The following is a 72,089-nucleotide window of genomic DNA, read 5'->3' on the forward strand; positions in this document are numbered from 1 at the left end:
TGTCATCAAGATTCTATGCCTCTTGTGATGAGTTGCCATTAAATCATCATTCTCAAAAGAATGAAGAGGGGCTTTCATACTTGAGCAATTTTGAAGATAAAAGAAACATTTAACTAAAATGAAATGGCTGCTAGATTATTTGCTACTTTGTCCAGAGATATTTCTTTTTGCTAGATCTTTAAATTTTGAGTTCCCCTTTGACACACAAACATTGATATGTGCACATCATGCACATGACATCACATTATTCAGTCATGGACATGAGTGTGCTTCAAAAACTGTCTTAGGGCAATGATGTATATGCCTGAGGTAATTATATGAAAACAAACACTGGTCTGGCAGAGTGGATCTCTTGCAGTCTAACCTCATCTTGAACTTCTATGGTCTTTTTCTCCTCCCACAATTTTTTATAACTCATTTTCCTCAGCTATAAGCTGAGGTTAAGAGTGCTGATAAATATCTAAGAGTGTTAATGACTGTACAGAGGATGTTGTTTGTATCATCATTCATATCATCATTACAGCTTCACTGTACAAAAAACAGTTTTATGTTGAAGGACAAGCAATGGAAATTAGCACATATGTTGTGAGACATTATTTCAGTCCTGTGAAGGATGACTGAATCAGCATGTAACCAACATGGTTATCCAGCAGTACCCTAAACAAAGAAAGCTAAAATCCTGTAGAGGATCAGGTTTATAGCTTCCCAATTGTTGCTTTCAGACATTTTCAGAAACATTTTTCTTGTTCTTTCATGCTTTACAACTTCCATCAGAAAAAAGAAAAACAAAAACAAAAAAAACCAAAACATAGTTCTGAAAGGTATAAAATTATCAAATGGGACAGAACACAGTTACAATGACATGAAAATATTGCTTTTTTCTGCTGCAGGAATTTTCTGTACTCAGGGGATCACCAGGGTAGTAGTTTGCAGTAAGTGGACAGCATTCATGCTCTTGGAGAAACTACATAGCTAGCTGAGCAATACTGAGACAGTCCTTAGTTTTCTAAAAACAGACAGTTTTTTAGGCTGAGCCATTTTAGTGATTGCCAAAAAATTAAATGTGAAAAGATTTCTTATATTTATAAAAGCTTGGGATGTGTTTTTTCTTGATAGTATATATCTTCACATTAAACAGCAGTAATCAATGGCCATTATTTTTTTTTTCTCCTGTTTTGCTCCTATGTTATTCTTTCAGTGATGAACCACTTATACACAAGAAAAATGCAGATTGAGTGGCAATCGTGGCAATCACGTGCCTTGATTAATTATCAGAAAATAATAAAGTTTCATAAGCAGCTCATAAGATGAAAACAATTCATTCTTATTTACATTTACAAAGACTAGAAATATGTATTTATAATATCAGTCTAGAGAGATTAAGGAATGCAGTAGAACATTTACTAGTTCATTACTGTGATGTTGCTTTTAGGTATTTGCATAACAAGCGTGTGTCCAGAATACTCAGAATATCCAAGAAAGAGAATACATTGATAACGTTATTATTACCATGTCATTCTTGCTGTTTTAATAAGACATATAAGTCCAGGTCAGGTTCCGTTGTGTTTCTTGTTCTATTCATACTAATTAAAGTTTACAGTCCAGCAAGATGTATATTTGCTTGTCGGATACAGAATTAGGTACATCCAGCGATTTGATGTTCTCATACCGTTCATCAGTTCAGAGCTTGATGCTGATCATTTGCTACTTCAAGATGAGAATGCTTTGAGCATCGCCACTGACTTTTTGTTTAGAAGGATGGCAAGTTAATCTCTAAAGAAAAGAATACAAAGAAGTTTTACAGTCTTCAAGGAATTCCAACTGAAAAATAACAACAACAAAAAAGTTAGTCATAGAAGAAGACAAAACCCATTGTATTTGCAATGTTTTATTACAAAGTCCATTAGCTTGACATGCTTAATTTAATATTCTTTAAATAGGAATAAATAGAGGCATATGTGACAATATGGTGAAAGCAATGTGGCTCTGCACTACTTTAATATATTACTACTATAATGAGAGCAGAGAGGGAAAATAGTCCAGGCTTTCTATATTATTCACTGTTATGTTAATATACTGTTTCTAAACAAGACAGAAAAACAAATTGGTTTCTTTGGCTTTCAAGTAAAATATTCAGTAAGAAAAGCCAAAACTCTGTGTGCTATGTCACAACGGCTCTTATACCAATAGGCTTACCAAATCAAACTCTGTGTCAAGGTGGAGAGATTACCTTGACTTGATGTTGAGAGATAAACATCATCAGGGTAAAAGAAGCAAGAGAGAAAGAGAGCAACTCTAGAGATAATAAAATATATCCATGTAGAGGAAATTAATCTTTCTATGTATAGGAAATGAGTTTGTACTTTCTTTCCCTGAACATTTCTTTCTCCTAGCCAGAGGATGCATTTGTTATGTATCCCTGCAGTAAGTCTTAAAGAAAGGGTTATAACAAGGTATGAAAAGCAGCATTGTGTATGGTTAGAGTCATGGAGGCACACACACATCAGGCCACACTGGCAGGGGAAAATGCTCACTGGTAAAGTGCCTGTTCCCTGTTCCTTACTTCCAGACATCACCTCTGAAAAGAGTAGAGCTGCGAACACCAATCAAACATCAATGTAATTATCTGTTCTTCTGTTCTCCTACAGGAGACTGGTAGCCCTTTCTTTTCTATTTGGTCTCTATTGCTTTTATTTATTTATTTATTTTTTCATGGAAATTGAATAGTAACTATAGAATTTGCAGATTCACTTTTCACTTGTGTAGTAGGTGAATAGAAACAGAAGACAGAAAAGGAAAGCAACAAGGAGGGCAGATGATGGTAGAGGGAAGTTGGTCTAGTACCCAATCTGGAGGTTGGTAGCTCTGCCTGTGGCAGAAGGGCTGGAATTTGACTATCCCTGTGGTCCCTTCCAGCCCATTCTATGATTCTGTGGTTCTGTAATATTATCTAAGTATCAGTAGAGCTCATAACACTGCTTCTCAGCTATCCCTTATAAGATTTCTCATCCCTGGTAGTCATTGACAGCAATTGACAGAGAGCTAGGGTAGACAAAGTATCACCTCCCAGTGAGAAATCTCAGCTGGGCTTCTAACTAGGTCTTCAAAACAGCACCACCTAGCCACTGTGAGCAGGAGAGTTCTGCCAACTGATGCGGCTCTACAGCAGAGTACTGAAGGAATAAAATAATAATAATAATAATAATAAAAAGTTAAAGTAGGACATCCAAGATGAATGGCTCAAATCCTACCTGCTTCTCAGTAGCAAAATTCCCATTGAAAACAGCCATAATTTCACCTCAGTAAAGGTCATGTAGCATGGGGCAGAGAATAATAAAGATGCAGAGACACACAGATAAAGCCATACAGGTGGAATGCTAGTATCCACATCTACTTTTCAAAGAAGAATGACAGGTTGTACAGGAGGAAAAAACATTTCTCTGATGTAGATTTACATTTCTGTCCTGCTAATAAATGGGCCAATGAAACAGCTGACTGCTCCCCTACTGCAGATGTGGGAGTTATTTACTTTCTAATCCTTTCCTTTTTAGCCCTGGCTGGACAAGAATGAAAATCCCTGGCATTAGGTATTAGAAGAGATGGAGAAAGCACAAGAACCAATTTGCAGGGTTTCAGTTGACTAGTTTTCTTCATTTGACTCCTATTAGCTCTGATAATGTATCCTCACCATTAATCAGCTAGGGAGAGAAGAGGCAATGCCTGTTTTTTTCACAATGTAAGAAGATGCATGTACACCACAGCTACCTCATTGGGAAAAAAGGGTCAGTACCTTGCAGCGTCTCCCTGGGGACTTACAAGGTGCAAAGACACTGACCCATATAACAGGGATATCTGTCAGTAGTCACAGGTTTTGAATGAATCTCTGAAATAAATATTTGAGTTAGTTACCTTCAACATAAATCTTACAAAAGAAATCAATCCCTCCTGTAATCACATTAGAAACAGCAGGACTGACAGAACTGTGGAGGATGCTGATATTGTTAGATTTGACCTTCTTCCAACTGGTGAAATTCCCTGCACAGAACCACAATTGTAGTGATCTGTAGCTTCTGTGGCCTTTATGGCACCTACTGCTGGAGACCTCATGTTTTCCCTGCACCCAGATGCTCCTGAGGAGAGGAAACAGGCTATGGGCTAAACGACCCCTGAACCTCCACCTCTTGTATTTGCACTATGAAAGCCAAATTGATTTCTAAGATGTCCCTATGCAGATATCAGAGCCTCATCAGTATGGAACTTGTATAACTTTTCTGTATGTTATGCTAGTCACTAGCCAAGCTTGACAGCTCCTCATTGCTGGGTCATTAGACAAAAACATGAAAAAATGCAAAAGGTGTTGGTTGATTTCCATGAGTTGATTCGAGTGCTTCATCCCTAATGTATTTTAAAAGTGTAGCCAGCAGTACAGTTGGTTTCCATAGCAATGATGTCGACAGCAATGTCATTGAAATTTGATATTTTGTCCCACAAAAATAATGATGTCCATACTGAGTCAAAAAAAAGTCCATTCAGCTCAGTGTCTTTTCTCCAAGAGTGGCTAGCAATGTGTTCCCCCTGGGCAGAGTATAAGATCAGGACAAGTGTCCTGCAATGTATACCAGAGATACTGTAGCAGTATCCAGAAATTTGCAGCTCAGAATCTTTCTGAGTTAGGGACAGTATCTTTGTTTTTAATAGTCCTTAATGGCTTTTTGTTCCACTACTTTATTCTATTGCTCTTTAAGCCTATTTAATTTCCTGGACCAGCTGTTTTTCTGTCTGCTCCTTCCCTCACTTCAAAAATCTTTACCTATATATATATACGTACATATATATATATACACACATATATACATATACATATATACATATATAAATACAAAGACAGGTAAACCAAAACTCAAGGTGAAGTCTGCTCCAAGACTCCTAAGGCCAAATTAAAGCTTTATCTTTTGCTAGTGGTTAAAAGTGGGTATCACAGATGTGGCAGAAATTTCTCTCTCTTGTTACAAATAGAGCTATGAGCAGTCAGGCTTCGGCAGCCCAAGGACTTGAAAACTATGCTAACTCATTGGAATTGCTTGGAATTTGGATTATTCCTGGCAGCTCAAGCAACCATTTGAGGAGAAACATGTGAGGATTCATGTTGAACTGGACCCTGGGTGATCCAGAACCCTCCTCCCTTCAGACTGATATCCAGCTGTTCACTCTTGTAGACGGGGCAGCTGACTATGCAGAGAGACACTGCTTCACTAGATTCTCACTAAAAGGCTTGTTTCCCCAGCAAAGCTGATTTGGGAATGTGTGCATAGTGAATAATTCAATGTGTTCTTCCTGTGCTTTATTCGTGGCTGTTTCAAAGCAAGCACAAAATATCTGTGAATGTCTTGGCTAATAGTGACTGTTCAGCAAAGTGTTCATAAAACAAATTCCAGCACAAGAGCTGCACACTGCAAGAAAGTTGTGTCCGTTATTTGCAGTGGATTTTATCACCTAACTCCCTAGAGTTCTACATTTTTCTGAGTGAATGCCTTCAACTTTTCTAATGAGTGAATGCATATTAACTAAAAAATGCCAAGTATTGAAAATATATATCAAATATATTTATTTGTCTTCACTTATCCTCTCTCAACCACCAGTCTGCAAGAACCATTTCCTAAAAAGCTGTTGTGAACAGTCCTGGGTTGATGTATATATACATGAAGAATTTCAGTTCTGTAGGATAAAATTCCAGTGAAACTTTTGTATAACTACACTATGTTAAAACAGAAGTTATTTTACTACTTCATTGTTATGGTTTGAGAGGGGATTGTATGAATAGATGGCTGTCCTTATCAAACCTAACATTCCCCACTTATTGAAAGGTTACTGAGAAAATGGAACAGATTCTGTATCATTAGCCATGGTATTGCTGCTGCAGTGTTCCCCTCTCACCTTGTGGCAGAGAAGATGATGTGATCTAAGGTGATCATTATTATTCATGAGAAAAGAAAAATTATTCTAAGCTTACTGCACTAACCTGGACTCTTGATAGGTCAAGCTGCTATTTTCAGTACACTGGGTGAATACATATATTGTGACTCTTGTGTGCCCAAATGTAGATTTAGGATTAGAAAAAGACCAATTATAATGAGATGAAAGTTAAGCCCTCTCCACAATCACTCCTGCCATATTTACTGTACAGATTTCCACAATGTGGGTTTGTTGGTTGTTTTCTTTTTTTACAGTTTATAACACTATTTTTACCATTTTGTACTTTCAAAGATTCTCAAATTTACTATGGGTTTCAGAGAGCTTAACTTGCAGCTACAGTCTTGTGGGATCATCAGATTAATCTCACCTGGGAATGTCTGTAAACATCCTTAAAATGTAAAGCATACTGAAAGCAAATCAGAGGTTGGTTTTAGTTCATTCAAAGATAAAAGTCTGAATCTTTTTTTTTTTAGAGCAATAAAACACAGAAAAATACATGCCACATTATGAAGTTCAGAGCATGAAAGTCCTAAGATTAGGAGAATAGAAACTATTCAACAGCTTGGTTTTAAACTCCTTGTAAGTAATCAGTAATAAAATCATTCTGCTTTTATGACACACAGAAAAACGCAGAAAGGTCTAGAGCAAAAGGCTTTGATTTTTTTATTCTTTTTTTTTTCCTATTGGGTATGATATATGGTATTAATTATTTATTTTCTCTTATATATTTTTCAGTACTCAAATTTCTGTATAACCATTTAGTACAGACAGTTGCAAAACTGAGCTGTGCAATAAGTACAGAATGTCTTACCTTCGGATAGCTGGTTTTATCTTCATACTGAACTTTGAAATAAAGTTTTAGGAGTAAACTATAATATTGATTCATGCCAAGAATTAGTTGCACAATCCTGATATCATTCCTAGAATCCTTGGAGCGTAAGAAGAAGAGAAACTAGAATTTTAAGCTGAGGGTAACTTTAGAATGCAAATGCATATAGAATATTTTAGGATACAGTGAAAGTAACATCTGGAGAAGGGCTTGTTGCTAAGTTACAACAGAAGCATCTGCAAGGCCTGCATTGATTACACCAGCAAGCTGGGACACCGGAGCCAGCTCTGAAACACAAGGGCAATAATGGATGCAAGACAGAAGTTTGTTTTACCCAGACAAAATTACAAATAATTCTTTAAGGTGAAGAAATTACAAGGGATTCCATTTTGGAAAGACTTGCAAGGATCCCACACAAATTATTTTCAATTCCCATTTCTATTTGGGCAGGCCTTTTACAGTATAATAGTCAAGATCTAGTGGTTGGATGCCTTCAGACACAAATAGGTCTCCCATTTTACATAGTCTGTTTAAATTAAAAACTTTTCAGGGTTGGAATTATGTCTTGTCACGCTTTTTTACACTACTTGGTAAAAGCTTTCTAATTTTGATTGAAATTTCCAGGCTTTTCCATAATAAAAATAGCCATAATTACTTCCAATAGGACAAAATCCACGTGTCAGATTTAAATTGAAATGATAAGATGGACATACTGATACCTACAGTGCAATTGAAACCTCTGAATTGATACACTGTTAAAATATTAAGTTTTCAATCAACGTTTTTTAGAGTTATCCAAATAAATGTGCCTACAACTAAGACTTAATACTCGCTTAATTCAGGTTTTGTGTAATTTTTAAATTGCACTAGTTATAACCCATGTAGAATTACCATTGTCTGGAATGTTTCTATACCCCTTCTGCAGGCCACCACACCAAAAATGCTAGTTCTCTGCTCATAGTTATCAGGAACAAAAGAGACCAGTGAAAGATGTAGAGTTGTAAAGTGGAATCACAGTCAAAGAAGTAAATGTAAAAAGGAGTTCTGCTTAAATTTAGTTTCTTTCGGCCATTCAGACCTCCGAGCTATTAACAACAATCCTATTTATAGCTAAAATGTCACTCAAAATATTAAAAAACATATATTTCCAACATTAGTCAGATTTTTGATGGAGATAACACAGTGAACATTGTGACAGCACAGCTTTGTCCTTCGAGCTTTCTGGTTCCACACCAATGCAGTCCTTGATACTTAATGGCTGTAAGAAAACATGACAAAGTAATAAAGTAGAGAGCAGGAAAGGCATCAGAAATCCTCTGCTTGTGTCACTGGGTTGATGTATGAGAGAAAGTTCATTTTCAGGAAAAAAGAAAAAATTTACACAACCAATTAAACTAAATTTAGAGAAAGGTAGATATGCCCCTTTGTACAAGGAAGGATTCTCCTTCTAGAAAAAAATAATTCCAAAATTAACAGGTTTGATGTGACTCTCACTGAAGGTTTCTAGGCTACATCAAGACTTTTTTCAGAATAAACCTCAAAGGATAGGAAAGTTTCTTGCTTGTATCTACAGTACCTGTTGGTGTCATGTTTTACTCTTTCCACAATCCCTGATCACTTTTCTGAATTCCATACTTTGTCTTCCCATCCTTTGTCCCGATCTCGTGAGGAAAAATAAGGTTTATTGAAGGTGTTCTTCCCATAAAGGATGCTCAATTAGTTATAAAATATTACCAAGATTCACTTACTTCTCTTTGCCACTTTTTTGTTTGCATTACCGTCCTTCCACTAGCATCTTGTTCTGCATTGTAAAAAACAGTGGCTCTACCACAACTTTTAACACACGGTATTTTCTTGAGAAACATAAATTACTTCATATTATGGTCAACAAAAAGCTAAGCTCTATTATTGGGCATTATGAATGAGAGATGCTGAAAACATAAGAAAAATGCTTTGGGATTAGAGCTTTGGAAAGCTTGCTGCTTAGAGTCCAGCCAATTTACTTTGTGCAAGTCTTTGTTCAGCTGGGAACAACATGGGCTCACTACAAGGGCAGACAAGACAGACCAGCCTGGAGAGCTGTGGAGATGTAAGGTTCAGAACAGGTATATAATAGGATACGTGTATTTTCTGAGTGACTTAGATACAAGAATTTCATTGTATTGTAGTTCTTCCTGAGTAGAGTAGACAATAAACTGCATTATAACTTTTAATGGAGACTGTGTTTGATTGTATTAAACACAATTATATTCCAGTTCTGCCTGCCTGAGCAATGCAGACAATAGAATTCATTATTACATTTAAGAGAAAATGTATTTAATTTTCTAGTAAGTTATTTCATTGAAGTTGAAATTGGCTACTAAAATATTTCTATTCCTCCCCTCTCCTTTCCCCCCCCCCCCAAAAAAAATTACCTTTGGCTGTAATATTTTTGTGAAATAGAGTTGTCTCTGTTCAATTACGTTAATTTCCTTTTAAACCAAACTGCAGGGAAAGTGATTAACTTTTAATTTTGTGTGGAATTGTTTCACATCTTATCTAAGCATTATCTGTGCCTTATGCCCTGGTTATGAGCTTTTTGTATAATATGAAAAACAGAAACATCCATATGCATGTGTAGATGTATTTACACAAAAACTTTATCATCTAGTTCAGTGACTGGCACAAAGAGGCCCGTATGATCAAAATGTGAATGATCCATGTGAATTAAGATGCTAATTTCTGAATAGAACAAAGGACATCCTAACATGTGTTCTCACAGCTACTGCTGGGCTACATGTTCACTTTGCCTGTGCAAGATAGGCAGCACAATATTAAAGTAATTCAGACTAAGAATAGCTAGAAATTAACATGGCCATGACTGTTTTTCCATTTCTGATCTCAGCAAGAACTCTGCTGAGTCCTTTCTATGTATTTACTTTTAAATCTCATCCTACCCATTTCACTATTCCTCTGATTGCTTCATTTTCTTCTTAGAAAGAGAAGAAGAAATAGATGGGATGCATTTTCATTTTGGAAAGTACTGACAAAAGCTAAATTCCAAAAATGTAAATTCCAATAAAATTTTCAGTAGAAAAAAAATGGATTTTCTTTCAGTGTCCCTCACAAGGGTATTTTATGACTGAGTTCAGAACAGCATGTTCATTTTGCTTGGATCAAGAAACTGGTGAAGGAAAGGCAATGGTTTATTTTATTTTACTTACAATTTGGTAAGATCAAGGACATTCTGATGTGCACCAAGGCCTCATTCTGATGGACACTAAGTACAGAATAAAAGAATGATCTGCACCTCATGGGATTTATTATCGCTGTCAAATTTTGACAAAAGTAACATGAATCTAGTTTGGAAGAGCAGCTTTTGCTAAATTATGTGCTACAACCTTATTTTCTTTGGAGTTAACGATAACTATCCATTGTGAATAATTACAGCTATTTTTCTTTTTTCTTGCTGTCATAAGAAAGCCTCTGGAGTTGGCAGGTTTTTTCATGGGAAGGAAGGGTTAGTACTGAGATTTGTTGGGGGCCAGAAAAGCAGGGCATTCCTATTTGTAATTCGTATCTGGATTCTGCTTACATTGCAGTTCCCAGGACTTAACATATTTTTAGATTTATTGTTGGGTAACTGATCTAAAATTGATCTTAATAAAAAATTATTCTAATTATATATTTTAAAAAAAACATCCTAAGAAGCTCAGCTTGCTTCTTCCTGCCAGGTAAATTCCAAAAATTAATTCATGCAGTAGAAAATTTGTTGGGATTGTGTCACATTCATAACCTAAATTTTATATCTATCTTAAACCTTTGAAAACATGGTCATGTGTATCTATTCTAGACTTCAAGGTTTTGTGAAGTTCCTTTTTGTTACAAACTAACATCAGGCTGAGATTTTTGGCCCCTAAAATCAATGGAAATTTTACTAATGACTCTGGAATGAAGGGGAAAAGAGAAGAATATCCACAGCGTTTCTCCTCCTGTAAGCAACTGTGTAAATCCTATCATAAAGGAAAAGAAAAATTTCTCCAATAGATAGGAAATGATACAGAGAATAAAACTATCACATGGAATTTAAGAAGCCACTGCAGGCTTAGTAACAGGTCTGTCAAAGAACAGAGCCTGGTTAGGAACACTGACACTCTTCAAAAAAATCAGGAATATCAAAGTCTGTCTCACTTTATGGTAAAGGAATGCTGTCTATTTAGCACCATCCAGGAAAGGAAAATCAGAGGAAAGGACTCAAATGCTGAAGCAGCTGTCAGTCCCACACTTCTCACATATGTCCACCATGCTGGTTTTCCAGCATGTATCTCCCTGTCCTTCATTCTGCCTTCCTATGAATGTCTCAAACTGAGTTGAGTACAAGATCCTTTGGGTGGAATTCAGAGTAGAAGACACCTGCTAGCAATTCCAGGCTATGAAAGAGAGAAGGGGCTTGCATGCCTGTTACAGCAGCGGAAAGAGTTTACTGGTATGTTAGAGAAATCCCAGATCTCACTGACACACACTACCACGTGCATTGGAGTACAGGATGTGAAGATAGACATAGCTTATGCCTCTCAGCTGCACAGCTTCCTGTTTCTAAATAAAATCTACTTCAGCAGCAAGACAACAATTCTGAAGCAAACCCAAGCTCCATAAAAGTGAGAAACACGTTCAGGGATTATATGGCTCCAGGACAGCTTCAGAGCTACATAACTCTCATCACATCTGAAGGAACAGAAGAGAGTAGAACACATGATACAACAGGGCCAGAAAGGATTCTGAGAGGCACATGGTTCCCGAGCGGTACATTATATTTCAGTTTCTGTCTTGCTTTGACAGCACCATTAGTAATAACAGAGTATTCTAGGATTTCTACAAACTGCAGTCAGTGTGCATGAAAGGTTTCAAAATAATTTCTTATAGCATAAATAGTTTGCCCTGTTGTCCTTGGCTGTAATCTTCCCCACTCTATATGCTTTCTGCTAGTGCAGTATTTTAGTGCTGCCTTTAAATTTAAATAGTTTCCAAAGCGCTTCAGGATCATTCAGATTGAGAAGCACTATATTAATATAAAATATTCTTCAATAAGTAAGTTAAACAGTAAACAGTGTATTGATTCAATACCTCACAAGGTTTTATAAGAATTAATTCAGCTAGTCTTGGATGTGAGCCCTTGTTGTATGGGCTGAAAACTGGCTGAAGGCTTATAAACAAATTATAAAGAGTAATGGCACTGCATCGTGCTAGGAGTCTTCTCAAACACATCTTCTGGGTGCTCTGAAACATTAAATATTTATGCTTACAGCACTGGAAATGGAGAGTTACTCAGGGAGAGAAGGAGGGAAGATTTAGGTTGGATGTTAGGGGGAAGTTCTTCACAAGGAGAGTAGTTAGGCCCTGGAACGGGCTGCCCAGGGAGGTTGTGGATGCCCCGTCCTTGGACGTGTTCAAGGCCAGGTTGGATGGGGTCCTGGGCAACCTGATCTGAATGTGTACGTTTGGTGGCCCTGCTAGGCAGGGGGTTGGAACTACATGATCCTTGAGGTCCCTTCCAACCCGGGTGATTCTGTGATTCTGTGATTCTGTGATTCTGTGATTCTGAGTTCTCCCATTTTGTAGAGGGGAAAGAAAAGCCTGGAGAAACTCTGCAATGCAATAGCTAGGGTTTTGGTGAGAACTGAAAGCCAATCTAATTACCTTAGTTTCAACATTATCCTTACAGACTTTCATCACGTATCTTTGGTGACACTGATACTAAATACGCTTCTACCGGTTCTATATCTGGTTTGAATTAATGTATTTCTTGAGGCTTAATAATAATTAAAGCAAAAATGAAGGGTAGTTTCTCCCCATAACATTTCCATCACTTTTCTGTTCTTTTCAGTCATACAATATTTAATATCAAGACATACATATCAAGACATTTAATATCAAGGTCACCTTATAAAGCTTATTTTCTGTATTGATATTTGAAAGTATTGGAACAGCAGCAGCCAATGGTGTCCTCTCTCTGACCATAAGATGTTCGTGAAAGGAATCTGTGCCACATAGAACAAATATTAACTCAGTGATCAAATCCACATTTTAGAATAACAAAGTGCAGTGTGTACTTAATGACCATTGTTTTTCTGGTCACTTTTTAAATCCTGTCAAGATTTTGATCTCTGTATTCTATGACATTGTATTCAACAGTTTAATCGCACCTTGAGTAAACAATTGATTTCGTATTTTAAGCTTCTTAAGCGATTTCACTCAGCAATCTGTTTCTTCTGTTATAAAAAGCAGTGCATAATCATGCTTTATACACTTCCTCCTAGTCATTTCTCATTCTATGTTTTTTACATATTCTCCTAGTCTCTTTTTATGAGAGTGTGCTCTTCTAGGATGAACAGAGTTTTGGACAAAAGCATAATGAAAAAATTTGGAAACGTGCTATATCAAGAGGATGACACATTACCAAAACTCTCAGCTGGATTTGCACAGCATAGAATGCTTTTTTATTTTTTTAAGAAAAGCCTTATTGACTGTTGTTGGGATTGTCGTATTTGTCCATGTCTGTTTTTATATCCTTTATCACTACTTCAGTCAATTTACTGTACGTGAAAAATGTCTGAATCTTCCTAGTTCCCACGCACCCCACGGAGTCCTTTTGAAAACAGATGTTAGTTTTGCTACTTGCTCTTTTTTGGTGATATGAGGACTTATTTATTAGTAGCTCATTTAGAGCAGTTAGTATTTCAATAGCAAGTTTGAGAATTCTTGAGTTAGTACCATTGCTTTCCTATGTTTTTTGTTATTACACATTTTATTGATCTCTTCTAAAACTTCTTCTAATGACATTTCACTTTGAGACAGTTCCTTAGAAGTGTCCCCTATAAGTAAAAGTTTTGGTGCAGGGACTTTTTCAGCTCCCATGCAGTTAACACTAATGTAAGTCGTTCTTTAGCCTTTTTGCTATGGCCACAGCATCCTCCAGTGCTTCCTGCATTGGAGCTCAGCTCTCTGCTGTATAGAAATTGGAAGGACGTTTGTTTTTTATGTGTTTCGGAGAGATTTTAATATCAATTTTTATGCCTTTGGCAATGTACTTCTCAGAATCAGCTCTGACATGACCTTATTATGTTTCTATATTTCAGTTACAAGAATTTTTATGCTTTTTCTGTTTTCCACCTTTGGATGTGACTCCTGTGTTTTGAAGGATGTCTTTTAACCACACTCTTTTTTTGTCATTTGGATTACTTTTGATAGGGATAAACATTCACACTGAGGATTCAATATGGTGTCCTTAAGTACTCTTGAAGGCTTTTTACACTTCTAATTGTTTGCCTTCATCCTTTAAAATAGTTTTCCTGCTACCACGCACATGATGTTTGAAGTTAAATTTTACTGCAATAATTTTCTATGGAAGTTCACTTCTGTAAGTTTGCTTAATTTGAATATGTAATCATTACAGCTTTTCCTTTTGAAAACTGTTGTTTCAAGGAAAAGTCACCAGTGTTTTCTAAAAGTGTAGCTGTTGTGTAGTGCTTTACCTTGACACTTAGCTAATGGGGAAAAAGGAGGCCTCTCTACACCTGTGTTTTCAGCCCTTACAGGCTTTTTTTTTACAGTCACAATAATGTGCAGTCACTACTACTACTCTGATGAGTAAATATTTTGCGTAATATTCTCCCCATTTAAGCAAGAAATTTTAATGTGAAGAATTTCTGTGATGCAAATGTTGAGATTTTATTTTTAAAGTTTAAAAGTTACTTTATTAACTGCGTACACTATTCAGTCAGACTTTAGTCCTTATGTCTTTTGTCCTTTTGTCTTCCCCAATAAAAAACACCAGGGTTTGTTTCGTTTGTTTGTTTGTTTGTTTGTTCCTTTATTCTGTGCCACTAATTATTATCCTTCAACCAAGTATCTGAAATGAATTTTCTCACTCCTGGCTGCAGTTTTTTCCACTTACCCTCACTGTTACTTCTCCCAGCGCTGTTGTTACTCACATGAACATTCAACAACAGATCTACAGCAGTACTCTCTAGGAAACCATCCAGATGGCTCACAAAATTTGCCACTTCTACACCTGACAGAAAAATCATCATGCATAATGTACTTAACTGTTCTGTGTATTTTTTTTTTTTTAACAAGATAGGTAGTTTATAAGATAAATAAATCAGAAAAAAAAAAGCCTTTTTTTCCCTTTAATCGTTTTTCTATTAAAGCCTCTTGTTATGGAGAGTATTTAAATATTCTTTCATATGGGAGACAGAACACAGAAAGTGGAAATTTAAGAACTCTCGCACAAACATTTGCAGAGCTAATTAATTCTCTTTATACAAGTATTTATTTAAAGCTGATGTCTGCCAGTGTAACCGTTGACAATCATTAGACTTAATATGTGTTCACTTTATACCAAACTTTTGTGCTTGTGGTTTGCATTTTACCTTATTTGTGTATGTCCACCCTCTTGTTTTTTACCTGATGTGATGGCTGAGTAGACAAGGCAGTTCCTATCACGTGACTCTACATCCACACACACAGAATCCCCTTGACTTAATGCGTGACAAATGAACACAATATCTGTCATGTACATCAGTACTGAACTTGCATGATACGATACTAGGTCTACATGAAGGATGAGAGACTGTAAGTAATAAAGAATTTACAATATCATCTTCTTTGCAGCCTTCAGCATCTTCAAAATGGAAGATACAACATTTACCTAGAACTTAATATATACATCTGATTATATTTATAGGTTGTACTGTTTTTATATACAGTAACCTGGTCTTTTTTATGTGGCTAAGTTAAAAATTTAACAAGAACTGATGTTGAAAAGAGTCTTAGCTGTTGTATTACTATCAACAGACCTTCTGAGCAGGATAATCACAACTGGAGACAATTATAAGCAGTGACTTTACAGAGCTTATAAAAACACACAGACCATTCAGTTAGGCCAGTAGCATTTATCAAAGCACTTTTAGGAGTAAGAACAAATACATCTACCCTCATTCGTTTGAAGAGCAGAAAAAGGAATTCCTCTCCAATATCATTTAAACTTACACTTCTGATTTCTTCCATTTAGTTCTATGCAGCCTTGGCTTGTGTCTTGCCTGTTTCATTGTTCTCTGTTTTCACAGTCCTTGCATCCAGATAACATCTGAGCAGTGTCCTTGCTTTCTTTGAGCTTTTTTCTTTCAAAAACATTATGAATTGCTTTCTCTTTTGAGTCACTTATTCTAAGAGGAATTCTCAGAACTGACAGAGTCTTGCTCCATCTGATGGCATACAGCACCCACAGAGAGGATTAGGGAAGACGGCTATTGATTGGATATATTTATTACCTCACAGAAACATATTTATTCTGTAGAATATGTGTTTGAAAAGTGGTTGGAAACTCAGTTTTAGAGAAAGATGGTTCATACCATGTCAGGAAATAAATTATTCCATGGGGACCCAGCATGGTCTAGAAATAATTTTGTAGGAAATGTCAGAAAAGACAGCTTCTTCAGGTTATATTTAAACCCTACTTTTCAATTCTGTTAGTTTGTATTTCATGTAGATGGAGGTACTAATGGTGTTTCTGGATGTTTGTTGTGCAACGTAAAGGTACTGCTGAACTTAAAAACGAAAACAGGCTAGGGAACAATAATGGAAAGGATAATATTGCAGACATATAGGGTCTGGGCCATTCCCTCATTCATCTTCAGTTTGATGGAAGAAGGTCTGCAGTAAGTGAAGGATGGGCATGCTGTAATGAAGCTGTCGGCAGTAACGAAAGTCGTTTGTGCATGGCCTACCACACTAAATTACTGGTGACTGCCTGAGCAGGAGCTCTCATCAGTCATCACAAACACACCTGCTGGGCACGGCGATGTGGACCATGGGGTAAGATGTCATTATTCTCTCAGAGATACCTCTGATAGTTCTTCATCATCTTGCATCCCTCCTCTACATGAGTTATCATTGATCAAGTCCTTTTATGTTTTCAGGTACAGAACCATGGTACATACAGTACATCATTATTCTTCCTTACAGTCATCCACATCTGTATTATTTCTTGCCCTTCCAAATGAGTTATTGTCAAACATCTAAACTCTTTTTCCCACTTGTGTCCTGAATATCAATATTTGAAAATAAAAAGAAATACTCCATTTAAATCCATGCTTTTTAGAGTTAAATTATGCACTATATCTTTTCTGAAACAGATGGACTTGTAATTAGTCTTCTTTAATTGGATTTCATATACAGTTTTCTTGTAGAGCAAATCCTAAACAAGTCTAAATGTTACATGTCTGAAAACAAGGGCAATTGTATGGGAACTACTGAGTCACAGCCTGAACCTCTGATTGATCACCTGAGGCGAGCAATGAGTCAGCCAGAGGAGCACAGGTGAAGGCAATTCAACAATTCACCTGTGCTGCCGGAAGGGCTGGAGCCAGGTTCCACCCCTCCTAGACCTATTGAAGAGCTGGCTACCAGGGGGGAAGGATCTCGTCTGGAGATCCCTCCTTCTGGTGTTTTTTGGTGAGCCCAGCATAAGGGTAAGCCTTCCATTTATTCTCTCTTGCTATCATAGTCCACTTTGCCTAACTCTCTTGTTTATTTTGTGATTGTGACATCTTGATATCCATTGATTGTACAGCAATCCTCAATATCAAAAGGTAAAATTGGTCATCTGTGTAACAGAAATTAAATTTGAGCCCTATATTCCATGATAGTAAATGTCAGGGAAAGTCAGTCACAGAGAGAAATGTTTGTTCAAAATTAATTCTCTGGAATTAATTTTTCTGTACAATAGAGAAGGATGGTACGTTGTTTATATAATAGCACTCTACTTACATTCTTCTTCATGAGCTCCTCACACTTTGACATTTACTTCACATCACTTTCACTGTATCAACCTCAGAATTAAACTAACACTGAAACCATTACACCTGAATTGGTCTCTCCTAGATTAACCTAGATCCAGGAACCGTCTCTTCTGTGAATGGGCTGCAAAATATCATGAGAGGATTCACATTTCCAGTGGTATGAATTGTTTTCTAAAGCTGATGTTCAGTGTTATTTGCACTCCAGCTATCATTATAGCTATATGCATAGGACTGACCACTTGATATCACCTTTGTACCTTCTATCCTGCAACCTGTGTTCCCATCCTTCATGTTCTGTACAGACATTATCTACAAACCATGCTCTAAGATGAAATAATGAATGGATGCTGGGTCTGAATGACCTTTTTTATTACTTATGTGTATTTTCCACAGACTCTATCGTGGCTCTAAAAACAATATATGGAATACATCTGGGAGAAACATGGGAAGCTGTGAGGTTAACATCTCAGAACTACGTATGAAAGTATGTCTGGAATTATGTATTTGATTAGCTAAGGGAATTAACCAGTATTTTGTCACTTTATGCCCTTAACTATTCAGCCATCCAGATTTATACTCAGGTGTAAAGTCATTAGATGTAACTTCCACATTTACAATTGTAAGCTAGATTGGACACTGAAAATGAGTAAGAAGAGACAGGAAAGATGACAGAAAGAAAGAAACTTGGAAAGACTGAGTGTTTTACATCATACTTATCTACATACTTTACATCGTACTTATTTTACAACACAGACTGAGTGTTTTACATCATACTTAGATTAAATTTGTTCTGCAATTATATGCGTCTATGAGATATTAACAAAATAGAATTATTGTATGCATTACTTGAAGAATATCTAAGTTTCAAGGATAAATACAGACAGTTAAAGGACAGAATTAAGGGGGTACTTACAAATTTAGTTTGACCTCTAGTGTGTAGGAATTGTGATAGAGTCCTTATTCCTTGCTCACATGCTTTTATTTACATGAATTTGTTGTCTCAGCTGGGTTTGGAATTGAGAGGGTGCATTTAATGAACAGCTCTTCAATTTTTTATTTTCTTCTTGTTCTTTAGTATGTGGTATTTGTATTTTTTTTTTTTTTTTTTTGTGCATTGCATACCAGCTGTGCTCCAAATACTCAACTGTTTGTTCCCCCATGGGATTTTCTGTGCTCTTGACTAATATCTAACTACTTCACAGGCATTAGTGAATTTATCTTCTCAAAACCCATGTGAAGATTGCCATTATCCTCTCTTTTGTAGACAGAAAACTGATCCACAAGGAAGCCAAACATAGCCACTAGTATGAACCACGCTGAGATGTGTAGCACCTAAGTTTCAGTATTTAACAATAGATGTCATTTTGTATGCTGCCAGCACATCTCTGATTGACTTCAGCTATAGCTGTGAGCATTTTACACTCCTGCCAATCAGGAAAAAGAGTCTCTTGCTGGGCACCTTGGGAACAAGTGACAAGCTGTTAATGACCCCATATGAAAAAAGATTGGATTTGGAGTTACTTGCTAAGCATCACATTAGAATTCATCAGAAAGAAAAAAAAAAAAAAAAAAAGAAAAAAAAAAAAAGGAAAGAAAAAGGGGAAAAAAAAAAAAAAAAAAATGAGGATTAAAAACTCATTCCTGAATTCAGCATGTGACTATTTTAACTGTGAGACTTTCCTTTCTCTCACAATTCCTCCCTTAGAAAGAAAGCAACTTTGGAAAAAGCACATGAAATGAAAACACAATCCTATGCAACAGTTTCTTGCGCTGTATAACATCTTTCTCACTCCTTATTGTTAAAAAAGCAGATATCCTGTGTCTCAGGTCATAGTTCAAATAGCAGACATCTGGAAATTGGGTTAAGACACACTGAGAATATTTTGTCCTGTTACAATCTAGTTACAAAAGTTTTCTTTGAAGTGAAAACACAGGCATCATCATGGACACTAAAAGCTGACTTGAAGTCACTCATTTTGTGAGAAGTTAAAGATAGGCTTACTCTTCTGTCATTAATGCAACCACGACTTCAGAAGAATCTTCTTGTCTTGTGCAACAGATGGAAATCAATGAAGAGTGTTTAGCAAGTAATATCAACACTTTTATCATACAATTAAAGAATAATTTAGGTTGTAAGGGCTCTTTACAGGATATCCTCCTTCTGAAAATATGCAGCCTATTTTCCTGAAACTGTATGCATCAACTCTTGCCATTTTAAGAATGCCCCTAATAATAACGATTTTACATTTTGTTTCTAGTAACTTCTGATTCCATTCAGGACATGTTTTCTGACCTACTCATTACTGAAAGAATGGTCAGTATTATCAGCCTGTTCTCTCACTGTAGTTTTTAGATAACAGCTACATTAAGAGAAGGCACTCAGGCAAAAACAACTTGAAGTAAGGAAGACCTACACAAAAGAGAGGAAAGGGAATGCTAACGCTGTTTGAGAGATTTCAAATGTGATTTAAAAATTATTGCTGGAAGTCTGAGGTTTTTTTTAAAAAAACAAACAAACTCAGATGTCCAACACTTGATCCACTATCTTGCACTTAAGGCTGTATCTACCTGTCTACTACCATTTGTTCTCTTAACCCCTCTTTTGATCTAGATGACTGACTTGGACTATTACAAAAAAAGAACAGGGTCTGTCTGACTGCCAGTTCTTGCATGCAGTCTTCAAAGTGAGGACTAAGGTGTCCCTATGAAGAAATTTGTATATAGCTCAAAGAAATGTGCTTGCATTTTCATTGAATCCTAAAAGCAATGAGAATAAAGATGCTGCATGTGTAATTCATGATTAAGAATTTGCAGCAAACCAAGATAACATCCACGAAGCTCAGAGAGGGAGTTCTGTATGTGGGAATGCCTGACCTTTCAGGTCAACCTCTTTCTTCCAGTCCTTCCTTTCATGGCAGATGAACGTGAACTTCCGTGCAGAGTCACGACTGCTGGCTAGAGAGAATGGTAATTGGTGATGAGGGATGAAAGACACTTCTCCTGTTCTCACGTAGTCACAGTCAGTCGATCTTTCTTTTCTCTCTCATCAAATGGCAACAAAGTTGCTTTTCTAGCCACCAATTACTCAACACAACTTTATTGCAACAAAGATAAAAATGAATCAAACATACACAGTTCCATGTCTGAGACCTAACAATTAGTAACCTGTAACAGCCCATTCCCAGTCAGGTTGTAGTGGGCATTATTTATGATATAATTGCACATAAATTGAACTTCCTATTGCTGCTCAAGAACAAGGTAATGAATGGAGAAGAGTTAATCTTCAAAATAAATAAGTAAATAAATAAAAAGCAAGTTTCTTTTTAGCATAGTTCTGTATTAGCAGAAAAAGAGCAAGCCACAGTCTGTAAGCCTCCCTTCTCACATCGTACCCACTGAAGCAAAATGTCCACTCCTTTGCTTTGGGTGCCAGAACTTTCTTTATTCATGTAATTGTGCCCTGTAGTGTTGCTGTTTTGTCTGTATCACAGCTTTAAATTTCTACAAGTGATTTCAGCTGCAGAAGCAACTCTACCTTGATGAGACACTTGACAGTTAGGTCTGTGTTCACATATTCTCTTCAGTATCAGTTTCAAAGTGATAAGATGCTACTAATTTCAGCTAGTTTAATACCACATCTCTGAAGGGTGTTACCCACCCTTGTAGCAGGGCCTTCAGGATCATTCAGTGAGTGATCTTCATCTACTGCAGTGCAAGGAAAACATTTAACTGAAAGCACCAGTGAAGGCTAATTGAAACTGAACCAGCTGACTTTGTGCTGTATCAAAAGAGTAACAATAAGTAGTTGGGAGTCTGTAACAGCTTAAATTATGTACTGATCTATGCAGATCTGTTGATTGCAAAGGGAATAGATGTATGCTGACTTCTTGTTTTCCATTTTTGGTCTCATTGTCCCCACAACAAAATGAGAGATTGTTCATAGTGATGGTACCCATATTTCCTATGCATGAGAAATATAAAATTTTGGGTGACCTTGAGTCTGTGCATATATGGACTGTGGTTTTGTACTTTATAAATCCCTTTGTAAAGTTTGTTGAATGCATCAGAATCTTAGATAAAATGTCAATTACCTTTCTGTATTTTTGAAATGCTTTTTGCTACATCCCTAAGTAATAGAGCTGCTTCTAAAAGACCATAGCAACCCTGACAGATTTCTGCAATGTCATCCTGCCCTGAGAATGCAAACTAATATTCACCTATGCTGAATGGTCAAACTGGTCAGTGTCACCTGCAGTCAGCCCCACGATAGTGTTGAATAATTAGAAAACACATAATCTAATTTAACAGGTGGATCTTGTTTCTCTCATTCTCTTGCTTGCCCTTCCTTAACACAATTTAGTCTGCGAAGAACTTTTCTGAAAACACACAGTGAAAGGTTTTGATAAGCTATCACTGTGTTAGACAGCTCTCCAAGGAAAATCTTAGGAAAATGTACAGAGAGAAGGCTTTGCATTCATGCATATGAATTCAGCAATGTATCAAGTTGCCTTTCTCCTAGGATGTGAAAATTCAAGTAACTCAGACATGGCTGATGTGACTTGAGCTCAAAAACTGTAGCTGTCTCCCAAAGCCTTGGCAGCTTTCCTCTTCTAATTGGCATATGTGATTACTTTAGGGGCAGAGTGTTTTTGGTTTTGTTTTTTTCTTTTGGTTTTCTTCATCAAATTTGAAGTACTGGCTGCTGGAAACTGCTGTTGAATGATGTTACAACTGTAATAAAGTCTTCCAGTCATTAATTTCTGTATTAACAAGTTTTGTCTGTACATTGTAAGATGCATAATTCACAGAAACAAGTTTTTTTTTCTTTTTTTTTTTTTTTTTTCCTAGCAATAAAGAAAGGTTATAGTAGATACAGGGCACATAATTTAATAAGATTTTACACCCTCTTCTGTACTCAACAGAGGAAAAAGCTGTCTAGTCCTGTCTCAAGGCCATCCAACCAAATCATCTAGTTCTATATTTTTCAAGTGCACTGTCTGCAGGGTAAGATTTGGCACCTGATTTTGCTAAGCAGCTGTACATTTGCAACTGTCCATGAAAACAGCGTCTGTAGTGTCTCAAAAAGGTTCCCAGAATTGAAAGATTTTCTCTGAAAAGCCAGAAAATTACTTTGTTTCCTTATGGGATGGGGAAGTAAGTTTAGTGATAAAAATATCTCTCAGTTTATCCTGAAATTTGCTGCCTATATGCTAATCAGAGAATGAGCATTTCCAATAAAGTGAAATATAGAAATTAGTGATACTACCTTTTCAGAGCCTATTTTCCTATATTGTCATTGCATTATCAAATTCACTTCTGGTACAGAGGCCCTTTGCTTTTTCTCCTGGTACTGTCATAATAGATTTTAGGCACTGCTTTATCACTGGAAAATTCTCAAATGATTAGACGAATAACTACAGATCTCAGGTGAAAGATGAGTCTATTAAGGCTTGTTATTTCCTGTATCAAACATAAATCTCTCTATTTGGCATTCACCATATACAGAGTTGTGTTTCTGGATCCAAAGCCTCCTGAGATGCAGACTCATAGTGTAGTTGTTATTTCTTGTAGCTCAAGAATCTTTTGTAGAGGACTTTCTTGATGGATGAGCAGATGTTTAGGAATAATACTGTTTAAATATTAAATAAACAGTTCATTTTTTCTGTAACTGTAGGTAGCAAAAAATATGACTGTGATTTTTGTTTCAGTTATATCTATCCTTAAGACAATAACTTTGAGGAAGACCCATAAAATAACAGCACAGGAAAAGGTTGTACCTTGCATCTGTCCTCTCGTAACACTGTGATAGTTTATGAATCCACATTTGAATCTCTATAGATCATTTTCCAGACAGCAAATTTATGTCAAGAAGAACAAGGATTAAGCTATCTCTTCTATAATATGCTGGAGAAATGGGATCAAATGTGGGAGCAGTTGGCTTTGCATACAGAAGTGCAATAAAGGTTTTGCTGTACTGCAGCGAATCAGCACCCTTCTTCGCAGATTACACCACAAGTACTGTCTTAACTAAATGAGGTTTTCAACAAACCCATGTCGCTCTGCATGAGTGGAGATGTGAAACAACTTGTCCAAACTTCAATATACATAATAACTCTTTGTAATGTAAACCTGCACTGGATTTTCATTATTTATCATCATGACTGAAGTAGTTGTGCATAGTTGAATGGTATTGAAGTGCCTGTTGCGCTACTAGAAATAGTATCTTAGTTGTGCAAAATAAAGCCATTCCACTGAGCTAAGTAATAAAGAGCCTAAACCACCCAAGGGCTTCAATAGAATCAGAATAAAATCTGTGTGAAACTGAAAAGCAGAGAGTAATTTATGAAGAAAAAACAATTAACAGAAATCGGATTCTGTCAAGGGTACAGAAGCAAAACAACTTTATTTGTATATGAACTCGCAGGATTATTTTTTGTGACCACAAAAGTTAGAACCTTTGTTCTATATTTCTGGGCATATAGGAACTCTGTTAGAGCAGCAGCTGTTTGGTGCCACATCAGCTAGTTAAGACAAAGAATGAGAATTATTCCTTTCATACAAAGGCACTGAAAAAGAAGAGAAACCATGCACGCAAAAGAGCTTATGTAGATTGCATCAAGTGATGCTTAGAAATACAGCTTGGAGATGGATTAATCAATGTTAAAAGAAATAGCCAACAGAGTAAAATTTCTGTGATGTTTCTAGGCTTCTCTATAAGAATAAGAAAGAATATCTTGGTCCTGTGCCATGTCTCATGATTCATCTGTGGAGTTAAAGGATCAGGTATCATCAAGCATGGTTAAAAGATGAAAAGCTTAGTTTGGAAGCTGGAGCTTGCGTATGTCAGGAGGACAGTCAGGTTGCTGGATTTCTGGAACCAGTTTTCAGCAGCATTTGGAGTAGGTCATTAAATTTATTCCATGCAGACAGCTGTTTGCATCAGCCTAATAGCGATGACTGTATCCCTGTGGCTTTGTATACCTGATTGAAATATGCTTCCATTAAGTATTATGTGATAGTGATGATGACTTAATATTCATGTGGTAAGACTACTGGAAGATGTTATCTTTCACCCTGCTCCTCTTGGATCCATATGTTTTATGTATCACTTTGATTAATCGATACATATGAAGAAGCAGCTCTGACATAACTTTAATAAAAAGCAGCACTATGGGCCAGATTATCATTTGGCATAAGTAGGCACAGCTCTGTTGACTTCAGAAGCGTCACCCCTTATTCTCACCGGAATGCCACCCAGATCTCACAGTGAGATTCACTTAAAGCCAGAGAAGGGTGCATCAGCCCTAGTGTCTCAGTTCAGAGCTCACTTGTGAAGTAGTATTGAAACTCTCTAGTGTCCTTGGACAGTGTTGCATGCACAGCTAGGTGGCATTAAAGATGATCTGCCATCAGTTAAAAAAAGGTTATTTGATACTCCTTACTTTTTCTCTTGTATTATTTCTATCCTATTTTTTCAATAATGAATTTTGATGGAAAGAAATAACTCCAAATTAAAGTCCTGTTACACTATAACTGTGTTACCATTCTAGATTGTAGTTCTTGATCATAAATATGTATTGATCTATTGTGCTTTAAGAAAACGTAAGGTTCTAAGGAGAGCCCTGTAGAGCCTTCTGTTGCATTAAAAGGTTAATACTCACTTCTGCACTACGAGTCCAGTCATGTTGAAACAGACTTGTATGATCAACCTTAGGGAATTTGGCTGCTCCCAATGAGAACTCTTATGAGCAGTAAAAAATTTGTCAAGTTTAATCAATACCTATAAGTCTGGGAATGCTGAATTAAGATTGCAAGCTAAAATATATTGTCTCTGTTTATTATGATATATTCACTATAAACTAAACTCAGATATCTTGTTCAGTTTACATTCAGTAAAACCCATCCATGCCTGCACCCTCAAGAAGTATGCTCTGATTTTAGGTCAGTAAAGCAATTCCAGTGGCATCTGCCAAATCTTAGTTTGAAGTTCTTTGACTTGGCTTTGTTGGAGGTTTCTTTATTTTTCAAAAAAGCAAACTGCATTTGCAAAAAATCAGTTAAATTACTTTTCAGGTCTTTCTTCATTCATTGCTATTATGCAACTTTTAGTTTTGTCCATTTTTTATTATTTACTTCTATACCAAGGTCATCTCAGTGAATGCCATAATAAGCTTAACATGTTTCCAAGTTGTCACATCAAAAAAAGGTCACCACAGATAGAAAGGGAGAATGGATGAGGGCAGACTTTGTAACAGTTTAACAAAGATGGTATTTTTCAGGATTATTTTCTTTTTGCAACACTTCAAAATACAAATCATTTTGCTTGATGACAATACTGTGAAGAAATTCAAGAAACAGAAATCTCCTTGTCAGGTAGTCTCTAACAAATTTGTGTTAATTTTCTGTTTTTCACTGGTTTTCTTTGATGCAAAGTGAAATTGTTTAGACTGAAAGTACAAGCTGCTTTTTGTGTATGGAAACAGAATCTAGGAAATGCGGCGTAGGTCTTGCCAGGAAGGTTCAATTGTAAAAAATGGTTATAGAGAAGCTTGTAGAAGTATAAAAATGTCTCTGCTGTAAAATTATTAGGTTATGTGCTGTATTGTGATTGCAAAATATTGGAGCTGTTCATACACTGCCCACTGCCTCTATCTGGGAACATTTGGAAGGCCGTTTCACAGTTTCTCTAGGTTCATTGTTTATCCTTGTGTGAACTTGATCGGGGGAATCTGGGTGAGCATAAAATCTAACCATCCCCACCCTTCTATGGAAGCTAAGTGCCTTCTTATACAGGTTTTGCACTGTTGTTACTGCATCTTAGTAACACTGCACTTGTGTAAATAACTAAGAATCAAGCTGATATCACTTCAATATATCCTAGTAGAGAAAATGATGTACCTACATTCATATATTGCAAGATGGAGAGGGAGGAAGGAAAGCAAAGAAAAGTGACATTTCACTTTGATGGTTTAACTGAGAGAAGGTACTAGTACCTAAAACCCTGTATGTGTGCACACACAAATAAATGCATGCACATTAAATTGCAAAAAACTCCCCTGAGTTTGCTTAGACAAGCATTTATCCTCTGACTGGCTGCCAGGCATCAGGTCAGCCCAGACTGAAGAAAAGAGAAAGTTACTTACCTCTAAAGGAGCAAGGAGAGTGTTTGCCTTTTGCTTCTTCCTTTAAAACCTCAGTGTGTGCTGGCAGCAGGGAGAATAGAGGCACCTCTGGACTTTCAGTGAAGGAAGAAGCAGAAGGAAAAGGTAGTAAGCCTGAGAGAAGAGACGCAGGGCAAAGGGGAAAGAGGGGAAGCCCATGACAAGAACACAGCCCCGCTGACATCTCTTTTAAAATTGCTGGGGATAAATGTTATCAGGGAAAGAAAGAGGAAGATAGCAGGCTGATGCGTAGCATTCATGAAGTCTTCATGAGGGCATCCAGGAGTGGCACCAGCTACAGATGCTTCCTCCTCTGTCAATTAGTGACAAAGCTACTCCTCTGACTGCATATTTCCATGGATCGTTAGGGTAGGCCATACTAGATAAGAATGCCAAGAAGCCACAGCTGAGACCAGAATCCAGTTGTTGTGAGAAAGAAAATTAGACCAAGATTTTGATCCAAGGGAAAGAGAGACATTAGTGTAGGAATAGTTGTAGAAAATGACAGAAATCTTTGAACAGTTCTGAATATTGTACCAACTCAGAAAACACCAGAGACATTAATTCCCCTGAAAGGAGACAGCCATAGGCCTTCAGAAATTAGAGAAATCCCTAAATAAGAAATTTTAGTTAAGAAAGATATAAAAACATTTGCCACTTAAATAAATTGGTTCAACCACTAAAATTGCCAAGCTATTTTTAATGGCTGTGTTTTGTTAGAAATAATGGAAATAATGCTTCAGCAGTACGCAGCACAAGTGGTATTACCAGAACTAGATACATCCTCCCAAACACCTCTTGCATTAATAAAAACATTGCAGCAAGTATACATTAAGAATAGAGCTACATCAAGGATTGAAGCCACAGGACTTGCCTGCACCTTCACCAAGCTCTGCTCATCCACTACTGCAGTCTGAGCAGAGGCAGCGGCTGCAGCAGCACAAGCAGCTCAGGCTTATTAACCTTCAGCCAGCATTCTACTCCCAGGATTAGAAGGACAGACAGTTTTTTGTCCTCTGTTAATGTTACTGCCTGAAAGCCGCTTTAAACCTCTTCATTTCTACTTGCTGTCACAGAAAAATGTCATCTAAAGGAAACACCTGCTTTCTTACCTTCTGCCTCACACTTACATGGGGGAAATTCACTGTACTGTCCTTTTACCTTAAAAAAAAAAAAAAAAAAAGAAAAAGAAAGAAACTTTCCCTGTCTCTCCATATGTCAAAATTGGGCCTTTTATTCACTATTGTAAACAGAAACATAATATTTCTGTTTGCAATTCCAATTTCACAGTTGAGCAGGATCTGCAGAGACAGAGAATTCTAATAAAATTGCAGAAGCATTTAATGCAATGACTGGCAGATGGGGAAAGGGTTTGTGGCAGCTCCATTTTTCTGATTATGTTAACAAAACATGGCATGTGCTTTTCTAATGCACAGACAAGAGTTTCATTTACAATTTAAATCTGATGACTGAAACGCTGATTAGATGACTTTTTTAGAGAATGTGTTTACCACCTGGATGATCTAATGATACAGAATTTTTTCACTTACAGTTATTTTTCTTCCCTCAAATTACAGTCCAGGATGGAAGTTTAATGAAGTTTATATGTGATAATTTCAAAAATTGTCTAAATGTAATGATGCAATTTCAATAATTTATTTTGGCATATTTGATTCAGCAATAAGGATAAAATAGCCCATTTTGATAAACACTAGGAAATCCTCTAAATATAGATAGGTGTTTTGGGGTACTATTGGAGTAGCAGAATTGTATTAAGAAGATATGAAGAATGTCTCCAAAGTCAACTACAGGTGCTAACATAGAACGTTCTCAACATTTGTTCCCAACAGAGTTTATTTAATATGAAATTAGTATGAGGATCTGGACGTTTGAATAAAAGCTTCTTAGTTAGCTGCTGTTTCTCACAGCCTGTTGGCACAGATTCTGGATCAAACTTAGTGAGTTTTCCCAATGCTTGAACTTAGTTGTCTCAAATTTGAATTGCCTGATATGTCAGTGCTAATCAACACGTGTTGTCTGGCTGCTAGTATCAAAATTTGACATGTATATGCTCTCCAGTTCTGTTACGAGAAACAAATTTATTTTAAAATTCTGATTATTAAGCAAGCAAAAGTATGAAATACCAACGAGACAGGAGCAGCAGGAATCACAGAAAGTCAGAAAGCACTGGGTAACACAAAGACAAACCCTGGAGAAAACTCTTTTGGCTTTGCCTTCTCCAACTGAACCAAAGCTCATTTTTAATGAAGATTCAGAATCAAACTGAAAAATTCCCTCAGCTGATTTTAGTTGAACTCCTGGTGTGCTGCAATCATTTAAGGCTACAAGAGAGTCATCGTGATTTTAAATGTGATTTCTCCCTACAAATTATCATCAGGTCTCTAGATGACAGCAAATGTAAAGGCAGTACTTAAGGCACTGTTTAATTGGTAATGCTGAAAGATCCCTCTCATTTAAAACCTCATCCTTTCTCCTTTTCATTTTCAAATAGCTGTGGTAAGGATAGCTAAAATATAGGAGCATTACCCAATATCTCTAATTAGTAGCCTTTTAATAATGGCACAGAAGAGGTAAGGGAAATTTGCCTTAATTTATTCAATCTGGCTTCATGCTATAGTTCCACATAAGATTTCATTCTCCAACATTGCCAAGTCTTACACAAAAAGCATTTGCAACTGTATGGATTGCGGTTACCAAGGTAATGCCCTACTGAAAATAGGTCCCTAAAATCCACAGACAAATAACACCATCATAATGAAAGCAGAAATCAGCAGTGATTCACAGTGCTTCATCATCTGTTCCCAAGCCAAGGACTGTTTCACTCGCAACCCTAGTCCCTTGGTTTGCCAGCAGGGCCATGCTGGAGTCACAGAGCAGGAGACATATCTTCCGATCCTGTCGTTAATCCTCCCCTTCTTTTTCTTTCTCAGTGTGACACTGTCAGGCAATTCAGTTTCTCTTCTGTAATCACAGTTCTGTTCCCTTTCTGTGCCTGTCTCCCCTCATTATGGAGCAGTCCTCCTGCTGCCCTCTCTACCACCAAAGTGCAGCAGACAGGGCTGGCTGTTGTGACACTTTGGTCCCTCATGCAGCACAAATCAAGTTGAAGCACTTTACTTCTTTCTTGGCCTCTGCATGTCATCCAGAAAAATAGCTATCTAAGGATTGCACCTTCTAATTCAACAAATCTGCTCGCTGTGGAGGAAATTTAGGGGTGTGTTGCAGCAATTTATGCCAGCGGTTGAGGAGGTCAGCTAGCAGAGCTGGCATAAACTGGCAGTAAAATCGGTTTGAGTGTTCTAAGATAACTGATGCAGAATTTTTATAAGCAGCTTAACATCTTTTGCGACCCCTCCCAGTCCTTTGCACAGTGCAAAAATCAGGAATTAGCATGTTTTTTTGTCTTCAGACATGCCAACTATGCTCAAATGCCAGAAACTACGTTTCCAACCTGCTTGGAGTCAGAGGAGCAATGTCCCCTCCTTTGAGTTCTTTGCTCAGCACAAGCACAGGGTGAATTTCCTGCTGGGTTTTGAAGTCCTGTCACTGCAGTGATTTGGGTACAGTTTTTCAGTCCTATTAATCATACAGAGCCATGGGAGAAAAGTCAGCTGTGATCTAAGTGACATCATGCGTCCATAGATAAAAAGGGGCAGAGAAATCTAGACTCTTGGACTACTTATAATGATTTCAAAACGTTTACACAGGTGGATTTTCAGTGAATAAGGGGAATGTATGCCTAACAGCAGTCAGAAGAAAGCCAGCAAAGCTTCTACTTCTACCTTGGGAACTGAATAAATCTGAGAGAAATCACAGATGAAGGAGGGCTGTGGTACCAGGGATGCTATTTCTAGAGTCACTTTGCAAAGTAGGAAAAAAATGACTTTTCAAACTGACAAAACCTTACTTTAAACTAATATCAAAGTTTGCAGCTCCAAAGAATTCTTTTGAAGGATCTATCAGAGAAGATTGTGAGCTGATATTTCAGGTTTCAACCATGCACTGCAAAATAGTGAGCTAAATACCACCAGCACAGCCACTATATCAGTAAATGTTGCAGTTCACACATAGAACAGGAAATCTCAGTTTGTGCAGTTCTAATTTTTTTTCTAAAAAACAGAAGCTTTATAGTATTTTGTATTAAAAAGAAAAAGAAGCAGCAGCAGCATCCACCTATCCTAAGTATAAAACATCTATGCTTTTTTATTTAGGATAAGTTTGGAACTTTCTTTGCATTTAAAACTGATGAAAATAGATTGCAGTGTATGATATAAAATTGTGTAGGGAATCGAGGCATGAAAAGCATTACACAATACATTATATAATCTTAAGAATGTTGGAATCTGGTTTTCTAGGACTTTCAGATAGAAAAGAGCCAAGGCAAGTAAAAAATGAAGTACTTCCTGCTACAGGAAACTTTATTTTCATATTTTGGAGGTTTTTTTTAACTTAGGCTTTTGAATTTGTTTGGTGGAGTTTTTTGGTTTTTTGTTTGTATTTTATTTGTTTTAACTTCCCCTGCACTAACAGAACTAAAAATATCAACTGGACTTTTTCTTTATGAATTTTTTGCTATTTTCAGGCTGATTCAAAATAACCTGCTTCTAAATTGTTCTCGATTGAAAGGAGCTGTACATTTTGAACTCATCTTCTCAACATGAATTTGTATGAGGCTGCAGAACTTCCTTGTTCCAGAGACAGCCATTCTTTAAGTCATTTTTGTCTTCTCCCATTCTGTCCAAGATAAGACTGAAATAAGAACATTATCACTAAATTTTCATTCTTTTTATCAGATTATTTCTTCCTATATAACTTGGGCGCTTTATCAGCCCTATGGAATCTCATTACCAAGATTTCTGACTGCACCTACGTGGGCTGCCCTGAACGTAATGCCTCCTATTTTGTTATGTTGGCCCACCACGTCAGAGGTGGATGTTGGTCATATGGCAGTAGATGTTGAAACTTCCCAACAATATTCCATTGTGTCTTCTTGCCATGTGACAAATGGCGGCAGAAGGGCAGTCTGACAAAATAACATATGACATGGGAGTACGTAGGAAGCAAAAGAGCTGTCACTGAATTCCTCCATGTGGAAAAAATTGGAACCTGCTGACGTTCATCAATACTTGCTGCTGAGAATTTTCTCTATCAAATAGTGCTATTGTGCTTTTTGTAGCTGTTGCAGTTTCCATGGAAATAAACAGGAGACTTTACTTTTGGAGCAACCTATTTACATGTAGTTCTACTGTAGCATCTACCCTGAGGCAGCATCTAAAGATAGGTTTTCCCCATCTCTGAAATATTTTTCTGAGCTTTCTTAAGAAAGGGTGAACATGATTTTGAAATGTATTGTTTTCATCTTATGCAAAGTTCACTCTGACAGTTGGCTGGTGAGGATCAAAGCTTCATATGGCACACTCAAAGGTCAAAGTATGTATTAAATTGGGCATTGAAAAATCAAAGCTTTGTAATTTACAGGCAATAGCTCAGAAATTTGTACTTGAGGAGCAGGGTCAGAAGAAAGCTCTTATCCCTCTTAATTCAGCTGGCAGCACAATTCTTTTCTATGTCATATCAGTGCCTCCTGCTGCTGCCATGCAGGTCTGTTGATATTTCTCCTAAAAATCTCTGAGTGTGTAAATGCTCCATGCTTTCAATTCTGCCTCATTCTATTGCACTCCTATTTCAGGACTTAAAAGATATGTACTTTGGAAAGTACTTGACACCAGTTTTTTCTATATCTCCATATACTCTTGGAATCAATACTCTCCTTTACATGTTGCTTATGAGGATTATTTTTTTTTCAAATTAACTGTTTCATGTTCTGAGAATTCTTTGTGAAAGATACCAGTGATAGATTTAGTTTATGCATATGTACAATAAATACATTGTATACAATAGTAATTTTAAAATAAAACTCTCATTTCTAAATACCACTGATTTATTGCAAATATCAGTCTCAAATAACATCTTTGATTTTATATCATTTGATTGTAAATGGAGGAGGATAATGACTTATTAGACCCCTACTGACACAGCGGAGCCGTGTTGTTTTGGTTACAACTTGGACATGGGTATGGCTTTAGTTAAATTGGTGCATATTCTATGGGAATTGATTTGGTTTATCACTGATGTATATGGCTTTATTATAGTTCAATTATCGAATTAACTGGATTTTTAAAGGATTTGTATTACTTCTAATTACAGCAATTTAAAAAATAACGCTATTATGTAGACAAGGCATAAGAAGAGGAAAATTATCTTTTTTAACCTTTCCTTAAGCTTTGGTCTTGCATCACTTTCACATAAGCATAACCTGTAGAGAAACTATCTTTTACTACTGTTGTGGGGTGGTTTTGTTGTTGTTGTTGTTGTTTTTCTATGTACATGTGCTAAATGTAGTGCAAAGGCTTAATAGTGGCCTGATTAGAAATATACTGGGGAAATGGCCATATTCTGCCATCCAGAGTTGCCCTCAGCAGTGCCAAGGCACTGCAGCATGAGGGTCCTTCCTGCATTCCTTCCCACATTTACTCAAGGCATGCCTCTGTGTCATTGTGCTGCAGCGCTGTTCTGAAACAATATAGAAGTTTTTGTGAACTCTTGGTACTCCTGGCGGAGTGTGGACTGTTGGACACAAACCAGAGGAAGGCAATAAGAGCATAGGACTAGAGAAAAAATGGTGATGAGCAAAGATTGAACAAGCTGGGGAGAAAAAGGCTGAGTGAAACCTGCTGAGATCTCCAGACACACACGCTGGTTTGTAAAGGGAAAGAAGAATCTGTTCTCATTTTTTTCCTGAACAAAAAACGGGACGATGCCCCTGGCCTGTGTTACAGCAAGAAAGATTCTGGTCATGTGATTAGAAAAACCTCCTAATGTTAAAAAAAGAGGAGAACTGGAATGGATAGATGGGAGAAGCAGCAACTTTTTCATTAGAAGTGTAAGAACATTATCCCATGCCAACAGCATAGAAATGATACCATAGGCGACACAATAGGGTACTTTCTAAACCTACATTTCTGCTGTTACTCTATGCTTGAGGTATTGTTTCTTCTTATTTATACTGGCAGTACAACTTGAAGATAGTTTTCTTCATTCCAAAATGACCAGTCTCAATTCTGCTGCTACACCATTACGTGGAAGCAAATTTGGCTGGGAAAAGTAGAAATAAAATGAAAGATAGATAATCCCCTTCCTATCTAGGCAAATATTCATTATCTGATGTGTGTGTTCCTTAAATTTAAATGCACAGTAGTATTATTTGAGACAGAAGTTCCTATAGATAGTATGAAACATTGCAGGGTGCATCCTGACTTAACAAACCAAGTCCTTCTATGACTCTTGGAAGTTTGCTCTTATCACATCTCAATTCAGTAAATCAAAGTGTCTTCCATCCATCCCTACTTTCTCCCACTCCAGTGTGAATGCTGAACAAATCTGATACAAGTTTCTGATCATGAAAAAATCACTAGTCTTTGAAGTCCAGACAAAGGATATGGAGTGTGTCACCATCTTCCTATGGTGGGACAAAGCCATCCGTGCCCTGTGCCTGTCAGCCTCAGGTGTGCCCTGCTCTGCATCAGTTAGGATGGAGTGACTGCTGATTTCACAATAATAAAGGAAATAAAACAATGAATAAGCAAGAGGAGGAGGCCTTTCCTTCAAAGGATTTTAAGTAGTCTTCAATTCAAATCCATACATTATTTGGTACATTATTTGTAGGAAATGTGTTATCATTTACTTCCTGGGAGACACCTGCTAGCTAATTTTGCCTATAGCATCATTCCTCCAGAAGCAGAAGGCAGAGTGTCAGGCTTTTTACAAGCCTACTTTTCCACAGTTGTTCTCTCTCTCTGAAGAACTGCGGAGAAGTGTCAGGGAACAATGAATATCCCTATAGCTGCTCTTTGTTTTGCCCATGTTAGGGTTTGTGTATCCTATCTCATCAATAATGTTTACCTTCTGATCTTGGATCAGTGATCTCCATACTACTATAAATGTGCTCTAAAGCTTATGTGTATGTACTACTAGGCTTCATTCTGCCATCCCAATCTGAATAATTAAATCATTTTTTTAATTTAAATTTCCAGGATCTCTTGGGAGGAAAATGCTGTGCTACCATACAGATTTGTTCTGTTTGCAGGCTACTTGTTATGTAGAGTTCTGTATAGAAAAAAAGTATTCATTCTCTTCAGATTTACTGTACCAATCATACTAAGCGTAACTGTTACAATCAAATACAGAGAAGTTTCATGGATAACTAACCTGCACCATTAGGTCTTATTCTTTTTGCACTCATGCTGCTCAGAAAGACAACAAATCATTAATAAGAAAAAAGAAGGAATTCCAGATAGAGAGTGAACAAATAGGAAACTACAGCCCTCTAAATTCTTTAATGTAAATTCCCCTTACTGAAATATCTCAACTATTCAGGGAACAAAAACTCACAGATAACAAAACCCTCTGAATAATTTAAAAATCCATAAGTTTAGAGTATAAAGCAGCTATCAAGGCTAGCTACTTGGAGGCTGTCAGCTCTGAGAGTAGTTCCTACACATCTTCACAGCGGAACCCTGATCTCCATAAGTTGTTTGTGGGAGCTGCACGCAGGCAATCTGTCAACTCTTGCCCCACTTCTGATGTGCAGAGCTATTAGCTCTCACACAGAAAGCTGAAACCAGCATGACATCTCAGGCCTATGGTGCTCTGTCAGAAAGCAGAAATGCCCCCACAAATCTTTTCTTTTGCCAGCACTGTATTCTACAAGACTTAATGAATTCTTAGCAGGCAGGTTGATCTATATAGTCCGACAAAGGAATATCAGGCAATTTGTCTGTTCAGGATGGCAGTGCTCAGTCACTGCTCCAAGTGGATGCAGGGCAGGACAGTGCTTAGATCAGAAGAGTCTCTTCATCATAATCTCCGTCTGGCTTTGATATTTGCTTTGTGAGATTTGCCCTTAGTTCTTTCTTCCATCTCTCTGCAAATAGGAATGAAAAGTTATTTGTGAACAGAAATAGTGCTCACAAGTACTGATGTCTTGACATACTTTCAGGAAAGCTGAGGATGAGCGAAGGACTACAAAGTCACCAACCTCTATCACACTCAAAGTTTGCTGCATGGCTGCAGCCAGGTTCATTAAAGACAAACACAGCAGCCTGCAGCTGTTCACAACAGTGTATTTCCAGCACATTTACCATCACTACATATGCACAATGTGTGATGAGGGCAGTATGGTGAAGGGATGTGTGTTAGAAAATGGTGTGGTTGCTCATAGAGGTAACAATAAAGAATTCTTATTCATTTTTTCTTTCTGACATGAAGAACCTAATCTGAAAGCTAACTTTGACAAGCTCTTCATCCTATCTTTTACCACTGGTAGATCAGGATGCCCTTTCACTCCCTTTTGTTCCTCTTCTCCAGATACAAAAAGGCAAGAGGTGAGCAGAGATAGGCAAAGGCTCTGATTATGCCCTAATGGTGTGCATACCTCACTCTGCATACTCTCAGTAAGACCTGCACTCATCACATATAAACCAGAACATATGTATGAACCTGCCTGGTCTGTTGTCATATGCTGTTTTTAAAGCATGCTGCCATTTTCCCCTTAAAATTTAAACCACTGGTCTTTTGCATAATTTGGAACATAGGTGTTTTCCTTTGTACTTTATGGAGTGAGAGAAAGCTATCAGAATTTAATAGTAGACTTTCCAGTTGCCACTAAGTTTGCATTTACTGTTCGAACTCTTGCATATCCTGTCTTGTATATTGTACATAACAATACAATTCAAGGTGCTTTACTGGATATAGTTAGAAAAACGGTTAGTGGTTATAGGCACCACTGTATCATTTTAATTTGAATGTCCTGTATGTTCATCCTCACACTTCTCATTGAAATTAATGTATCTTTTATTGAATATTAATTAAATTCTGAAACAAGTGACTTCCTACCTGTGATTCCACAGTTGTACTAACTGACTTAATTATTTTGACGATCAGAAAGGTGTTAGGAGAGCGCATTCAGGCAAATCACCTTTCTTAGGAGCTGTAGAGGTCTTGCTGGACAAATGGAGGAATAACTCTGACTATATTAATCCAAGAAGAGTTGCAAGAGCAAAGACCAACCAATTTAATATAATAGTAAGTTTATATGGTGCCTATATTTGCCCCAATTCCTGTAGGAAGAGTATGTTTTAAATGAAACACTGTAAGACTAATAGTAATCTCTACTATTTTTGTGCTGTGGTAGAGAAGCCAAGACAGCATGATAAACAGATGGTTTAGTTTGAATTCCTCCCTCATACCTCCTCATCTAGTTTTGTACCCTACTGAAATGAAAGAAAAGCCTGTATGCTGTTGTAACAGAAATGCTAATTCACAACTTGAACCAGTGATTGAGCACCTGATGGGAAGACAGGGCCAACCCAGGGGAGTCTGGGTGTATGCAATGCACCTGAGTAAGTGGAAAAGGTGGAGCCAGGATCCACCCCTTTCCAGACCTCATTTAAGTGTTGGCAGGGGAAGTAAGAATTTCTTGCTGGAGCTCCCTGCCTACCTGAGGCCTTCTAAGGTTAAGCAGCTTTTTTTTCCCCCTTTATTTCTGTGACCTTGGCTGCTGCACTGGGACTTATCCTGACTTGGTGCAACCTGGGACTCTGTTACCCTGCTATCACTGCTGTGCTTTCCATCACGCTATAGTGTTGCAGCTGTCCAGCTATAGTTAAACAATGTTATATTCTATAGAGCTTGTCCAGGCAGAGCATGTTTTCAAGATAAAGCTCATTTTCAAGTATGTTATGTACTTTTTTTTTTTTAGGATAGTGAGAAAGGGGAGGGGTATGACTCCAAAAACTGTGTGATAGTATGAAGAATGTTTTCCGTTAATAGATATAAATAATGGAGCAGAAGATAGGCAAAACTTGTGTATGTAGTATTCATTTAGAAAATAATTTCAGGATCCATTCTGCTCAGTGATCTCAGTTTAAATAAGATCAGAAACCGAAGGATTTAGCTTCGAGGTGTGGTTAACAAGCATTCCTCAAGGTATCTTGCCAGGCTATGTTGCCTACCAATTAACTATTATCAACTGAGAAAAGAAAATAAGTTCTATTCTGAATGCTGAATGAAATGAGGGGCTGAAGCAATCATTTTTTTATTGTGGTAGTTATATGAAGAGTATCAACATAAGCCAGTAAAAATGAGGAACATTATCTCTCCGTTTTCAGTCAGCAACTATGCAGTGTCCCTGCTTCTTAACATCCGACTCACTCCCGTCTCCCTATTGCAAACATGAACCAGTACCAATTGATTTTAAAAATGAATGTGCACTGATTGAACAATAGCTGCAGGGTGCTGAATCAAAACTACTCTCAAGCTTGTGACTTTCTTTAGTGGCTGAATCCCTACAATGAGGATATTAGCTTTAACGATGCACAAATGATATAATTGCTGTGTAGTAATCTTTATCTGGGCACCCCAAACTTATCTGCATCACGTCTGGATTCACATGGTGGACAAAGACTGAATTTTATCAGCATAATAGTTGACATTTTAGGGTGAACAGATATGAGATCTGTGCAGGTAGCCAAAGAGTATTAAAGCTGCTGATCAGGGTAGGAAGATCTTCGAGTCTCTGTAAAGGAGGCTGACATCTTTGGGGAAAGAAAAAAAAGCATGACTTCAGACACACACAAAGCTAGTAAGGCAGAAACCTTTGTGTTCCTTATGCCAGAAAAAGCTTTCAGAACAATAAGAATGGACCTTAAATTATAGAGTTTTCTTCCTTCTCAGCACAGCGTGCCCATGTGCAATTTCTCCTCAGCAGCCCTTTCTCTCTTCTTTTAAAATAACATTGGAGAGTTGTTCTGTGAAATTGTTCATTCTTTCAGAAACATGAAGGCACATGCCTTCACATTTGTTGTGATCCTCTGCTTCTCCCCACTTCAATAAGCGCAGTAGGACCAAGCCTCCAGCACTTTTATTGGGAACTGTCAAATCATCTGCATACAGCATGAAATAAATTGGGCAATAATATCTTTATAGCTTCATTTTCTTTTCATTTTCTGAAGGAAATGGAAAGAAAAACTACTGTGTCTCTTTCAATGGAAAAAAATCAGTTTTGAATTCATTCAAGTTATTTCTTGTTGTGATAGGACAGAATGTAGCCCAAAATGTACATGCTTCTTCCTTTACATTGAGTCAAATATACTAGGTCTTAACACCTATAATAAACAAGAATTATAACATGTGAATTCTGTTAATTCTCATATTCCATACAAGTACAAAGTAAAGATACCTTCCATCCTTTTCTATGCTTGTGTGTGGCTCTTTAGCTCCACTCACTGGCAGTGATTTAATTTTTTATCAAGTAATATGAAATAATTTTGTGATTCAAGTAAGATGCCACTCTGACTCAACAAGTCAGAGACTATTTAGCATTTCTGGATGTTATAGCTGGCTGTCACATACAGGAGATGAAAAACGCTAATTGATGTTAATTTTTTTGTTTGGTGTTTAGTATTTTAATTGCTATATTGACTAAAAAATATCTTGAGTTCCAGAATTCAGATCTATAATTTCCACAGTTCTTGTGTGCTATGAATCAAAATAATTGATTCTCCATTTAAGAATAGGAGCTTCCTGATGAAAAAACACCCTTTAAGTATTTTCTTGATCTGCCTTTCCATCTCTGTTCTTCAGAGATCTGTAGCGAGCCAATAAGTGAACAGTCCATATGGAAAATTTGTCTGTTCTGTACCTTCTTTTCTGGCTTGTTTTTAAACTTATTTTTATGAAGCTGTGATATTTCTAGCGTGCTTTCCCTAAGCAAGTGGCAGTGTTTATGCTGAGGGGCGTGGAGCAAAAGGAGAAAGAAGAAATGTTTTAACTTCCTTCTAGGCTTTACAGAAGGCACTCAGACTTAGTGGTAGGCCTCTGGTGCACACAGCTATTCAGGAATTCAGACAGAAATTGACTGGGTCAGTGCACAGCCACGTGTCCTGAGAAACACATTTTCTTTCAAACCAGCATGCTGACTTTTGAAAGCTCTAGGCAGCCACACAGTTATTTCTGCAGAAAAGATGAAGTATATTCAAAGCCGAAGCCTGCCCTGCTAACTTTCTTCTATCGGAGAACCTTCTGAAAAGGCATAATCTGAGAGTGACTCAGACACACTCAGTTCAACAGCTTCAATATATGTATGTTACAAAAGCATCATCTGTCTTCTCCCAGCACTTGCCAGTGTTGTTAGGTACCACAGAGGGAACCTGGGTTCATCAAACCAAGCCCTCAACTAGGGGAATTAAAGTAACATTTAAAAAATGTTTCCTAAAAAGAAAATCAAAAGGTGAATTTACAACAGAGCTTGTGATTTCATCTTTTGTATCCTTGTCTACCCCATCGTACCATACTACTCTTTCCCTCTTGTTGGCTAAAGATCTTTTCTTATGCTCAGTTTAAATATGTTTGAAGGCTTGAGTTGGGTGACCTGAGCATGTCTTCCTATATCTGTTTATCAGACATCACTTCTGCTGTAGTTCAGTTAAAAAAAAAAAAAAAAAGTTTTAGTTCTTCTATTTTATTAAAGTTTAAAATTGTAGAAAATTGACACTTGTTACCCACAGAACTTTCTTGGAACTACAAAGAGGTAGAACACCAATGCAAGTCTACCACTAGGGTTTTTCCTTTGTAGCATGTCACTGTAGTTGCTGCCCTTCATGCAGGGAGATGACTGCTTTTATATCCCGATTGTTGTACCTTTCATTATAACTGGTTACATGCTTTTTTTATCATGTGCTGAAACACACACAGACAATTCTGTGGAATAGTGGAATTCCACTATTTTGAGCACTGACCAAATGTAGGAAAAGCAACTAACGATGGTATCACTTCAAATATTTCTGCCTGAAGAAGTTCTGCGTACCCCATCCTTGGATGCACTCAAGGCCATGTTAGATGGACCTTGGCCAGCCTGATCTGATGGGTGGCAGTCCTGCTCTCATGAACAAATCTTAGTTTTCAAACTGGACTTCTGGTTTTGATATGATTGTATCATGTAGTGGTACTGTTCAGTTTAAGTGGACAATTAATGGTATGAAATTGCAAATACATAATTTTCACTCTTTTTTTTTTACACAAATTATTTTAAATGTGGTGAGCTGATTATTAAGAAGGGAAAGAATATTAATGTTTTTTTTTTAATTCTTGTTTTTATTATCTCATTAATTCCAGGCTATGTAAGCCTTGGATTTTACAGACACAAACGCTCTATACAAATAAAAACCTATATATAAGTATAAACTATGGAAGCCAAATATGTCAGCTGTGTGCTTGGACTACAATATGATAGAGAGGTCATCTATGAATTAAAATAATTTGAAGTAATGCCACTTTTATTTTTATAAGCAGTCTTCTGGACTTCAATATAGAAAGGTAGATATAAAGATTGTTTCAAACTCTCAGCTTATGGTCTGACAGATTCAGCAGTATTACAGCAGGATAATACAGCAGGAGCAGTATTCAGAAACATTCTTTAAAAGGAGAATTTACATGCAGGCAATAGACCTTTTAGTTTTTAGCAGAATTGTTTATTCTTAGATAAGTAGCCACATATTAATAAGCAAGCATTTCAGTCTCACATGCTACACATATATTGATGATTATTCACATCCTATTTCATTATATTTTTGCAAAATCATTTCATTGTTCAGTACATAACTACAGATTTACTCTAATCTGTGAAATAGCTCCTTCCTCATTCTGACAATTAGTTTATCTAGAAGTTTTGGTACGGAATCCTTTTTGCAGTACATCTCATCTACTACTAGTGTGCTTTCTGGATGTCCCTGCTTCCATTTCTCTTATCTTCCTACTATCACCACCTTTCTCTCTTTTTAAGGCCCACAGGTGCCTATAGACAAGAAACAGGTTTGATTTTTCCAGTGCCAGTATCAGACACAGCCCATGTGTTAATGTCCACTTACACTACAGCCTGTCCTCCTGTATCTCTTCCCAGACCCAGTACCACTGCTGGGCTGTGCCTTTGTGTGTTCACATCCCTCACCTGCCTGGTAGGCTCTGGGGCGCAGCATTGGGCTGGTTTGCAGCCATCACCTTGCAGGGTACACCGAAGTACCCGTTTTCCTACTTCTATACTAGACTTTTTTCCTTCTTTTACAAATTTGAAACCCCAAAAGAAGGGCTATGCAAACAGCATACCAAATATTCATGAGCATATCTCTCTGATAGCTCAGGACATACTTGTCTTACATGTTCGTATTTCCAAACAAGAGCACGTACCATTAGTTAAGGAAACTGAAAACAAAAAAAAATAATCCAGTTCAGCATAGCAATTCCAGGCTGTTTTCTGGTCTATTTTCTATGTCTGAAATCAGGACATCAAGGGTTAAGCTGGGAGTGCATTTCAACCTTGTAGCTCTGAGTTGTGTTTGTAGGTCATTTTAAGATGTCAGCACTGAGATACTGCTAACTTTTTTCAAGTGATGTTAAACAGTCTGTTGCTTCTCTGTCTTAAAACAATTCACCTACAAAATATGTATCTCCTCCTGACAGATGGATAACAAGTACATGGGAAAAATGGCTTTTGTAAGTGACTGGTTGGACTTGAAAGTGGATGTTTTGTATGCATAAAAATGTATACAGGCCAGCAGTGTCAAAGGCTTAAAAGGAAGAATCATTATAGCTTCTGCTAAATGCAGTTATGCTGCTAAATTGCCTGTGATCCTAGAAAGCAAAATCTTGTGAGAATAATCAATGGTTTCCCAGTCAGTTGTAAAAGGCAGGTTCCTTTGAACACAATCTTCCTTCAGTACGGCACTCCTGTCTTCATTACTCGACACACAGTTTTGCAACTATTAAAGCACTTTTTCAGACAGCTTTGTTGCCGCTCATAGGACAACTCTGGAATCTGTGTAAAAGATTAGCAAGGAAAATGAAAGACAAACTAAAGGGAAATGCAAACCAAACAAATGTTCTAGTTAAGTAGACAATGTCAAACTGTACTGAATTTGCTGAAATTTAGATTAATTGTATAAGCAAGTCTTAAAATCTTCTAGCTATGGTATGTTGACAGTTATCATAATTAGACTGAACTACTGTGAGGAAGATATGGTCTGTTTCTTAACTGCAAACTGATGTTTCATTTCACACCTGTATGAGGTAACTTAATTTGAAATGGGACAAGGATCCACCCTTCGGTAATCAAATCAAAATATGTATTTGATACGTAATAGAAGGTTTTACCATCTGCCAGTTGTCCAATGGATGCTTTGCAGCAGAAACTGATACAGGTTGACCCATTATATCAGGAGAAACATATTCACTGTGATGAAGCTGTTTTCCCATTCCATCAGCCATGGAGAAATACTAAAATTGTTATGAGGATGGAAATGAATTCCTCTTTCATCCTATAGGCTATTAAGGTGAACACTAAGCCAATACCATGTACCAGCAAGTTTAACTTTTGTTCTCAGGCTGAGTCAGTTCTGTGGCACCCAGCCATAATTTCTATTTTATTTCATAATCACTTTCTGCTGCCTTCTGTACATGAAAGCAGCCTCTGCTCAGCCATCACCAACCTCAGCACAGCTGCCAGCTATCCGATAATGCACGCTTTACCTGTTGTGAACTCCTGGATTGCACCATATTTCAACTTGGCAGGTGTCTCCTATACTTTCACCCATTTCTTCTATCCTCAAGTGAGACTTGGGGTACATTTATCTAGCACCAACCATGATTATGTGGTTCTGAAAACTCCTGACAGCTTAATTAGTATAATTAAATCTGTGCGTATCCATTCATCTTCCAGCTGGGTGTCATGTCTAGCCACTGTATATGCAAAGTTGGTATCTCAGATCATCTGTGACAAAACCTGTTTCCTTGATTTACAACTCAGAGTACTAAGAATATAGCTCCATATTGTACTAGCACTAGTGGCAAAATGATCCAGGTGTTTAAAACAAACTTTTTCTGTCTAATTTTATTTTTTTTAGTTGGATCATTTTAGCAATGAGATTATGGCATACCCCAGAATAACAGTTTCACCATTCTTAATGGGAGGAGAAAGCACAGCACATTGATGCCAAGGGGGAAGAGTGAATGGATAAGGCTAGAAAAGACTGAAACACAGCTATGTGATAGGAAACATCCTCCGTTTTGAACCAGATTTACAGATCATGGTTAGTGACTTTCCATCTTGTTCTCAGAGTTGTTATTCAAAGCTGGTCAAAACCGAATGCTATTACAAGTTTATTTGACAGGGTAGAAAGTAGATACATGCCACTGACAGAAGTATGATGGATGAACCTGGGAAAAGAAAATGAAGTTGAATATATTCCTTGGCTCTTAGAAGAGAAAGATTTCTAGTTCTTGGTTATCTACAAGATTCACAGACAGCAAATATCCTTAACTGTTTAAACAGTTGTCTGTTTTTTGCATGTGGGCAAGTTGTACATTAATAAGCAACCTAAATGTTAGATTCACGGAATTTTACGATACCCAAGGACTGAACCGCATAGGAAAGAATTGTACTTAGTCAAACAAGAGGCTGTTTCAGTTTTTTAGCCTGTATTTATGAGATTTTCTAAGTCACATAGTTTTAAACAAAGCCTGAATCTATTATTTCAAAATTCTAGCACATCATATAAATGTAAATTACATTGCAATCAGAGGAATTCATCATAAACAGTCTCCTTATGGAAAGCATTAAGGAAACACTGCAGATAAAGGAAGAAAATCTCATTACTCTATTGTGAAAGTACATGATTATAATAGTTCTTGACATCAGCCAGTGATGTATCTTATGGAAAACCACAAGGGAAGTAAACGCAGAATCTTTTATCAGAAACAAATTGTTTCTCAAAACTCTTGTGAGAAGGGCTCTTTGAACACATCTCCTGAAGATGTAGTTTGAGAAGCTGATATTAAGGTGTCTGCAATGTTGTAGGGTGGGAACAGCACAGGAATGTTTGCAGTTCATGATCTGTTATTGTTAATTGGTATCAATCACCATCTGTAAACCTCAGCTTCCAGTCCCTATAGCAGTCATGCTGCAAATTTTTCCTCCCTTGTTAGTGCAAACAGCAGGAGGCCAAATTATACAGAATAGAAGACAGTTTGTGTACACTGTCCCAAAACAGTGGGAAAGATTTTTTTTGCCCTGACCTTCCTTTATGTTTGTGGGACAGTCAGGGAGCACCATGCCCTGAGAGGTCAGAATAGGCACAGGAATGTTACAGCCTGGACTGTTTATAACATGTTTATATCTTCAAATCTTAAATGTATAAGATCTTGTCTTTTTTAAGGTTTTCCTCAATGTGACAGTCTGTGTGCCAAAACCTAGCAGATAAGACCCTTTTTTAGTCTTCCTGTTCCTCACCTTGTAGCAGTCTAATAGCAAGTGCTCTGGATGTTGCAGGCTGTCTGTATGTTGAAGACTAAAGATAGATCACCACCCACACTATTTTCCTTGAATACTTCCAGACCAAAATAATATTCATCAAATTAACAACTGTTGTGGAATATATAATGGTCTGTAAGACTGTTTAAAGTTGAAACATTTGAACAGCTATGAAATGGATAACTCATGGAATTTATAACAGAAGAGAATTCTTGTTCTTGTTTGTTAGATAAAATTTCCCACCATAAGTGACCCTCCTGTATCTTTTTTTTATTTTGAAGAATTAAGAAAAAAAAAAAACTGTGTTAACATATTTATGAACATCAAGTATAAGCAAAATTGGCTATTATATTGAATATCAGGAATGAAAATATTTCTCAGGCTTCCGGAGAAAGCGATTGTCTCCTAAATGGATATTACTGGGATGTGTTTGAAGACAGCGTTTGCAATTCACATCTGATTTACTTTCCAATTTAACAATGCTCACAGAAGCACTAATAATGAAATATACGTAAAATCATCTGGTACAAATACACACGGTGATCTATCTCCATGTCTTCTTATATCTGGGGTGTTTCTGAAGTTCTATGCCTCCATAAGCTTTTCTCATACAATTGTATTAATTTCAACAACAGTGAACTTAACTTGCAGATATTATTCATTATTTGAAACAGACAAAATTCAGGAAAAAAATACACTTCAGAAGAAATGTCTTGCTGATAAGCAGTGCTGTGTATTTCTAATATAGAAAATTCTTATTTAAATTTCACACTCAGGAAATTCTCTTTTCAAGTTTGTCGCGAACTTACTGTGCACATACCATGTAGGTCAAGAGTATGACATTCATATCATGTAAAGAACCTAGGAAGGCTGGAATGTCTGACCTGGCTGGGATTTGAGTCTGCTTCTGTACCAGGTGTATTGTCCCCCAGACCATTGCAAACTAGATGATAAAAGTTTAAGTAGATCTTGATTATTTTCTACATTAATCACAAAGAACAAGTATTTATTTTTAAATACCTCAGACAAATATGCTGAATTCAAACCCTGGCAGAACAAGACAACACTGTTAAAAACTTGTTTGAACACGTTGTCTCAATAAAATATTTGAATTGTTTTTCATAGGCTTTATGAAATGTATTGGATTTATGAAATGTATAGCCTTTTTATATTCATAAAAATGTTTATAGGATTGTGGGCATACATGAACACATGCTTACACTGCATTCATGCAACTAACTTGGAAACGCTTTATGGGTTTGTGGGGAAAAAACAGCCAATGTATGGGACTGAGTCTCATGAGTATTCTATTTGCTTCAAGGCCTAACAAAGCTGCTGAAGTGGTATTCAAAACAATAAGAAATCTAGTTGGATTCGTCTGTGCTTATTTCTACTCATATTCACAAATCCTTGGGGATAATCTAGATAGTGAGGTCAAAACTTATTTCAGATAAGTATTCAGCCTGCTGTGGCCCTTCAAGTCACTTTGTTCATCCAGTCGGGTGAACGACAGCAAAAGTATTTGATTTGGTTCATCGAGTTCAGTATTGAAAGCTCACTGAAAACTGGCTTATTCATTATATTTTTTGAAGTATATTCACCTGCAATATTGGCTTGATATTTTCAAGCACAGATATAGTGTCCTTGACCTCACCTGGGAACTATTAAGAGAACCCAAGATTTGGCAAATTGTTCGGCCAGCTCTGCAAATTCATACAAATATTTCCTTGAATAATCTGTCAATGTAGAATGAGACAAATTTATTAGACAAATTAATCACTATATACTTCTTGCCCATAGCTCACTACTCAAAATGCCTTTTGATTTCAGATGGTCTTTTTTTATATACTGGATATATATAAATAATCCATAGTAGGAAGAGCCAAGGTGCTATGAATTTCTGAGAAGGTTAGTCCAAGCTTCTGTGCATATGCACATAGGTTCAGCTCTGGTAAAGGACTGGTGTTTCTGCAGTCTGCTTTTTTTTTATTTATGCGGCAAAACCAGTTTAACCTGAACAGAAGAAAGATTCTCTGAAAAAAGATAGGAGCTCAATCCTGTGGCTCAGCAAGACTGTTTCATTACATTTGACCTTAAGACTCAGATATCAGTCCCCAGAACCAAGCAGTCTCTCCACGTATTCAGATACGTGTCCCACATATGTATGTGCACAATGAAAGCTCCCCGTGTTTCAAACTGACTTCTCTGTGCATGTCCTGTGATAGAAAGCAAGTATTCCTAATCCTATTTCCACCCATCAGATGAATCTGCCTGAGCAACAGACCACAGGAATGCTCCTCCCTGAAGTGAAATGAAACAAAATACATCAGACTACAGTCTTGTTTTTGTCTTTTTTCATTTTGCTTGTTCCATGCAGGGAGCAGGAAAGTGATTTTTTTTTATTTTTTATTTTTTTTAGTTAAGGATTTGGAGCTCTCCAGTGCAGTAAAAGTTTCAGTTTGAGGCTGAATGTGATTGCTTCAACATTAACACAAAATCCATCTCTTCTTTCTCTTACTATATTTCTGTAAATTTAGGTAGGGTACAACTGGTTTGGGGCTAGTATCATTGCCTTCTGTGATCCTAAAGTAATGCATTTGGGCATTAGGCTGATATAGCGAATTAATTACAGGATACTCTCAAGGTCTCATTAAACCGGTGATGGACTTATTCACCACTTGGCGTAATTTTTCAGCAGATAGATGAAAGTCTTATCTTCTATCTCCAGAGGCAGATAATTTAGTCTCTAAATCTGCAAAACTTGCAGCAACATTTGGAAAACTACAATGATGTCATAAGATGCACAAGCAAAATTTTCCCACTAGGCTTCAGTTACTGAGTCTTTTTTTCTATTTCTTCAGAAAAAGATCAGTAATAAATGGTGACTGATGGAAGCTTTTTACTGCAAATCAAAGTCGTTCATCCTCTGTTCTGTAAAAATCGAGGTGTGACAAATCCAGAAGTACTTTGAGTGAATCTGTTCATTGGAACAGCTCTGGATTGGCCCATTGTGTTTGATCCCTATAATATCTTTTGCCAGAAGATATTTAGCCTAGTAGTTAAGCAGACTAGTATCTTGCTTTGCCTGCTTAGGCTTTGCCACTGAGGCTTACATTTTTGAAGGTAGTTTATAATTTTGGAAGAGTACTCTGTCTAAAAGGTCAAAGAACCTTGTGTTTGGCAAGCAGAAAATAAAATGCACCTGCAAATGAGGAGCAAATGTTAAGAACCTAAAAGTCCCTTAAAGCAATGCCACTGATTCCAGGGATCTTTGGGTCAATTGCTCAAGCCTTTAATTCTGTGCCTATCAATTGGTAGCAGGAGGCAGATGAAATGAATGCTCTGGACAGGCAGTGCAGTTCAGTAGAGCTGCAGGTCAGAAAATTTATGTTCTGACCCAGCATCTGCCACTGAGGCAAATCATTACATCCCTCCCTAGCTCACTGGTGAAATGGGATGATATTCACCCACCCTTTAAGGCATTACACTTTGTGCTCCACCAGCAGTAATCATTTTGTGACTAGGAGGTTTAATTATTTGAAATACTATGAGATGTAAGATGTTCTGAAAGTATAGTGTTATCATGATTAATAATGAAAATGCAAAGAGAATAATTTCCAGTAAATTAACACAGAATGACACATCAGTTCCAATCTTGTGGGTTTTAGGCATGCCATTTCTTCCCAAGGGTAGCAGTAGGATCTTTCTCCATTCATTTCAGTCAGCAATTAGGGTCAGATTGCCTTTTAAATTTTTAATAATTGCTTGGGACATTCTATTTTATGGTAATTCCACAACATGCATCCCTGGGCTCCTAAATTCATCACCAGGCTTCTGAACAGAGCCAGCTGATTCCTCTGTGTGTAGCTCAGATGACCCTCCTTTAGAGTTTTCTGAAGGTCAAGCGAAACATCCAGAGGAATCTTTTTCATTTTTCACACCCTTCTTTCCACCCACCATCAAGTCAAGCAAAGCTTCTCTTAATCATTATCAGGGAGACAAAAAGTTATAGTGCAGAGCAATGGACCAGAATTTCACACTCCATTTACACAATAACTCTGAGGGCTGCTAATGTGCTGTTTGCTTTTTAGCAGGCATCTCTGCAGCCATCACTGAAATGCATTTTGGCGCTGCTCCCAGGGCAACTTAACTATTTATGACAGCTTGTCTTGAAGTGCATACACGAGCTTTAGGATGTCCACGCAATCTGCAAATTGACCCATCCACATGGCATTTGAGATCAGATGGAAAGAGCTTTTATAATGTAATGAAGTTTAGGGTAGATGTCATTTTTAATTTATCTTTTTTTACTCATTCTCCAGCAGCAGCTCTGATTTTCCCGCCCATCTTCTGGCCAGGATATGTCAAATTATGAAATCCTCTCATATTAACAGATGCTAAATACTTGACTCAGATTTGGATTGTCTTTTATTACACGTTCAGTCAGACTATAAACAGGAATCATAGACTCCCGCCCTGCATAAGCCATTTCCCTGTAGATAGAGAACCCGCTGCGCCAGACCCAGGTGTTTGCTTATTGTTCAAGAAGAATGGTGGATGAGTAATTTAAAAGACAGAGGGTCTTCATGACAGCTTTCATTTCCATGCTGCTCTAAGGTTGAAAGGTGGATTTTATTCATCAAACTTTATTTCAACATTTTATTCTCTCTCTTAGAAGTAAAACTGTCTAATAAAATGTCATTTTCAGACACAAGCAATAACAGAGAAGAAAACAAGCTTCAGCTGAGGTCCAGCTTCAAACCCCACAAGACTGAGGCATCATCTCAGGGAGCTTCTCTAACGTGAGAAAGATTCCTACTGAGCTTCTGATTTATTCACAAGGCAGCCCGTATTAAGCTACTTCATCTCATTTCATTAGTCCTCACTTTCTATGTCTAGATGTAATTTGTTACAGAAAGTTACAGCAGAAGAAGGAGTTTCAGTTATTTCCCGCCTTTCACCTTTGTTTTTTTTTCACCTTGTTTGCCTATAAGTATTTTGTATCTTCGTCAGTTTAAAACATATATCTTTCTGGAGCACATTGCAGCTTTCCCCTTAATTCATCTCCTTAGGTGATAATTATCTTCCTCTCTCTCTCTCTCTTTATCCCCCAGTGGGCAGGCAAGCAGCATTCTCACTTCTCTTTTTGCAAATATCTTCCATTCTGTGGGTACTTGTCACCTTTCCACTCTGACTCTAACTGGTTTGCATAATTGCATTACACTAGAGCCAGTTATTCCAGGTTGCACACAGTTTGTTACTTCACTTCTAGCTAGCAAAAGTACCTAAAATTTGCTCATTTTTCTGACTATATTATTAGATTCTAAGAAAATATATTCTCTCACTATGCGTACTTTCTTTATAATCTTAAACAACTGTGGTTATATGTCTGTATGTGTGTGTATACATACATATTATACACATGTACCTGTATACTATACCTGTAATAATGAGGACTGCTCCAAAAATAATGCCTCCTGTCTTGATGTTGGCCTGCAACATCAGAGGCAGATGTTGATGTTATGGCAGTAGAGGCTGAATCTTCCCACCTATATTCCATTTTAATTTATTGCCATGTGACAGATGGCAGCAGAGGAGGAGCTTGACAAAATGGTCTGTCAAAAAAGCCAGGGATCTCTTGGGAAGAGTCCAGTGGAGGGCCACGAAGATGGTGAAGGGCCTGGAGCATCTCTCCTATGAGGAAAGGCTGAGTGAACTGGGTCTGTTCAGCCTTGAGAAAAGAAGGCTGAGAGGGGACCTGATCCAGGTCTATAAATATCTAAGGTGTGGGGGGCAGAATGGCGAGGCTGGACCCTTTTCAGTGGTGAGTGGAGACAGGACAAGGGGAAACGGCCAGAAACTGCAGCATAGGAAGTTCTGCACAAATGTGTGTGAGAACTTCTTTACAGTGAGGTGACGGAGCACTGGAACAGGCTGCCCAGGGAGGGTGGAGTCTCCTTCTCTGGAGATGTTCAAGACCTGCCTGGATGCCTACCTGTGCGACCTGCTGTAGGGAACCTGCTTTGGCAGGGGGGTTGGACACGATGATCTCTGGAGGTCCCTTCCAACCCCTACAGTTCTGTGATTCTGTGAGTCTGTGATTCTGTGGTCTCCATAAATGTTCAGCAAGTATCAGTGAATGTCAATGGGCGCCATTTTTTCTCTGTGAGGAATTCAGTGTTACATCTTTGTTTCATACACACTTCCATGTCTGAGACCTAATAGTAGATGTCAGCACAGCGAGGTGGTGGGTGATGCATTTCAGCACTGGCAACAGTGAGTTGAAATACAAGCCACATATACAGATGGCCAAGCAGATTTTTATGAGCACAGCATGCAGGTTCTTGTTCACTGCTGGCAAAAATGCATGGATAGCAGTGGTGACTATGTTGAAGAGTACTGTTTTGTAGCTAAGAATATTCTCCATCAAATAGTGGTATTGTGCTCTTTGTGTCTGTTGTAGTTTCCATGTAAACAAATAGGAGACATTAGTTTCAGAATTACGTATGTATATATTTTAAATATGGTTCTGTATAACATCCAAGTCCAATGGTAATGAAAAAATATTCATAACCTAGGAACCACAGAGACCTTCAGGAATAAATAGAATTTTATTATGTCCTTTTGAAATATTACACTTGTACAGAGTACTGCTGTCTTACGTGAAGTTCTCAGTACGAGAGACATGGATCTGATGGAGTGCATCCAGAGGAGGGTCAAAAATGATCCAAGGAGTGAAAGCCTGCTCTAGTTTTTCTTCTGTACTTGTCACAAGGCTTGCACCAGTAATTACAGGAGCTGGGAAAATTAAGGGAAAAGACATGGTAAGTGGTCAAAGGCAAACATGAAGTTTTCCCCTATAAAGTTTTACTACATTCAGTCCTAGGAAAGGATATTTATGAATTACAGTATTGAGCTGAAAACATATTTTGTTTTGGTTTGGTTTATTTGGTTTTGCTTTTTTGTTTATTCAAAGGCAGATGAACAGAGCAAGCAACAGGGCTAAGAAACTGAAACTGTTGTTGTCATTGCCTTAAATACAGACTTCCAACAAGAGCTAACGTTTCCTGTGATTTAAGATGGTGGATGGAATGGTATCTTATGAGAGAGACTACAGATTACAAAACATTTCTTCCTTGTATCTGTGGACATTTGTCAGCCCCAGCTTAGTCATGACAGCAGCAGAGATTAATTCCCACAACAATAATTCACAAAATAAAGGATTTGTGTGCTTTTTTTTTTCTTTCCAAGGACCTGATTGATCTACTGTCAGTAGATTCATCAGTAAAGCTTTCATTGCTTCAAGAGTGGTTTCTGAAGAAATGACTACAAAGAATTTGTCCCATTCCTGTCTTTCCTTGACCCACAAATGTGAGATCAGTTGTGTTTAAGCAGTATTCTCATGTTTAGCATCAGTGTCAATTGCGTTGGTTAGTCCATTTTTCTTTGTTTGCTTTCAGTTTGTTTTAAAGAGAAGTGTTGCCTGAAAGTATTTGAAGTTTTTATGCTTTTTTTTTTTTTTTTTTTACTACTGAGTGCCTGCCACTCCAGAGGAACCACACCAGAAGGCTAGCACAGAGCTAGTGCAAAAAAACACTTCCATTTGAGAATCTGGGAGAGTCTGGAGACCTGTGTTTTCTTCTCTGTATCCTTCTTGATCAGCTCTAACAACTACTGGTTGTTCAGGTTTTTTTTGTTACTCAAGTCCGAGCTACCATTCTCCTGAAGCTTTTCATTATGACACTAATATTCTTGAACAGTCACAGTAAACTCAAAGCCCATCACTTTGTATCAGTCAATTTCTACAATGTGAGTCTTTCATTATTTTTTATGATAAAAGGAGGTATATAAATGGGAAACTTTGTCATCTTGCTGAAACATACTCACAACATCAACTTCAACATACTCCAACTTACTGTCATGTTTTAATCTCATATTTGTAGATCATTCTCAATGGATAGAACAATGGACAAGTGTGCAAATAAATTCTTAATAAATTAATTAAAATTATTATTATTATTTAGTTTATTGTAACATTCTTACAGAGAAGAGCTGGCAGTAGTATGTCCTTTTGTTCCACAAGTCTGCTACTTCCAAAACAGAAATAGAGCAAGCCTTCTTTGCTAATTCACTTAACTGAAAGCTCTGCAGGCTCTTGGGAAAACATGTAAACAATCTCAGAAGAATACTGTCTCTTTTTTCATTTCTGTATGTAGATTTTCATTAGCAAGCTATGGACATAGGCAAGCTCAGAAACAATCTTTTTTTAGTTATTGTCAGTGTAGAATTATTTTTAAAAACTAACAACTTCTGAAGCCAACATCTGCAGGTGTTATCAAAGCTGGGAGTGGCCTGTTGTAAAGCTTATTTCACGGTGACAATCCCAACTCTGAGTCTCCTGCATTTCACAAAAGAAAAATTCCAGCAGTCAGCTAAAGTGTGGTGTCCATTTACATCTCATAAGTGCACTAGGGAAGCCAAAGGATGACCCAGCACTGAGTCCTTGTCACCCCTTGCTCTTACCGCTGTTCTGCTAGGAGCCTCATTGAAGAGATAAGGCTGCTAGCTCATACATTTTGCTTTTAACTTTCTTGTAAACCTGAAGGCAACCCTGAAGTTAACAAAAGTTCTCTCTGGAATTGTTTTGGAGTCTGGATGAAAAAAACAAGGTCATTGTGTGGCTGTGCACTTACTGGGATCTGCAAAACCTTGCATTTTCTTTAGAAGATGTATTTTCTATTTCTTATAGTTGATGATGCACAGTTTGTATGATGACTTGCACATAAGCCATACATATATACATATATATGGAACTGAATACATAGACATTAGCCATGAAAAATCTCAGTTTAAACGTAAAATAAATTCTTACAATGCACAATTTCACAGTAGAGTTTTGTCAACAAGCATTTCCATCTTCTTCAAGTTATGCAAAAAAAAAAAAAAAAAAAGTGCATTTTATCATCTAAAATCCAAAAGATAATGACTTACCTTTAAAATATATGTACGTTTTTTAAAAATTAGGTGTTCTACCTAATTTAAATTATAAGAAGCCATATTCTTTCAGCTGCTGACAAGTCTCCACAGGCAAACAGTAGGGGGAGGTGAGAAGGGATTAAACACTGAAAGAAACTGAGATGCCAAAAGTAATGTGCAGCTTGTGTGGGGATCAGGTTTGCTTTTTTCAGCAGTGTGTTCATAAATTTTATCTTCAGTGTATATTGTGAGCAGAAAGTCAAGGATTTAACACTACTGGCAGTAAGCCAGCAGTATGTGGGGAAGGTTTTATATGAAGTCCCCACACACCACTCTGCTTATCCACCTCAAATTGATCTGCAAAGCCTCTTGCTTATATTCATTCTGGACTGCCCATGTACAGACATATTTGCACGTCTCAGGGGAGGCTTATACAACATCTTACTACTCCAACCCTAAAGGTCACCAGCAGTTCTGTCACCCGCATCATAATTCTGAGTTTCAGACCTCCCTGCAGCCTCTTTGCTAGAACGTGGCTCCTTCATGCTAGCTCCCAGTAACTTTTTGACTTTTCATTCCTGTCTCTTTCACATCAGCTAATGCTATTCCTTACTCATGAAAAGAATTTTAGAAACCACTCACTCAGGCTGAATTTGAATCACCAACCAGCTCTATATGCTATTTCGGATTACTTGAGCCATTCAGCCCAGGAGAACTATTAATCTTAATCAGTATGGGATTTTCATGAATTCTCTAGCTAAGAAGCTAGTAATTAAAAGGAATACTGAAAGCATATCACATCTCATAGTACTGAAATGCTGAAAACTGATAAAGGCAACATAAGTAATTTACGGATCTAAAGGGAATAGCTTGTATGGGTATGAAAGTTGAACTGTCAAATACAAGCTTGGAAGTCATTGTCTTTCTGAATGCTTCCTTAAACCACAGGATAATTCTTATATCAAAGTACCAGATTCAGATGTTCAAAGGCTGCTGAATATCTTACCCTGCAGTTAGTTCCAGTAACTTTGAGAGAATCATAGATCATGCTTTTAGATTCTAAACCACAGTGAATTCTACTGTCTGCTCAGTGAAATTGAAAATGCTGCCTAAAAAGGACAGGAATTTCCAATAAATAATTTGCAGCTGAAAACAAGGTCCTCCCTGTGCTGAGAACTAATTTGATTTCACTAGAAACTATCAGCAGCCTATTTAGGCATGAAGAGATAAATGTTCTTCCAGCATTCTAAGCTTCTAGATCACCCAGGTGAATGTATGGCCTAACTATATAGAGGGTTGTCTTCCCAATGATTGCTGGGCCAGAGCAGCCTGGAGGCATCAAAGCCAGCTCCTTGCCTCAGGGCAGTTTCCTTGCCAGAGGATCACCAAGTTAGTAAAGCTGAACAAGAATTCAAAAAAGGCCAAAATCACAGTATCTGAAATGAAAGTCCTACGAAGGGATGTTATAATGAAAGTGCAAATCAATTATTAGAAAATTTGAGAATATAACAGGATAAGAAAAAAGAAAAATACCATGAGAATATAACAATTTTCAAATAAAAAAAGCATCAGGTTTTTCTCCAGTTTACTTCTAAGGAAAAGTTTGTTTCAGTATTTTAGTTTGGGTATGCATAAATTATTAAATCAGAAAACTATACACCGTATTTATAATGTTTTATACGAAGTTTTAAGAATGATCTATTCTCTTTGCATTTCCTAAGCCAGTAAAGCCCATCTTGGACAATGCATGTTTGATTATTATGAAAAAAAATGATTAGCTTATCAGATGAGAGTGATGATCTCAAGTGTCATTGAGAGGAGAATGAGAAACAAGTCTTCTTCTTCTGAACAAGGAGTCTAGTTTTCAAAAAGGCTGAACACAAAGCTTTTGTTGAAAGTAGTAGTTTTTGCCATCTGAATTTCTATTTACCAGTGACGTAGTCTTCATTTGGCCTCATTCAAAATAATTTCTTAGTTTCACAGTGCACTGGCCACAGAAACATGAATTTTGTTTTTCATCATCAGGAGATAGCTCAAACATTCCTTGAAATTCAGTGTGAAGAGTTCTACCTGAATTGAACAGCTTCCCAAAGATTCTTATATTTTAAGCATATGGTGTTTGCATTTGCATATTGTTGTAGTGTGTGTAGTTGTAACTGCAGGAAAGCAATGCCCTTTATTGAACAATAGCAGAACGATGCTAGACTTCTCTCACGTTTCTTATTAGTTGGAGATTCTCCTTTAACTCATGTTTAAATTGAGTCACTTCTTTCAGAGCTAAATTCTTTCCAGTATCTACACAGTGCCTAGGCTGTCTTCACAAACTTAATGCAGTATTTAATGACGTGCAAACTGAAGATTATTTTGCTTGCCTTGGCAAAGCCAATACTGGAAGAAAGCTTCCAGCTTTCCAAGGAAAGAAAGCAAAGAACACTGCAAACGCCAAAGGAAGCTAACTAGATGTAAGTGAATTACTTCAAGCAAAATGTTTTGCACGGTACAGACAGCCACCACAAATCTAGCTTAAAATCTGTGATCACCCCACTCAAAGACCTTACTGAGGTGCAAAATCTTTTCTATCACATATCTTGTTCTGTGTAAGAAAAAAAATGCCACATACAGATTTCTAACATCTATTTGGCTGTAAATGTTCTTGGTTGGTCTCCTCAGTCAAATACTAACTTCCTGAACCTGGTTATCTTACAAGAGCTGATGAAAGTATGCTGCAAGCGAGCGCTGTTTAAGCAAAAAAGTTCTTGATGCTAGTACTAATGCCTCCAAGGCTGTGAGCCTTCCAGAAAGAGAAACTGTATTTACAGTAACTATTGTGAAAAAAAAAAAAGAAAAAAAACACCAAAACCCTGACATATGTTAAGGTTTTCATATGGCATCTTATTCCACAATGTCACTCAGTCTCTGCAATTCCTCACTTGCCTGCTTGAACTGTTTATTTTGCAGCCAACTATGTGAAAGCGCTGTCACTTCTGCTTTCCTCCCAAAGGCAGTTAGTAACACATACTAAGCAGGTGTGTGGAAATTAACCCATGTATGCGCATTTCCATGATATGATTGTTACCAGACATAACAGAGAAGATTTTTCATTTGTGTAAGTATGCTGAGACCAAAGACTCACACTTGTCTCTCTCCACATATGACAGGTCAGTGGTAAGTCACCCAACTTTCTTTTTTGTTAACTGTTATTTAAAAAAAAAAAAAAAAAGACTTGCATAATGTTGTACCATACCATCCAAAAAGAACAGCACTAATGAATCACATCAGTTCAGAAAGATCCTTACAAAATGATGTAATTCTTCATCCCACTGACATTATTGATTATCTTTAAGAAGACACTTACCAGGATAAATTACTTGTTGTTATCTGCAAACCAGACTTTTCACATTCCTGGACACCAAATTAATACTCTTAGATTTGTTGGTTATTTCAAGATCAATATACATAGCCTCATAATAGCAGAAAATTAGTTTGTCAATAGAAATTGACCAGTGCACAATCCCAAAATTGCAGTTATGCAGATTGCAGCTACCTTGCATGTGTATGTGTGTGTGTATACACGCATTTTGGTTCAAGAAGACTCCCTCTCTGACAAGTCTAATTATGAAAGTCAAATTTTTCTACTCTATTGCAAGCCAAATCTGTGATTACTAAATTTGGTAGAATTGAGGAAATCAAACTCCGGAATGATATCGTCAGAGGCTTTCAAAGTACATATTATCTTCTTGATCTCCCTGCCCTGAAAAAAATCAAATGCATGGCAAGAGGATTTTCTTGGGAACTTCTTCCATTCACTTAAAAACTACGTTCCAAAAACTGCACTCTTATGAAAAGAATTGTCTCTTTGCACAAAGTAAAATCAGAAAGGCAAAAGCAAAGACTAAATTCAACCTGGCCACTGGGATAAAAGATAACAAAAAACTTTTTTACAGTAAAGGGAGAGCTAAGGAGAATCTCCAGCCTTTACTGAATGTAGCAAGGAATGTGACCACTGAGGATAAGGAAAAGGCCAAAGTTCTCAATGCCTTCTTTACATCTATCTCTAAAAGTCAGACCAATTATTCTTGGGGTTCTCCACCCCCTGACCTGGAAGTCTAGGAGTGGGGGAGAATAAACCCCCCACAATACATGTGGAAGCAGTTCAGAAACCTACTACTGCTCTTGGACTGTCACAAGCGTTCAGGACTAGGTAGGATCTACCCAAAGGTGCTAAGGGAGCTGGTGGTGGTAATTGCTATGCCACTTTCCTCCATCTATCACTGTTTCACTATTCCTGGTCAGCCACAGAGGTCCCAGAGGATTGGAGGCAAGCCAATGTGATTCCCATCTACAAGAAGGGTCATAAAAAGGTTCCAGGGAACTACAGACCTGTCAGTCTGACCTCGGTGCCAGCAAGGGTTACGGAACTGATCATCTTGAGTGAGATTACATGTCATATACAGGATAACCAGGGGACAGGTGCAGCCAGCATGGGTTCATGACAGACAGGTCCTACTTGTCCAATGTCATCTTCTTCTATGATTGAGTGACCAGCCTGGTGGATGAGAGAAAGGCTGTTGACATAGTCTACCTGGACTTCAGCAAAGTCTTTGACACTGTTTCCCACAGTACTCTCCTGCAGATGCTGGCAGCCCCTGGCTTGGACAGGTATATTCCTTGCTGGGTAAAGAATTGACTGGATGGCCAGGCCCAGAGATTGGTGCTGAATGGGGTTGAATCAAGCTGGTGACTGGTCACAAGTTGTGTTCCACAGACATCAGAATTGGGGCTTGTACTGTTCGATATCTTTTCTGGTGACCTAGACTGAGTGCACCTCCTGTAAATATGCAAAGGGCATCAAGCTGGGAGGAAGTGCTGATCTGTCTGGGGGTAGGAAGGCTCTTTAGGGGGATCACTGTGCTGAAGCCAGTGGAATGAAGTTCAACAGGACCGACTGCTGGGTTCTGAACTTTAGCCACAACAACCCCAGGGAAGGTTACAGGCTTGGGGCAGAGTGGCTGGAAGACTGTGTGGAAGAAGTGGACTTAAGGTTGTTGTGCGACACTCAGATAAATATGAGCCAGTATTGTGCCCCAATAGCCAAGAAGGCCAATGGCATCCTGGCTTGTATCAGAAACCGTGCTGCCAGCAGGAGCAGGGAAGTGATTGTCCCTCTGTACTCAACTCTGGTGAGGCTGCACCTCAAGTACTTTGTTCAGTTTTGGGTCCCTCACCATAAGAAAGGCATTGAGACCCTAGAATATATTCAGAGAAGGGCAACAAAGCTGACAAGGAGTCTGGAACAAAAGTCTTATGGGGAGCGGCTGAGGGAACTGGGATTGTTTAGTCTGGAGAAGAAGAGGCTCAGGGAAGACATCATAGTTCTTTATAACTACCTGACTGGAGGTTGTGGTGAGGGGGGAATCCAGCCTCTCCTCCCATGTAACTAGTGATATGAGGAGATGGAATGGCCTCAAGTTGTTCCAGTTGGATATTAAAAAAAATTTCTTCTCCAAGAGAGGAGCATTGGAATGGGCTGCCCAGGGGGATGCTTGAGTCACCATCCCTAGAGATATTCAAGAAATGTTTAGATGTTGTATTAAGGGACATGATTTAGTGGGGTAATATTGGTGGTAGGTGTACATCTGGACTAGATGATCTTGGAGATCTTTTCCAACCTTGGTCATTTTTTGAATTTGTATGCATTGCTATTACAACTCTGTGTGGAAGAGAAGGGGAAGAAAAGGTAAAAACAAGAAGAGTAAATCATATTCCTAGAGGTGATAGTAAATATTACCCATAAATTGTTCTGTGTAACACTGACTTGTATATTTTGCAGTGTAACTGGTTTAGAGTTTTACATGAATATGGTATGTGAATGACAGATAGAGGAGCCCTTCTTATCAAAAGAATATTATGCAGGCTTTCCCTTTTCGTGAACAATTCATTATTTATATCTTACTTTTATCTGTCAACTTTAAACTGTTTGTAGCCTGTTTTAAACAGAATGAACAATACTTGTGTCAATATGCAAAAAACTAGCATCACTTTAATAAAAGTAGGATAATCTAAAAATCAGTAAACCTTGTGGATGATCACCATGTCTTCCATAAACTATGAAGCAACCAGAAATACAACTATTCAAACATAGTATTTCAAGAACTTTGAAAAACAGGATTTAGATCTGAGTTCTTATTTGTTGTTTCACGTAATATTTTTTGATTCAGTTAAGCTATCACAAGGGATCACAAAATCTTATGGAAGAAAGGTTTGCAAAATGACTTGTTCCTTCTGCTTAGACAAGTGAAACCTCCCCTTACACAGTCTCTCAATTAAAGGCTGAGGAAATAATGCAGTGTCAAACCAGGAAAAACAGAAGCAGAAAGATTTTTAGGGCATTGTTTTCTCATTCATAATATATCAGGATGTGTCCTTTTTTGTGATTCATTTATAAATGAAGGCTCAAGATAGTCTAACTTTGAGCAATCTGAACATGGAAGGTCAGGCTGATACTGGAGTTCATAAGAGTCTCATTTCAAAGGTTCAAGGCAGGATCTTTTGTTCAAGTCAGTTGGTATATTTCCACATTAAAACTCTGAAGTAAAACATTCAAAGTGCCTAAGGACTTTCTGAAGATGTACCTCGTGACCTCAATTTCCAGCTTTCTCTAAATTCTGAACTATAATCTAGGAAATCCCCAAATTAAAGGGAAGAATTAATTATCTGCAGTTTTCCAGCCTAATATTTGCTGCTATATGTACAAGAAATATGCTGAGAACTACTTTTTATTTCAGCAGAAAACAATTTATCTAAAGCTCAATGCAGAGTTCATCCTCCAAACACAGAAACAGTTTCAATGCCAGCTCTGCAAAACTCAGAAGTTGGTAGTGGCTTCAGTCTGAACAGTGGATCAAGACAGAACAGCTGGTTTTTCTGAAGTTGCTGCACTGTGTGTTAGATAATTAAACCTAGTAGTAGACAATGCTACTCAAATGGCTCACATCTGAGATGAATGTCAGAAACACTAAGCAAAAGGAGTGCCATACCCTCTGACTCATTGTCTAGTTAAATCTAGTACAGTCTGGAATATCTCCAAAACAATATATATATTTATTTTTACCTTATTTAGGGATAGTGACCTATGAAATTATATTTCCCTGTTCCCTCACTCTGTGTTGATCCAACAGAAGAGAGTAAGTTTTCTTACTTCACTGCTGCTGGCCTTTTTTTTTTTTCCAGTTCAGCAAGCGAACCAAGAAGTCAATTACTTGCACAGCCCCATGTGAGGTTTTTCACACCAGGAATAGTGCTTCCATTTCACTGTTTTACTTTTCCCCACAGTTTTTCCTTTGGGGAATCAGATTATGGCCTCATAAAACTGTAGGATGCTGCTGAAATGACTTAAATACTGTAACTATTAAAAGAACAAGTTGGATCACTAATTTAAGTGCTTCTTGTAAGCAATTTTTTCATTCAGAAAGATGAAATATACAGTCTCCTTCTTATAACTGTGTCTTCTAATGTATAGATAACATGCTGTTAGTCAAATTAAATAGTTCCTCTCTCTTATGTAATTATTGGACTTGCAATTCTTTTTATGGGCCCAGCATAAATAACCACTGATTTCACTCTCCAAGCCCAGTTGAATAACAGGTCTCTGTTCACCAGATTATTTATTATTCACCATATTGCAATGGGTAGCCACTAGCTATAGCCAGAAATGAACACTGTCATTCCAGCTCTTCTCAGAACTGATTGTGAGGGCAACTGATGGATGACTGCCTTAAATCACTTAGAACCTGCAGAATCCTTCACTGTCCCTAAATGCTAAGTGCAATGCAGATTTCTGAAAAACAAGAAAGAAAAAGTTAAATGCCTTAGCTTCTTTTTGCAGTTCAGCAACTCATATGCACTGTGGCCTTGCAGTCTGGCCTTGAATGTACTGAAAAGGGGTCATCTCCACAAGCTCTACACTGAAAATCCAAAAAGGCATCATGCTTATAATATGCTACAGTCCTTTCACAGCTTTTTACAAACTTTTACTTATATGCATATAATGCCAGTTAGCACAACCCTCTCTCTTGCTCAGCATTGAGTATCAGCATAGCTATTGACAGTCCTTGCAGCAGGGAGACCTCTATGTGCTGTAGAGATCAAAGTACATGGGTTTTTTTTCACCTTTGATCACAGAAGTGGCTATCTGCAGGAGCTCATCTTCCTTCCTAACTTAGGTCCAGAGCTCCCCATATTAAAACATGGCCTTCCCGGTGGGCTCCAGCTGTTCACTGTGGCAAGGAGCAAACCTACATCTGGTATATTGTAGAGAAATAACTCCTGTTGGTTTCTCCTGCCTGCTCTAAGGAAACAAGATGAATCTGTCTGGGCATAGAGATTGCAGCTGCGTTTCTGATGTTCAATGAATTGAGAAAGATTGCTTAACTCTTTGCTTCTCAGTTTTCAAAAGTTTTGCAAAATTCAAGATCTTTAATGGCCTCAGGATACCATTGGGTCACCCTGTCACTGAATCAACAAACATTTCAGTCACTGAGCCCTTCAGCATGAGTCTCATGATGCTCTGAGCTCATGAACCTTGCTTATTTGCCTCATGACTGGTTATCAGAAAAAGGAATCCCTTTTGCCAGTGCATGTCTCAGGGACAGACGCAGCCATGTAGCTGTGACCACCACTCGCTCACTATCTGTGAGTGTTTAACACATCAATGGGTACTATACCCATAGGGGAATTAAAGTCTTTACAACCCCACTACTCATTCCCTGTTAATCGATGCCTGTATTTGTGCTCTTGTTCTCATTATCAGGGGTGATTTATGCAACTTTGGATTAATATTACTTTTTAATTTAAAGATTCGTCGTAGAAAAACTGATCAAACCAAATGGGTGGTTCTGCATGTTTCTAAATATATTTTCTGTAAATACTGACTTTAATTTTCAGTAGAATTCTCTTCAGACTTGTTCAAAAACCCTTAAATTCTGCACACTGTGGGCCTCTGTAATTGTCTGATCGTATTACTGCTGCCTTTGTACTCCTTAATCCTTCTATGTATTATTATTTATTCATTGCAACTTGCATGATGCTTCCTGGTAAACCTCAGAACAAAGGCTGCATCTTCTTGGATGCCAGCTGCAACACAGGCAGTAACCAGAGCCCTCAGGTACTGCTGCAGTGTGGCTAGTAATGCAGAGAGCTTTTTGTGACCAAGGACAGAGGTCTGGAGCGCTTGGCTCCTGGCCCTATGCCCTGGGAAGTGCAGCATGCAGGCTTCCAAGCCATTCCTGGGTTCAGCCGCAACTGAAGTCATATTGGCTCACACCCAGAATGGTTCAAAATTGATTTCCATAATAGTAAGACAGTCAAGCAGAGTTCACAAGAAAATGCAATATTTTAAAATGGAAAACCTTGTGTGACAAGGCAGGCCTAAGGGACCTAAGGAATTCTGCCAAGAAAAGAACTTAGCCCTATTCTCTCTTTCTCTGCAGAATCTCAGTTTTCACCACAGTTTTCACCACAGTTGTGACCACAACACCATAGTTCCTTTCCAGTTCCATCACTATCTGATGTGATATTGACTGGAGCAAAGATCTGAGCATAGGCTATACCAGCTGAGACCAGTTGTGGGAGTTAGATGCCTGGTGGGCAGCCTGGTGATAACTAAATAGAGCTGTCTGCCACAGGACAACCTGAATAAAAGAAAAGCAGGATCATTAGTCAGGTGACATTTGCAAATTGATATTTGTAAGAATACATGAAACAGGGTAGCACACAGCTATGGAAAAGAGGCAAATATTCATACACTCTGTTCTACTGAGAGGTACTGCAGGGGAGAAGCCAAATGCAGGTAGGAAAGAAAGACAGCATTGCAACACTTTGCAGTATCAACCAAGCGCAGCATTTGAATCAGGTGAATTTCTATGCATCTGTCTTTAATCAAGTTTCTATTCTGAACCAAGGTTCAGAGGTGTTTGATTTTCTTGAGTCCTACACAGTTTCATCAAAGACTTCAGGCTAATGGTTCAGGTTTATTCCAGCTTCAGAAAAAATAATTATTTAATAATAATAATAAGTATTAACCACATCCATCTTGGATTCAGTGTGACTGCTTTTGGTTCTTTATCCACTGCCATGCAGAGTCACTAAACCTCTTGAGTGATTTCAGAAGAGTAAAACAAATGTAAGAGAAAAATATTTCTGTAAAACTCTTTCCTTTTCACATTTGTTTTGCTTTTAGTCTCAGAAGCCAATGCAAGTCGTTATGGTGACTATTCAGAGCAGTTGACTTGCATAGTCTGCCTCTGTCACTGCATGCACCATGGAAGTCATCTTTCCCTCCAAGAACTTGGAACACATGTTCAGAAAGCAACAGAGGGGAAGCTCCCAGCACATGGTGTGCTGAAGCATAATGAAAGGAATCTCATTAGCCACATCTGTCTTTAGGACAGTACCCAGTAATAGGTGAAGATTTCACACAGTATCAACATCCTTCATCTGAATATTGGAATAAGATCTGCAGGGCCATCTCTCCCCTAAGCAAATTTAGATGTCTTAGAAGAAACAATTTATTTTACATAACTCCCTCTATACCTTCCTGGAATCTACCCTGAAGACAAGGACAGAATTAATTTTCCGTTCTCCATTTACAGTAAATAAAGAATACAATGTTCATTCCACATCATTTTCATCTTCTGTCTTAATTATCACCACAAAGACTACAGGAATCATTATCTTTATGATGATGAACGTCCAATTAGCATTTCCCATATAAATTTCAGATCATGAAGGAGGCTATAATGGATAATGCAAATTCCTAATGGTGTTTTTTTTTCCTTGCTAAAAAATTGAGGTGCTTAACAAAATGAAACTTAATCAGAGCCATTTTCAAACAAGTCAAGAACTTTAATTACATGACAGGGAGGGAGAAAAGACTGAAACTAAATCTTAAAAGCAGGCATATTTGAAAAGACCTTGCTTTTCCAGCCCACTGCTCAAGCTTTCTCCTTCAGCTAGCTAAATACTTCTCTGGTTGCGCTCAATGAGCTTTAAACTATTGTGAAAGCTGGTATGGGAAATTTCTTTCATTAATTATATTATTTAGTATACTAAAAAATATTCCAAGTAAACATTCTGTTGTCTCTAATATAGCTTTTTAATTGATTCCAAGCCACAGTACTTATATGTAGACAGAAACTGCCAATAATTACATCACTGCCATTATAAGGCAGTAAGAGACACAACACATCCCCAGTGCTGGTTGAGGTGCAAAGGTGTGTGTAGAGAAATACCAGTTGGATTCATTCCTCCCGGATGGTTTTGTTTTGGGGGAAAATAAAGTCAACTGGCAGCTTTAGAAATATCTCAAATATTCTTTGCACACAAAAATTGCAATTACAATTGTCATACTGAAATAGTTAGCATTTATATTTAGAGATGGTAAACTGGACCAAGACAGGAAAAAAAAGAAGACACCTTTGCCCAGCAGAAGTGTCTTTAGTGTCTTCAGCCTTTAATCTATACAGGACAGAGTTACTTCAATACTGCATTCATAAATCTGAAACAATTACAAAATTTTTTACTTGGCTTTCTTACTTGTACAGGCTGATTGTCCCAGCTGTTCTAGTTGTCTGTAAACATTTTTATCCCAGGTTTGTCATACGTAATTCTTAGCTTCTAAAATCCATTAAGGGAAAGATTTTTGAGTGTTTTGCTACTGTATTATGCAAATCTAAGTTTTATTTTAGGGTATGTGGTAAATGCGTGACATTGAACTACAATAACCTAATAAGTCCTGGCTATTGTAACTTTAGATTGTGGGCTTATTATTCATATAAATGTCTAATCAATTTCTGAACTCTCCTTTTATCTTCATCTCAATCACATATAATGGTGCCAACAATTATTCTTCATCTTCAAAAGCATTTCTTCCTCTCCACTTGCGGCATAATTTTCACTGCTTTCTTTTTGTTCTTCTTCACAAGGAAAAAAAAGCAAGGAGAATTATGTGACTATATGCATTCATTATTTTATGTTATTCTTATCCTTTTTCTGTAACTGTTGAATAGGCCCAGTATCTTTTCAGTGAGGAGATTTTTGTGTTTCTCAAATTTTTTTCAATGCCTTTTCCCCATCCTTTGTACGTACGTTTGGAAATAGGATATTGAGAACTGGAGTCTAAATTTAAGGTGATTATGTATTATTTCACTCAAGGGTGGTGTCTTGACTACACCACAGTTCCACAATGCAGCCTTATCTTTCTTAAGCCCTTGTATTACGCTCAAAAAACAGACCTGTTTGGATGCACAGTAACAGTTCTACAAAAGTTTGTAGAACTGTTGTAGACTGAATAATTCATATGATATACTTGACTGAAGTATACAGAAATGAATTTATTGATTCCAATTTTAAAATTACCTACAGGGAATACAAGTAAAAATAATTAAGCTTCATATATAGTTTTTATTTATTTTTGGACAGCATTCTAAGAGACATGGGGACACTGTGCAACTAACTTCACTCTTTGCTCACTGTTCTATTTCAATAAATTTGACAGAAAAATGGAATTATCTAGATTATTTAGATTTGTCTGAGTAGCTTAAAGAAACTGTTAGTGCCTGCTAACAGCTAACAGTTCTCACTGGACACCAAGAAGTCCATGCTATAAATGCTTCAAACACAGGGAAATACCTGAGTAGTGAATTTTTTGCTGTCTACTTAAGAGCTTATTACAGTTAAGGTTTTTTCATATTTTTCATACTTTGTACCTTTTCACACTCATAATGTCTTCATTTCCTGCTTATGCAGATACTCAGTCTTAAACATAGGTTGTAATCCTGCTTCATTTTTAGTTTCTGAAATAAATTCATTCTCTGAATGAGGAGTTTTGAAGAGTGGTCTCAGACATTATGGTAAAGTTTTATTAACCTGGGCCACAGCAACTTGCATAGATGGTTATAACAGATAGAATATCTTTGAGATTTACAAACAATAAAGAAAATATAATCTTATTTTAGGGACTGTTTAGCAAATGATGAAGGAAGAGGGCTTTGTAGATCTAGAAATTCAAGTGATGTTCTTTTGTAGGCCCATGACAACGTATGAGAAGTTGGGTCAGTTTTACTGTTCTAAGAAATAAATAGCCGTACAATCAAAGCTCCTGATGGAACATGCAGAAATAAATTGATAAATGGGCATCCACAACAAGTAGCTGATTTTTCAAGCTCCTCATTAAGAAATCTTAATAGCGATTGGTTCCCTCAAACATGTAAGGAAATTGAACAGGACTCTGTTTAAGAAGCTGTCATGTCAGTGGTAAGGAATGAAAGCTATGTCTAATATATTTTCTAGTAAATCTTCCTGTTGAATAAACAAACTTAGTTCTTCCACAGAGCTAATACAAGTGTGTAAACTGGAACTCTCAGGCTAGCACTGTGCACCACCTGTGTGTGAGGCAGCTTCAAAGTGCTTTCAGTCTGTAAAGACAAGTTTCTATGTAATGTGCAGCCTAGTCCTTAGGGCTGGGAGAAAGAGCTGAGAGTCCTTGGTTTTATTCACAACTCCGTCCCCAGTGTCATTGCTTAAGCTTTCCCTGTTCAACATCGTCTCACTGTGGAGAAACATCTTTACTAATAAACACATATCTATATTTTGATGGGAAACTGAGATTTAACCCATCAAAATCTGTTTCTATGCAACTAAAGGTAGTGTAAACTTATTATTGGCTTCAGTGGGTGGAGGAATAGGACATTAAAGTCAAAATACTGGATGGTAATAATAAAGCAGATTAGAATGAAAATTATTTATCTAAGTGCACATGGCAAAAACCATGTTCAGCTTTCAGATGTTTGAAAAAATCTTTCATACAGTCACACAAGCCATTTGTTTGCATTACCTGTATTTTAATCACAGGAAATTGTTGGCTTTCTGACAAATGTTTCATTGTTTTATTCCATCAGAATAATATTTTTTAAAAATAATAAAAAGCCTCTGTCTCAATCGCATTTTGCAACTCCCCAGGGCAGCTCTATGCCATTCACACAGTCATATCTGCATAAGAGGCAAATAAGTCTTTATTGTGAAGAAAGGGAACATGGCACAAACCTGGTAAAATAATGACAGGGAAAATGTAAGGAGTCTTGTTCTTAAGCACTGAAGGATTATTATTATTTTTTTTTAATAAGATGCTGTTTAAGAAGTTTCCTTCCTAATCCCATTAGCTAGGGGCTGCTTGTGCAGTAGTGTAAGGGTTGTAGCCATGTTCTAGTTTTTTTATTCTATTGAATGCAACTGTGGAAATACTCTTTACCTGTATTTCAATCATGGTAAATTCTTGGCCTACTGACAAAGACTTTACTACTTTATTGCCACTAGAGTAAGAGTCTAGTAGTTTAGACTTATTTAACACTTTTTTTCCCTGGTTGGATATCAATAGAATTTACATACTTTGGAAAGTGTATTTGTAGGAATGCAACACAGTGACTGTTTGACAATCCTTAGCAATAACCTATAACACAAAATGGTGCCTGCAGTGTCAGCACAGGAGGTGTTGCACATTAGCAGATTGTAATTAGATCATCTTGCAGTAATTTGGTAGTTAAGATACAGTATTTGATGAAAGGGACTTACACTACAGTTTGAAGAAGGAATTTCTGTCCTGTGTGGAGCCCCATGAACACTTCAATGAATGCAGGCAGCCTGGTCTTTCATTTTATTTTTCATCTGAAAGCTCATACCTCAGACAGACCTCTTACTTCCATAAATCACTCTTTTCAAAGACAGAGGATCATCCCAGTCTTCTAAAATTGTTACCAGATGTCATTTTAATTGGTCACTCAAGAACAAAACAATCTGGAATTAGCCAAGCATTTTTATTTCAGTCTAGAAAAATAATGTCCTCTAGTTCACAAAATTATGTCAGTGAAAATATATTCCATTAAATTTCCAAAATGAAGCTCATTTTCTAAAACAACTTCTTATAATAGCATCTATAAAAAGTATGTTTCCAACACCTTAGCAATGATAAGAGAGCTGGGGGAACTCTGAGTAGAATTTTCTTGCTAGGAAATTCTATTTTGTAAATATGTAATTTTCTACCCGAAATACCAGAAATTTTCAGCTATAAAATCTAAACTAAACATGTATGTGTCAACCTGAATCTGTTGATTCTTATGTTCACATTATTTACAAGTTATTTGCAACAGAAGAGTTTGGGAAGAAGACTCAAACAGTCCAAATCTAGAAATAAATATTATTACATTTCAGGAGTTATGTTAATAATTCTGCATAGAATTCTCTCACCATTAAATTAAGCAGAATTCTAAAGAAATAATACAATTTCAGTCATCTGAGAGAACTACAGAGGTACTTTGGCATTCTGAATTTTAGTTGCATCTCAAGCTAATCATTCATTCATAACTAATTTTTTCTCATAATAATGCAATGCCTAGTTGTTAAAAATAATATGGAAGCTTAATATTAAATTTCCTGCTGAAATGGGAAGCTCAACATGCTACATAAACTAAATGTATTTCCTATCACAGCCATTGAAATCAGTCAAGTAACTGGAACCAGATATTTCAATGTTAAGCAAACACTTGTACATCTACAGACAAGTAATCAACATGGCTAACAGGCTGACATCCCCTGCTTCTGAGTGAAATATCATGCTGGCAACACTCACAGTCAGTGATCCATTGCCTCTTGCTTTGAATGGGCAGCTTTGGCAGCTATTTTGGTGAATTTAAGTGTGAGTTTGATCTTTTGCCCTTTGGACCTTTTGCCCATTATACCTGTCTTCACAAATATGAAAAATTTCTTATAACAGAGCTCAAAGTCACCATGAAGTCAGTCAAGTGTGAGCTTGGAGGAATATGTATGTTTCGATACTTTTTCCAGAGCTAGAAGATCACTTCCTGGAAAAACTGATGCTTACAATTGTATGTGAGAATAATAATGACAGCTGCAACAGTATGCACCTTTTTGTATTGTAATCTGTAGCAAACAGATTACAGCAAAAAATAATGGTTTGATAGCCATTATTTTGCATTTTGTAATAAGCATCCCAGTATACTTGCTGATATAGACTTTTTTCCTAAAGGAAATTCAGGAAGACTGAATTTGAGATACAAATATTTATTCCAAATTTAACCAATATGATGTAGAAAGAGACCAGAAAACAGTGTAAAATATACAATTCAACCATCATTCTCCTATTCAATAAACAAAGAAATGAACTTATGTATATACGACTATGTGTTCATATTAAATATGTCCCACACAAAGCCCTGATGATAAAATGGAAACTGGAATTTCTGCCCTAGCAAACCTCATGTTGTCACTGAGTAAATAGTTATTGTATGCTTTAAAATATAGTATTGTTCATGAAACCTTAGCTGTTCTCATTAATGTGAATACTTCTCAATAATTCTAAGAAAATCTTGAAAATAGAGCATCCTGGATGGTGTTCAGAAATGTGTACTCTTTGCAAAAATTGTATTGCATCTCATCCGGAAAACCTTCTGCTGCAGATGAATAACATGGTGTTCTCAGAATTGTGAGTGGAGAGAGACAGATTTCTCAATACTACTGTCAGCTTCAATGCAGATAAATTGCAGAGCTTCAGTGTGTCATTGCCATGGAAACCCAGTACTGTACAACGTTCTTAACACTTTGCAGAAGTTGTCATGTTCTTGTTCAGACCAGGAAGTTTAAGAAATATAGCAAGAGTAATATCTCCAGTTTGCTCCTATTAAAAAATCAGGTTCAGACCCATTTTTTAATTAGTCAGATTTTGATTTTTCTGAACTCCCACCCAAGATGCAGAATTTGTTTCTGAGCTATATCCATCACTAAAGCTTTAATTTTATTCCAACATCTTATGTGAACATCTTTCATTATGCTTGAAGACAGAAGTAAGTTATTACACAAGGATTTTGTCTAATTTGTTATCATTTGCTACATCAAAATCTATCCCTGGCTTATTTGTCATCACCTTTAGTTACTGTTCACAGCCATAATGTTTTGTAGCTCTAGAGGGATCACTTGGGATATAAATGTGCTGCTACACCCTCATTTCTATTAGACAGCACGCACATAGCTGTGCTATACCAATAAGCAACCTGCTGTGACCACAAATTTACTGTGCATCAGTCTGCTAAAACTTTATTAAGCACAGTACAGAAACTCAGCTATTACTGGAAATTACATTTCTTGCTGTCACACCAGTTGCATCCAATTATTTTTTCTTAATTTTTCTTGTTGCTGTTCAATCCCAAGCTTACCCAGGAGCGTTGGGCCAGTGCCCTTCCAGCAGTGCTGTAGTAGGAAGCTAGGGATCTACCTGAGTGTCTCAGCATGGAGCTCACTGTCATGGCCAACATACCTTATCTCACACTAACTCTATTGCTGTGAGGGGAACTGACTGAATGTGTGAGTTTGGCTGTTTCATAAGGAATCCATTCAATTTACTCCTCAAGCCCTCACTTGTTTTTTGTGTTTTATTTATCCTAGGTTCTGAGTACCAGGTCTCAGAAACAGAAAATTCTGTCATATTAAGAAAATGCACCCTAGGCAGCATCTACTTTTCCCTTTGTGAATACGGAATATGATGGAATAATACTCAAAAGAAGATACCAAAGCCCAGATACAACCCTTCCCCAATCTCACTCTCCTTCAGAAGTTGACCAACTAGATCAAATTAATACAACTCCATTCATAAATTTATGCACGAGTCATTAACTTCCAGCTATCTCAGGAAGAGTAATGGCAGTGCTATCATCACCCCCGCTTGACAGAATGGTTAACAGAGTAGCATTTGCTGCTGCTCTTTCATCTAAATGTCTAAAAGTGCTTTCTTTATTTTGTTTCATACA

The sequence above is a fragment of the Tympanuchus pallidicinctus genome, unplaced genomic scaffold (genome assembly GCF_026119805.1).
Source record: "Tympanuchus pallidicinctus isolate F22 unplaced genomic scaffold, pur_lepc_1.0 scaffold3, whole genome shotgun sequence".
NCBI lineage: Eukaryota > Metazoa > Chordata > Aves > Galliformes > Phasianidae > Tympanuchus > Tympanuchus pallidicinctus.